The sequence below is a fragment of the Phragmites australis genome, chromosome 19, assembly GCF_958298935.1.
Source record: "Phragmites australis chromosome 19, lpPhrAust1.1, whole genome shotgun sequence".
NCBI lineage: Eukaryota > Viridiplantae > Streptophyta > Magnoliopsida > Poales > Poaceae > Phragmites > Phragmites australis.
In genome coordinates this window covers 23,361,371-23,433,459 of record NC_084939.1, presented here as the reverse complement: position 1 = coordinate 23,433,459, position 72,089 = coordinate 23,361,371, and the positions used below count along the sequence as shown (strand labels likewise).

The window sequence follows — 72,089 nt, the reverse complement described above, 5'->3', positions numbered from 1 at the left end:
AAGACCTCGAGCTCTAGTTCCCGATGCACCTCAGAGAGAAATCACAGGGGAGAGAAAAATAGTCAAAGCTCATGCTTTTCACACAGAGAGGGAGAGGGGAAGAAATAGGAGCCTTATCCTCATCGCAGAGAACCGGCGCTAGCTTCCCAGCGAGATTCCCGTGGCCATCCAGTGATCCGACGGCTCTCGGTGCTGCTGCAGCCGGCCATGCCGCCCGGAGGTTCGGCCTGAAGCGGTTGCCACCGCCAGCACACAGGAAAGCATCGAACGCCACATCCAGGAAAAGGAGCTTCCCTTTCCCAACCCTAGAAGCCAAATATATATGGTGCCCATCTTGGGCTGGGCTGAAACAGATCAGAGGCCCAGTCCTGGTAGCCCAAAGATCGGCTCAAAGCATAAAATATTGAAATTTCCATAAATTACAACAGATAAGTGCTCCAAGTGAGGCTTTGGCTATCAACCCCAATGTTGTGATGCTCTAGGAGACTAATATTTGCTCCATTTCTGATCTTAAACTGCGAACCTTCCCGTAGTGTTACCTTAATCAATTCCTTTTATGTCCTAGCAGTTGGATCCGCTAGGGTATCTATGAACAGTGATCTACCTAGAAAAGGTGTTGCTCAAGCAACTTTCCATCTTCGTGATTGGCACATGGACGGCTTAAATAAGGGAAAATATTTCATGTATAACTCATTTGTACAATTCCGTTACAAAAAGTTGTTTTAGGCCGTTTGATTCATAAGTGAGCCACCGCCTAAGTGATTTAAACCCTTTGATCTCATTATTGTAAAAAAAAAAAGTTGTACAAATGGGTGTACGCGTAGCAGCCCTCTGCAGATTCCATTGCATGCAAGACAAGAGGGAAAACACAAATGGATCAACAAGTAGCTTGACCTGATTTTTCTATTGTGTACTGATTTTTCAATTGTGTAGTTCTAAAACCGGGAAGACATACGTGACTCCAGTTCCTTGTTTCATATCCAAACTCTCAATTTTAGAGTTGAAATTATCCTTGATCTTAATTTGTTTCAATTTTAGAGTTCAAAAGGTCCCAATTCTCTATTTCATATACTAATTCTCAATTTGTTTCGGATTCTTAAGTCTCAATATTAGGGTTGATAGAATCCACATCCTTTCTTTTATATCCCAATTCTCAATTTTAGGAAAAGAGATTTTTTTTTTTACCTGTAGATCCACCATGCTACTTTGCGAGGCCATTGGGCCCTACGCATACTGCATATAATGACCTCTTAGGGTGGGTACATTGGCACACGTCAGCCGTCTGATATGTCGTCTCATGCATGCCACGTAGGATTTTAGTGATGTGAAGGAAAGAAAGGGTGAGAGAAAGAGATTGTTTCGCGCAGCAATGGTCTCATAAGCTAAAATCTAGGACTACGAGACTATTTCCACACCGTCGTACGAGTTGTCATTATCATGCAACTCATAAAATTAATTTTTTACATACACAAATTAAGAGGTTATAGAATTACTATGAGACAACTAAAAAGACATTCCACTCTAGGATTGTTTGTTAAATCGTCTTAAGATTACGTAGCAATATATGAAACTGCTTATAAAACATCACACATATACTTGCCCTTAGATGGATACAAATTACACCTATGATCATTACAGTTGTGATGGATTTAACAGTGGCATATCCTGATGTTACCTAGCACCAAGGTAGAGAGGATAGAGTTAGCTCAGCGTGCACTTAGCAAATCTAGATTCGATTAGAAATCTTAGTTTTTTTTTGCGTGGATTATTATTCCCTTCAATTTGGCCAATCAACTAATTGAATATTTTATACAATAATGAATAGTCGAACACATTCAAATCATCACTCATAACAAAACTTTACAGTGCCACTCTATTTTCAGTCCTTGAGATTTCTGCACTCCTTGCAAATCATCACCGGAAGAACTCCGGGAAGGACCACATGATGAACCTGGTGTAGATGTCATTCTCCAGGAACTCTATGTGCGCAGCTCTTCCAATCATGGTGTTCAGGTTCCGTCCCTGGGTGGACTGGTCGAAGTTCACATCGCAGCGCAAGAATACTCGCGTTTCGGAAGTGGGTGCGCGGATCTGGTCCAGGCAGTTGTTGAGCATTTCAGTGAATATCTGCCCCCTTTTCGAGTTATCTGACGAAGAGGAGGCGCAGAGATCGATTCTTGCTGAATGATATGGGACATAACCATCCTAGCAGAGCCGGGAAAAATGTGTTACTCAAAGCATTGCATGGTAAAGGGTGAAAAAAATATGACATGTTCGATCAGAGTTATAAGTAAACTGATATTTAAGCTTTGGGAAGGAAAAACAGTGATGCCAGATGTCATCGATGCTTTTGTTGGTCGCATGTACAAGAGGGGCCAAATCAAACGGCATCCAGAAGTGGCTAAGATGCAGCGGCAAGCGATAAGCACAAGGAGTTAGGATTTCTTTGTTACCTAGTTTGTTAGCTTGTTAGTTTGTTATTCAGTTGTTACATGTGTGGCCAGGTGCCTGATCTTATAAAGGCCATGGCAGACATTGTGTAGGCATCGGTGAATAAAGCTCCTTGTGAGGGGTTTCCGATCTCGACGCTGGCTGAGGACATTCCTTCGACTGGCGACGGGAATCTACCCTCGTTCCGATATCCACTGCGTTCTCTCCCTCGGTCTCATCTGCTACTACAATCTCCCTTGCGTTCTCCTCATCACCGGCGCAGCAACAACTTGGTATTAGAGATCCAAGCGCCAAATGGCGCGGGATCGGCACCTCTACCTCTACTCCAAGCGCCAACCTCGCCACGGTGAATAATCTCATGGACGCATTGCTCGCCGACTACACCGACATCTTTGCCGAGCCACGTGCGCTCTGGCGCAGGATCGGCACCTCCACCTCTACTCCAAGCGCCAACCTCGCCACGGTGAACAATCTCATGGACACATTGCTTGCCAACTACACCGACATCTTCGTCGAGCTGCGTGGCCTTCCTCCGTCATGTGGGAACGACCACCGCATCCATCTTCTTCCCAGTACAGTGCCGATTGCAGTTCAGCCATACCGGTACCCACAACTACTCAAAGACAAGATTGAACGACAGTGCACCGACATGTTACAGCAAGGCATCATTCGTAAAAGTACTTTAGCTTTTTCATCACCCGTACTGCTTGTTCGCAAGCATGACGGCACATGGAGATTTTGCATCGACTATAGGGCACTAAACGAGAAAACTGTCAAGGACAAATTTCTGATTCCGGTCGTTGATGAGCTCCTGGATGAAGTAAAGGGTGCCAAGTTCTTCACCAAGCTGGACCTACGCAGCGGCTACCACCAAGTGCGCATGTGGGCTGACGATGGTTGAGAAGACGGCCTTTCGCACACACCACGACCACTTTGAGTTCTTGGTCATGCCCTTTGGACTGACGAACGCTTCGGCCACATTCCAGGCATTAATGAATGAGCTCCTTCGCCCTTTCATACGACAATTTGTGCTCGTATTTTTTGATGATATCCTTGTATATAGTTCTTCATAGGTAGATCATTTAAAGCATGTCAAGGCCGTCCTACAAGTCTTGCGCGACAACCTCCTCGCCTTGAAACGCTCCAAGTGCTTCTTCAGTGAAACTCAAGTGGCGTACTTGGGCCATGTCGTCTCCACCAGCGGGGTCGCCATGGACCACACGAAGGTGGAGGCAGTGCAAGCATGGTCGCAACCATGCTCGGTACGGGTGCTGCACGACTTCCTCGGACTCACGGGGTATTACCACAAATTCATAGCGGGATATGGTGCGATAGCAGCACCATTGACGGCGCTCCTCAAGCACGAATCCTTCTCCTGGACAGCCGACGCCATGAGCGTCTTCCTCGACCTCAAGCGTGCACTCACCACGGTGCCCGTGCTGCATCTCCCAGACTTCGGCAAGCGCTTCGTCGTTGACTACGACGCGTCAGGCGCAGGGTTTGGTGCCGTGCTGCACCAGGGTGATGGGCCCATCGTCTTCTTCAGTTGTGCTATTGCGCCTCACCACGCCAAGCTGCCGGCCTACGAGCGCGAGCTAATTGGCCTTGTCAAGGCGGTGCGGCACTGGTGGCCATACCTATAGGGCCAGTCGTTTAAGGTTCGCACGAATCATTATAGCCTCAAATACATTCTGGATCAGAGGCTCTCCACGGTGCCGCAACACACGTGGGTTAGCAAATTGTTCGGCTATGATCTCTCAGTGGAGTACCGGCCCGGCAAGCAAAACGCAGCGGCAGATGCATTGTCCAGGCGGGAGGAAGGTGTGCTGGCGGTATTGGCGCTCTCTGGACCGGCGTTCGCGGTGTTCGACGAGCTACGGTGCGAACACACAACTGACACTCAGGCTTAGGCCCTGCGTACCACTCTGGCTGAGGGCGCGGTGGCAGACGGGTGGTCCGAGTCCGATGGGCTCCTGCTCTTCAACGGCAAAGTGTTTGTTCCCGACGGCTTGGCCTTATGGCTGACTCTGCTGGAGGACGCTCACGTAGGGCATGAAGCTTCTGAGAAGACTCTCCATCGGCTGTGCTCTGTGTTCTTCAACAGCCACAGCCGCTGCTTCGTTCGTGACCACATCTGCAGTTGTTCGGTGTGCCAGAAGAACAAGACCGAACACTTGCATCCGTCCGGCCTTCTACAACCACTGTCAGTGCCATCCGATGTGTGGAGCGATATAGCTATGAACTTTGTGGAAGGCTTTCCAAAGGTTGGTGGCAAGTCGGTCATCCTGACTGTCGCCGATCGGTTTTCAAAGTTTGCTCACTTCATCGCTTTGGGCCATCCATACTCTACCACTACCGTCGCACGAGCATTCTTCGACAACATCGTGCGCCTTCATGGGTTTCCTTCTTCTATCATCAGCGATCGTGACCCTGTCTTCACCAGCACATTCTGGTCCGAGCTATTTCGTCTCGCCGGTGTCAAACTACACATGAGCTCAGTGTTCCATCCCCAGTTCGATGGACAGTCAGAGGCTACTAAACGCGTCATCACCATGTACTTGCACTGCTTGGCTTGTGACCGGGCGCGTTCTTGGCTGCAATGGCTTCCGTGGGCGGAATTCTGCTACAACTCTTCCTATCAGTCGTCGTCGTTGCGTGCCACGCCGTTCAAGGTTGTCTACGGCTAGGACCCATCACCAGTCACCTCTTTTCGGTCAGGGGCAACACGAGTTCTGACGGTTGAACAACAGATGCGCGACTGAGATGAGTTTCTCGATGATATTCGCAAACGCCTCCGCCAAGCTCAGGACACCATGAAGCTTCAATATGATCACCGGCACCAGGACGTGGAATTCGCCATAGGTGATTGGGTGTGGCTTCAGTTGCAACACCGCTCGGCCGCTGGCATCACTTCGCCTACAACATCCAAGCTATCGCCAAGATATTATGGGTCGTTTCAGGTGTTGCAACACATTGGTTCAGCTGCCTATCGACTACAACTTCCACCACATGTTAAGATCCACGACATTTTTCATGCTACACTCTTGAAGAAACACGAGGGACCCTTGCTGGATTCTTCATGTCTTCTACCGCCTATTGTTCATGGCCGTGTCTTGCCACAGCCAGCCAAGGTGGTTCGCGCGAGCCTCAACTGCGGCAACTGGGAACTGCTCGTCCAGTGGGTTGGTCGGGAATCCATGGATGCCACTTGGGAGCAACTGGAACCCTTCATGGCGACCTACCCGGACTTTCAGCTCAAGGATGAGCTGTTTCGGGGGGAGGAGGGAAATGTCATGATGCTTTTGTTGGTCGCATGTACAAGAGGCGGCCAAAGCAAACGGCACCCAAAAGTGGCTAAGATGCAGCGGCAAGCGATAAGCACAGGGAGTTAGGATTTCTTTTTTATCCAGTTTGTTAGCTTGTTAGTTTGTTATTCAGTTGTTACGTGTGTGGCCGGGTGCCTGATCTTATAAAAGCCACGACAGACATTGTGTTAGGCATCGTTGAATAAAGCTCCTTGTGAGGGGTTGCGATCTCGACGCTGGCTAAGGATATTCCTCCGACCGCCGACAGGAATCTACCCTTGTTCCGATATCCACTGCGTTCTCTCCCTCAGTCTCATCCGCTGCTACAATCTCCCTTGCGTTCTCCTCATCACCGGCTCAGCAACACCAGACATATTAAGTACCTGCGATGATGATACCAAAATGATGTTTTTGAAATTCTCCAGTGTCTTGAGCTGCGAGAAAAAATAACAAGATGAATTTCTGCACAACAAATTAGGCTACCATCACTAGTTCAACGTAAACCGGTATACTTCGTATTTATGAAGCTCGATCATTGAGGGTATTCCGGCAATCCGGCATGAAACACATAGATTTAATGTACCTTGCAGAGCTTGTAAAAGAATGTATTCTGTGGCTCTTGTTCATCACTGAAAGTCAGCTGATGCATGCACCGCATTCCCTTGAGCCTTTTCATAAGCCAGAGGCCAGAATTGAACAGAGAATTTGAGCTGTACCAGTAACCTAAGTGAGGCCCTGATATTGACATGTATGTATAAAGGTTCTTCAAAAATGGCTGAAATTTGGGTTCTGTTGAAATGCAAAGAACATATTAGTCACACATACCGACCAACTCTTCGGAAGGAAATCTACAAGACCAATTTGAAAATACCTGTGAGGGCACTTCTGAGGATAATGTTCCCAATAGAATGGCCGACGAAACTAAGCTTCATCTCTTTGCAGCCTCCATTTTTGGAATATTTGTCCAGTTTCCTTTTGAGGAATGAAACTACTTCATTTGCAAGCCTTCTACCCATTTCTTTAAAATCTCCAGATGTTCTATCTTCATTTATCTGAGACAATAGGCACTCAGCTCCAGGGTCAAGCAAAAGCCATTGGTTTCTAACAAGACGTAAATCCAAATGATGTCCCTGTTTTTTTACGATGAGCAGAAGTATCAAGTAAATATATAGCAGATCAAATAAGGTTTTAACAATTGTTACTAGTTGGAAAAAAAAACTTACCTGGAATCCATGCACAAAAATGACAGCTCGTAATATGTGTCTACTCTTTGTGAAGCCATTAGGTATTTTCTCTACAGATTCTCCTCGTAGTAGAGGTGGCACAATAGTATCCAGTGGCTCTGAAGCATCTGTTGTCAAAACCTTGCTACAACCATGTTGTGGAACAACCATTACATGTTGCTCTATGCGGACAACAGGAATACATGAAGGATCAGCATAAATATGCATATCTTGAACAGACCGTGCGTTGATCTGCAGTATGCTTCCCATCAGTATCCTTTTTTGACGGAAATTAGAATCCATTCTCTTAGAGTATGATAAGTTTAGCACTTGCACATTATTCCAGAATCAAGAAAGACTGACCTTCATTCGTGCTATACTTTTCCTGTGCAGTTCAGCCCGTGACATCGAATTTTGTACAGGCTACAAGGCATGGAACCATCAAATAGCAACAAGCAAATACTAGTTATGAATGACACAGCTGGTTAAAAATGTAAGCAGTCCATGGTAAACATTCTAGAGAAGATAATTACATCATGATGGAACTTCCGTGAACTGGAAATCCGAAGCAGATGGCGAGGAGATGAGTTGTCAGTCACACTTCTCAAGTAGCGATGTGGAATCTCAATTTTCGAATGAATAATCCATATTGACCATTCTGCTTTCCGATCAACATCCCAAATAGCATGCAAGTAATCCAATATCTTGACTTTATTTGTCCTGCATTGGACGAACAAAACTTTGGTTGAATATTACGAGAGAATCAAAACAAATAAGAAACGATAACATTGAAACATCAGATCAATGAAAAACACCCATCTTCTAAATGGGATGCTAGATAAAAGATAACCTCACCTATGAAATTTCAAGAATGCATTCCATATAAGTGAGAGTTGGCTGCTCACAATTTGAAATAATTCAAACAATTCTTCCTTGGATAGAGTGTACAGCATAATTTCATTGGTGCTTCCAACGACATCATCAGAATTCTGAAACAAGTCGTGAGACAATGTATCCAATCATTACAAATATTATGTAAAAAATAGACAACTTTTTTGTTCAAAATGAAGAATACCTCCAGAAGATCACGTAAGATGCCTGTCAGCTGGCGACTGCATTTCGTGGGTGCACGGTGCCCTTTACTGTAATTAGGTAAGCCTGACTTTGATGGCTGAATTGTCTCGTATTTACCAAGAGTTAAGCCAGCGTCATCTAAATCCTCAAGAGTATTACCAACGGCACCACTGATCTTCTTCACTTCTTCAAGCAGCATTTCCCTTGAAATCAATAAGGCCTTCACAATATCATATGATTTTGAGCCTAAACCTTGCTCCAGTGTCTGGATAGTAGATACCATATTTTGGTCATAATTTAGTGAAAGCGTAATAAAGGAAGAACACAGTTTATTCGTTGCTACAACAATATGCCTTTTGCCTATTGGCACGGCATAAACATGTGTACTGCAGCTCAATCTTGATTAAATTTCTAACTACTATGTATGTTTGTGACGAGTTCATTCAAAACATACATCTGGTTTCTGTTATAGCAGCATCATACAATTTTTTTCAAGGAAAACAGTATCTACAAACAAAATTAAATCTAAATTATCACAAACCTGTGTACCTTCAGTGATGATTTAGTCACACTGGCTTTCATGTAAACTATGTGTATTGTCAGATCAACAAGAGCAGAGTGGAAAGCGTCAAAATGGACAGGACAATATGAGTGTAAACCCAGGAGTGCTCTATGTGGGATCCTAAATTCATGGACTGGGGCCAAATATGTGTCACTTGAACCTTGAACTTCAGTCCTATGATGCAAAAAGGAAGCAGTTTCAGAATTGATGAATGCGAACTGTAAGATGTTGGGTGCACATGTAATCCGCAATGAGCAACATTACAAGGAGACTACAAAATAACTTGAGAGATGGAAAATATAATACACACCACCCATTTCCCAATGTTGGAATATATATGAGCTCGAATTTCAATAAAACAGACGAAGTTGCTGGACCCTAGAATGGAGAAAGAGACAGTACATGTCAGGCTAAAGTAAACACGATTCATAAAGAAAAGGAAAAATTATAAAACTGAACCTCATCTTCACTGTTGGGTATGTAGAAAGACACCATAACTGACAGATAAATATCTTGTCTAGAATATTTAACTAGAAATGGCTGTGTATAGAAGCTATTATCAACATCATCTATTTTCCAAAAGCCAAATGTGCCCTTCGCACCAATATCAAGAGCTGCACAATCCACCTAGCATGTCATTATCTATTAGCCAAAGATTTGAAAATTCAAAGACATGTGGTAAAGAAAAATAGCAATATGAAAAAATAATCCAATCTAACGTTTCATTCTGTTTCTGGATTGTTCTTATTTGAGACTAGCACGGATTAATGAACAGACCATGATAAATCACTGCAAGAGGAGAACAACTAATGCTTTAACACTGGATCATCCAGCAATGGTGAGGTAGCAATACACAATTTTCCATGACGACAGGCCTTCCTTTGGTGATGTCCTAAGCTGTTTTACCTTTTCACCAATATTTTGACATACAAATAGGTAAGTATTGTGATTTTTTTTTCTCGAACACACAGGAGAGCTGCGTATCATTATATTAAAGAAGAAAAAGGGTAGGAACCCTTACAATAAGTTACATGTGCGCCTTTGACTATAGAAATAAAGCAAAAAGAGCGACCTCACAGTGTGGACAGCTAGCAGGATGTGGCAGACTGCGCCGTGCAAGACGATCGGTAGTCCAGCACCTGTTATGCACAACCAACCATATGAAAAATTTACATTTGCCCGGTGCCCAAGATCTCCAAATCCTCTCCCAAGGTCTGAAAGAAACATCACCCTGGAAAAGGTTGTCATAAGCTGTTTTAGCTGAATACTCTCCTGAAGTTGAGAACCGCCAAAAATGAGAATCTTCCACCCATGGCTGCAGCACTACCTCAGAGAGGGTAACCCAAAGATCCAGAAATTCAACAATGACGCCGACGGAAAGAGCCCCATGTATGTCAGTAATTCAGTTTTGATCAGTGAGGGCCTCAAGAACAGTACTCTTATTTGCTCTTCTCTTAGGCACCAAAGCAAATAATCGTGGTGCAAGATCAAAAATACTTTGCCCATGGAGCCACCTGTCTATCCAAAACAAAGTACGTGCACCATCTCCCACCTCAGAGAAAACCGCCATAGAGAAAAAAAGCTCGGACACACTTATGCACCTGAATAGGGAAGACCGACCATGGTCGATTAGGATCCATTTTTTGCAACCAAAGTCATCTCATACGGAGAGCCCAGTACAAATTTTGGAGGTCTGAGATGCCAAGACCACCCAGCTCAGTGGGGCGGCAAACTTTGACCCAGGCCACAAGACAATGACCACTCTTTGCATCCTTTCTTCCCCGCCAAAGAAAATAGCTCCGGATTTTATCAATTGCTTTGATGGCCCAAGGGGGAAAATCGATGGTCATGGCAAGATAGATCAGCATGGATGTGAGCACAAGTGAACCAAAATTCTTCTACCAGCATGTGTCAAAAGGTCAGCTTTCCATCCAGGGAGCTGATCTGCTATCCAATCAATAATGGGTTGAAACTGCGCCCTTGTTAATTTCCGCAAGGAGAGAGGCAGCCCGAGATACTTACATGGAAATTCAAGCAGCTCACATGGAAGACCATCATGTATTGTGACTAGATCCAAATCAGTGCACTGCATGGGTAAGACGCTGCTCTTCTGAACATTGGTTTTGGAGACCAGAAACTTCAGCAAACAGATGTAGAATGTCCAGAGTTAAGGCAATGTCGTTGGCAGTGGGTCGAAGAAAGAGAACCACATCATCCGCGTATAGAGATATCCGGTGATGCAAGGCTCGAGAGGAAAGAGTCTGCAGTAGGCCCTCATTTGAAGCCTTCGACACCATGAAGCCCAGGATGTCCATAACAAGAATAAAAAACATCGGAGATAAAGGGTCCCCTTGGCGTAAACCACGCTGGTGAAAGAAGACCTCACCGGAGATCCCATTAAGCATAATTTGCGTAGAAGACGAAGCCAAAAACCCACCAAGAATATCACACCAGATCAAACCGAAACCAAGTTTTTTCAGGACTTCTAGGAGGAAGGCCCAAGAAACCGAGTCAAATGCTTTTGTGATATCTAACTTGAGAAGAATAAGAGCCTGTTTTTGCTGATGAAGGAATCTTTCTGTTTGTTGCACAAGCATGAAGTTGTCTTGGATGAAACGACCCTTTATAAATGCGCTTTGGTTGGGGGACACCATCTGATGAAGCCGGCCCGCTAATCTATTGGCAAGAACTTTGGTGACAAACTTAGCAAAGCTATGTACAAGGCTTACGGGCTGAAAGTCCTTAACCAGCTGCGCATCTTCTTTCTTTGACAAGAGAGTTAAATAAGTTGTATTGAGAAGACCCATGTTTTTGAATTTTCTGCTCTAAACAGCAGAAATAGCAGCCATGAGATCTGTTTTAATAACCGGCCAACAGGTTTTGTAGAAAAGTCCCATGAACCCGTCCGGTCCTGGGGCTTTATCCAAGGGCAATTGCCTTATAGTCCTCCAAACCTCTTCTGCGGAGAAGGGGGCATCCAGGTCAGCAAGATCATAGGATGTAATGTCTAGCTCATCAAGATTAATTGAAAGACTCCTGTCCACACTGGTCCCAAGCAGACCATTGTAGAAGTCAAGAATCACCTTAGCCTTATCCTCATGGCTAAAAAACGTTTGATCATCAGAGATAAGTTTTGGAATAAAATTCTTTCTCTTGCAATGCCGGGCATGGAGGTGAAACAACTCAGTGTTCACGTCCCCCTCGCTTAGCCAACTGATCCAAGATCGGCTCCTTGCAATTGTCCGTTGGAGAGAAGACAAGGCAAGGGAGTGTTTCTTGAGAGAAAACCTCAGCCAAATCTCGGCCTGGGAGAGCACACGACTGTCTTGCGCAATCTCCAATTGATGTAAGATCTCTCTAGCAAGACCAAGCGGACAATTAACATGACCAACATTTTTGTGGCTCCAACTTTGGAGACCCAGCAATGGCTCTGAGTTTTTTTGATAGGGTATCTGTCGGAGGATGAACTCCACAAGCGGGGATCTAGAGGGCCCTCCTTTGAGATTCGGCCGGGGGATAATTCTGAATCTACCTCGTACGTGAAATAAATGAGAGTAAATGAGATGCAGGAGGGATGGATGATCGGATGCTAGAGGAAATAAATGCTTAAGGAATTTTAGACAGGTTCGGACCGCACGGAGCGTAATACCCTACTCCTGTGTGTGTGCTATAAATGCTCTGAATCTCTTGTGTTACAGGATTTTTGTCTAAGTCTAGAGCTTCGTTAGCTTGACTTGGTATTCTTCAACCCACGAGACTTGGTCCTATGGAAGTCGTTGTCTTCTGAACCTCTCTACCTCTCGCACTTCCGTCGGAATACGCCGCCTCCTTTTATACCGTCGGGGGGGGGGGACTTGGCGTGCCTAGAAAGGAGGGTGCGAATTCCAAGGCGCCATAAATGGAAAACAACCATCATGGGCTGCAGTTTGATGTTACGGGGGTTGAAAATGCGCCCTCGTCCGGTCCTATCGTCATCATCCCGCTTTTCAGCGGGTGCAGCAGTGAGGGCCCACCGGGCAGCCACCGAGCAACCCCGCGTGCCCATCCGGTCAGAACGAGCCTGACACAGCAGAGCGGCAAGCGATATGCCTTGAACCCTGCGACGTTATCCCAAGGCGTGCCGCATGACGCGCGATGGGACCCGCCGCATTAAATGTCCCCACACCTCCCTGTCAGGCAGTGACAGGGACTGACAGCAGGCGTGTGGGAAGTGGTTGGAAGTGACAGGCCACGCTCCCTCTTAAATGCAGCATCGGGCCTCTCACCAATTGACACCTCACCGCTGAGCCCTTGTGGGGACCACCGGCGAAGGACTTCTCAGGTCCTCAGGGAACTCTGGGTGCTCGGGGACTACTGTTCATAGCCCCGAGTACCCTCTCCCGGAACTTGGTCTTCTCGAACCTCGGGGAGATAATCCCCGAGGGAGGGCGCCATGTGGCACTCTGCTGTCCTGACCTCGGGACTCAGGAACCCTCGGTTCCCATGTCACCGACAGTATCAAAGGGGCAGATGCCGCTAAGTTCGACATCGACCAGCACAGGCAAAGAGGCACCAGTGGAGTGAGCCAGCCGTGACCAGCGTCTGAGATGTAGTCAAAAGGAAGCTGCCCTGATGGCCCTGCCATCACCATAGACACGAGCTGTCGTCTGCTCATCCGGAAGAATCAACAGGTAGTCCTCCGGCGACGAGGGTATCAGCGAGAAAGAATTAACGTCAAGGTACCATCTACAATAACGGCAAGGGTACTGTGAATTTCAGTCCCCCCAAAAAAGAATTGACAATGTTGAGCCTGAATGACAATGGTGACTCTTTCTGGCTGGCCTACATGTTGATTTTAGTTTTATCAATATGATAACTTTTTACTATACTTAACAATATGAGTACAAGGGTGTGTAATAGTGATGTAAAATACGTCTACAACTATCTTCCCCAACTACAGAACAAACTTCTCATGCTTTCTAAGGCTGAGAGAAATATATATATGATTGAGTAAGAACCCACAAGACAACAAGCACAGTTATTCCATCTAAACTAAGTTAATATTTTTTCATGGTAAACGCAATTCATCATATATACTAACTTCTAGGGGTAGGGAGTAGAATGCCCCCTGACCTCACTGAAGGCCAAAGGACCAGAGACGAGCTAAGTTCTATACTTCTACCCAAACGCTCTAACCCTGGCCGGTGAGGTGCGTCTCTATTTGAGGTCTGACAAACCGAGCAAATGCTCGCCCCCCCCCCCCCCGCCCCCATGTGAGACCGGGTTCGAACCCCGGCCGGCTCGGTATCGCGACCCGAGCTAAGCTCAGTTCGAAACTAACGAAACTACGAAGATTAAACTCATGGCAAACAGGTTCCCGGTTCAATTCCACTCTAGCCACCTTCAAGTCATACAGGAAATATTGCCCACAAAAACAATGCAAGAAACAGAAATGAACTACGAATTTTTCTTATCTCCGCATCAAGAAAGATGCCAAAACCTTCATATTGTGCGACCCTGGCCGGCGATACTGGTGCCCTGTACTCATCCTCCTCCCACATTGCACTAATCTTCATACGGTACCATCTGCACGAAAATGCAAGAAAATTTTAAACGGAAGAATCTAATTTCACTGCGTCCACATATAATAGACAAGGGAACAGCTAACATTTCGTAAGAGGATTTGCAGAGGAAAATGGAGCGAAATTGTGTCCCAAAATTAACAAATAGGGAGGCAGCTTAGTTCGCAAAGAAATGCACGCGTTCATCTACGCCAAGGAAACTCGAAGGAATGCGTACCATTCCAAAAACATTCACAGGAAAGCTAACGTGTTCTTGAAAAGAGAAAAAGAAGAAAAAAAGCGCAGAAAAAAGAGGAAGAGACGGAAAATTTCCCCGGATCCTTGTTACCCTTGCTGGAACAGGTCCAGGTTGTGGAAGCGGTCGATGTAAATGGCCACCTCGTGAGCCGTCTCCATCACGCCCGGCGGCCGCAAGAAAGGATCGCCGCCTCTTCGTTGCCCGTGCCGTCGCCGGCGAGATCGATCGTTGGTCCTTGCCGCTCCCCGCGCACCCCTTTACGACCTCCTCCTCCCTCTCGCTGGGCTATTCCAACCCAATAGACCAATACATGGGCCGCGGACCTACATGCAAATCCGAAGCCATCTCTTTTTTGCCGCTTGGGCCATGGATACATGTCCGAGCCGAATACCAAACAAGATAGTGTGGGTAGGCCGAGCTCCACGGGAGTTCTTCGGGAAATACAATTCTACATGTCCTCAGTTATCCATCATTCTCCTATAATATTTATCTATTTATTAATTTTTTTATTTAATTTATGATATTTTTTAATTACTTCTCTAACACAAATAAACAGTCCTGATAAGCTATATGTTTGCGTACCCTAGTGAAATTTTCACCTTCAGAGTTCTTTCGCCTCATCTCGCCGCCGCACACTATCTGACACCAACATGTCGCTCTCCTCTCTTCCCTAAATCGAACTCGAAGTCCCAAGGCTTAACCCCGTCGGCGGCGGCCATGACTGATGGCACGGGCTGCAACCTCTGTCGCATTGTTCAACTGTAGTCTCGGTATTTGCCCTTCAGCAAGGAGCAAGAAGACACATGATGGTGCCTCCTCTCCAAGATCGAAGCTTTCTACATGGTCGCGACTGACCGGCTCGACCAGGGCCGGCCCTGAGGGGGTCAAGAGGGGCGACCGCCCAGGGCCCCCAAAACCGAGAGACCCCTCCTCATGTACCTAGGTCTAAAGTAACAGTTCATACAACAACATATATAATTATGTCTAAAGTAACAGGTAGGTCTAGCAGTCCGCACGGTAAGACGCAAGTGACCTGGTTCCTCTGATTCATAAAAAGACAAGTGACCTGCCTGCCTAGCCTATTTGGATGTTTGCCTGTTTCGTGTTTTCTTCCGTTCAGACAGTCCAATTTCCTGCATTCTGTGGGACCACGACTCCAAGACGTCCCACATGCCCGCAGCTTTGATCGAGAACATACGTCAGCCATTGCTATATGAGTTTTCGTCGTTGGTTTTTCTCCTCTATAGTTTCTACTCTACCTCAAATGGATCCAATCCTTGCTGAGATCGCACGTTTGAAATATGGAAAGGTCCCCGCTTGCTCCGGCGATCAATGGGTCCAATGTTTGCATTGTGATGCTAGCACCTGCAAGCAGATAACTCTAAAACTACTATAGCGGCAAGCTACCTACTGCATATACCGATGAGTAATTAAAGCTGCATGCAACAAGTTGTATATAGGCATGTGAGTATCTCTATCTAGCTAGCATGCATTAACACAAGCATACGTACATATACTACAATCCTTCACAATTTTGTTCCCGCGAGTATTTACGATAATTTTGTTCCAGCTTACCGTCAGGTTGTTCAAGTTTATCGTCAATGCTCGTGAACTATACCAGAATATTATCTTTATAATTAATATATAAATATTTTAATATTTATATTCAATAGAGTCATGCTTTTACTTTCATTCCAGCCATTGAAATCTCATGGCCCTAGGCTCGACGTGAGGGTGAGGCCTGTCACGCTCACGCGCTTCCTCGATGCTGGCGTGCCTCCTGGACCCCGCCTCCAACATCATGGCCAACACTATCTGCACCTTCGACCGCCGACCTGACCTTAGGGACAAGGTCTTGGCCGGCGCCATTGTTGAGGAGAAGCGGGAGGAGATGGGGGAAGCAGCCCCTCGAGAGCCTCGTCGCCTTTATGCTCTACTTCTTCCCCTACCTCACCGCTTGGGAGGCTGTGCGCTACCTGCTCCTTGCCGACGCCGACCTCCTCGTCGCCGCCCGTTTCATCGTGGCGGACTGCGGCATGATGGCACGGTTCTCTCTCACCTCCTCCGCGTCGGCTCCAGCCTTGGAGGCGGCCCTCACACTCGTCGCGCAGATCGCCAAGCACCCTCAGCCCAAGCACCTCATCCATGTCTGGATATCACTATCCTACCATGTCGTAATTAATATTTACAATATACTACAAAATATAGCATTTTCTATATTTCTAAACCCTAGGTCATATCTAATATAGCTATTGTTATACCGCTAAATCCTAGATCTAGTGGTACTTTACTTAGTAATAAAAACATGAGTATAAAAAATTACCAAAAAACAGGCTCCAAAATCCGCAGATCGAAAACAGTAGGGCTTCGCCACGCTAACTCCCTCTCCTCCTCTCCTCTACTCTTCCTTTCTCTTTTTCCATAATAAAATGAGCATTTTTTCTCATTTTTGATGTTTATATAGAGAAGGGGGCGGGGGCGGCCCCTAACCGTCCTCTCAAAAGGCGGTAAGTGGTCTAACCTAAGAGGACGGTAAGGGTGACAGGGATACTTCCTACCTGCTTTCTGAAAGAGCGGTTAGTCTCACATGACCTTTTAGAGGACGGTAAGAGAAGCGGCGATAGACGTCTATTTTTACAAATTTTACCGTCAGAGTCTATTTATTTAAATAGTTAATTAAAAAATATAAAAATAGAAAAAACTCCTTCCGCTTGCCTCTCCTCGCCACGCCGCACGCTTCGCTGCCGGCCCCCAAATCAACAAGGGATTGGAATTCCCTTTCTCGTTCCCCTCCCAAACCGTAACCCCGTCGCCGGCGGCCATGACTGATGGCGCGGGCTGCAGCCTCCGTCGCGTTGTTCGGCCGCAGTCTCGGTATATTCCCTTCAGAAAGGAGCAAGAAGACACAAGGTCGTGCCTCCTCTCCAAGATGGACGCTTTCTACATGGTCGCGACTGACCGGCTCGACGTGAGGGCGAGGCCTGTCACGCTCACGCGCTTCCTCGACGCCGGCGTCTGCATCGGCCTCCTGGACCCCGTCTCCAACATCGTGGCCAACACTATCTGCACCTCCGACCGCCGTCCTGACCTTAGGGACAAGGTCTTGGCCGGCGCCGTTGTCGAGGAGAAGCGGAAGGAGATGGGGAAGAGGTCCCTCGAGGGCCTCGTCGCCTTCCTGCTCTACTTCTTCCCCTACCTCGCCGCTTGGGAGGCCGTGCGCTACCTGCTCCTTGCCGACGCCGACCTCCTCGTCGCCGCCCGTTTCATCGTGGCGGACCGCGGCATGATGGCGCGGTTCTCTCTCACCTCCCCCGCGTCGGCTCCAGCCTTCGAGGCGGCCCTCACGCTCGCTGCGCAGATCGCCAAGCACCCTCAGCCCAAGCACCTCGTCCATGTCTGGATGTCGCTATCCTCCCGTCTGCACCAAGTCCTCACTTTGTTGTCGGAGGTGCAGCCCCAGTGCCCACTTCGGAACCTGGATCGCTTGAAAACGTTGCTGCTCGAGGAGCCCGTGGTTCCTGACCTGGCCATATATTGGGATCTTGCTGCTTCCCGGACACTTTACAAGAACAGCATCGCCCATATGCCATGTCAGCACACCCGATCTCTGCGAATGGTGCTTCTTGACACGATCCACGGCTTCTACCTGCAGGCGCTGGCCAGGCTGCCGCGCATGGAGCTGCGCACTCGCCTCCACCGCAGCCTGCTCAGGGCCGGCTACTGCTACGGCCCCATGGACCCTGTCTCGAACATCATCCTCAACACCGTCTGGTACGACGTCAACTTCCCGGCAGCCGTGACCCCGGTGCTCGACGTGATCGGCCCGAACAGCCTCACCCGCCTGGAAAGCCGCTCCTTTTACGGGCTCGTCTCCTTCCTCCAGACGCGCTACCATGATCTGTCTGAGCACCAGGCCGTGCAGTGCCTGGTCGTTGCCTGTGCTCAGCTGTCCGTCGCTGATCCCAAGCTCCTGTCTGCTGCAGAGGAGATGGAGGTGGAACAGCATCGACACCGACACTGCTCGGACGATCGTCGTCTCTCTCACTTCATGTGCAGCCTCTATGACGACGCTGTCAGAAAGGTGGAGCAGCAAAGCCCATGTGCTGGCATCCAAGAAGCTTATGCGGCTGCAGCCACCGCGGCATGGCACCCCAACCCTGAGGAGCAGGCAAGGTTCCTCGCTTCATGGAACCAGGAACATCAGATTGGGATCCCGCTCACCTCAGAAGATGTGCAACATTGGTCCTGCGTGTTATCTCCAAAACAGCAGCCAACTCCTGAACGAATATGCAAGTCCTCCTACCCCGTGAGAGCTGGAAAGATGCGCTCCATGGCTCTGCAGAGAAGGATATCCAGAAAGGTGAAAGCTGCACTGGACAGACACCTGCTGCAAGATGGGGTTGGTTTAGTACCTCTGCTCTTCATTATAACTGATGCCTTTTCATTTCTTATTGTTCTTACATACAATAAAACCTTTCGCTAGTTTATCCTGTGCTGTTTTGTAGAAACCTGCGTATGATCTTCATATCATCTGCTGTGTGAATGAGGATATGTATGTGGCCCGGAGTATTGCGAAGACGTGAATGATGCCCTGTCTTTTGCCCCATGCAAGTACCGTTACTCTCATGTCAACTTCTTGGCCACTCAAAAGGGTTCTCTGTCCAGTGACTCCCATCCAATACTGTTTTTTGCTGAATTTGATAATGAAGAGGAGGACGGTGAACCCCTGCTGTGTTGCCGTGTGGATGAGCCAACACCATTTTCCGGTATGTACATTCTTCTTTCTGCACTTCTCCATGCCAGTTTTCTTCATTTAGGTAGCTACCAATATCAATGCTGTCTTTGAGCAAACATGGTTATAATAAGTATGTTCCAACCTTAGCAAAATCTCATACAAAGAAAAAAAAAAAAGAGTGCAGGATTGAATGAACATACTAGTAGAACTTTTTTTTGTGGTCTATGGTTTAAAGATAGCAAAAGGTATGTATGTATTTCGGAGTCTCTAAGCTTATCTGGCCAGCGTTGCAATACTGAGGGCATATATATTGAGGACGATGGACGCCCAAACCTTCCTGCTTATTCAATCTTGTTTATGTATCCCACGACAGCCAATGTATTTTGTGGTCATTTTCTTGCTGAATCCACCAGTGTCCAGAATCGATGCACCACAGTACATTTGCCATCACTGATTCAGTGACGTCAGGGCAGGACATGCTGTATGCCAGAATTGCTTGAGCAACCGCTTTAGTTAGAATCTCCTTCCCAGTGTTCTGTATTAATTCTTTCCATCCCTGAATACACTGCCATATTTTCTCTTTTATGTAAGCAACTTCGCCTTAGACTTACCAATATAAACCGGCAAGAAACATTTCTCATGCAGAGCTTCCACTTGAATAGTTGAACGTGCTGCTGGGCCATAAACTCATCTCTTGCATTTCCTGTTTCGTAGTTAACATAATAGATTATTTCTCACCATCTGCCCTGAAAATTCCTCATATAATTCCTTAAAATGCTCTACCACCTGTGCATTAGCCACATGTCAAATCTGAACAGCGCGTCATGCATTGACAAAAGATGGTGGCTGATGCAATAAGCACCCGTCCTTCCCATTGGTTTTGTTTAACATGAAATGAGTGAGCTCATAGGCCAGCAACACATTATCTGTTATGAGACATCTGAGCACGAAAGCACCTTTGATTAGGAGCGATAGTTACCTGGGACTAACACCTTGAGACTATTTGCATGCAAACCTTTGAGATGGTCTTGTACAGCATGTTGCATAGGCTGATAAGACATTGCGTTTTTATGCACCAGGGATCTTACACATTGGGATTAACACCACCGTGTTTACATTCCACCCGTGAGGCATCTCTCCATTCAGCACATGTAGCACCTCCTGTTGCACATTACTGTTTTAGAAGTTGATTTGCATTTACTGTTTTAGAAATTAACTTTCTTTATTTCCGCGGATGCTTTTAACAAGCATTATCCCTTGTGACCACACTTCTTCTCCTCTTATTTTCCTTTGGGAGTTGAGTGGTTTATTAGGTACCTCCACTCCTTCTAGCACATTGAGTGCGGGGATATGATTTATTGACACATTTATTATTAGTAAATACATCTAGCAAATATTTGCAATGTCTTGCAAATTTATGAATTCTTGAACTTCTTGTTCAGATCCTTTAGTACGTGGATCTAAGATCTAATTGCCTTTATGTAAGGACTGAATGTATGTGGTATTACAATTTATTTTCTGGCATCCTTTGTGTTACTTGTGATCTCCCCCTAATGACTAGAAATTGTCCTCATCAGCGTATCGGGCTATGAATATGCTCCATGTTAGAGGCTTGAGGTATTTTATGATTGATGGAAAATATACCTCATATAGATCCTCAATTTCATATGAATGCCCATTGATGTACGTTGTGGTGGTGATATCAGTATGTATATAGTGTAACCAATTTTTCGCAGATGGGAAATACTTATTTGATTTTCACGTACTAATTACCGCAACAGGGAAGCCGTATAATATGCAGTTGGTCTTATTTGAATGAAATTTGTGGCGTGTAAGACCGCATGATTTCCAGTATGAGATTAGTAAATTGCAATTCTAGAGTAATGGTCGTGCAATTAATTTTAACTCTCTTGGATGAGAGATTTCAGCTAGACCATTTGAAGTGTGCACATAAATGTACTTAATGCTCCAAAATAATGGCTAAGATCACAATGATTGTTGAAAGCACGTGAAGTAAATTCAGCGGCATTATCTATTATAATGGATTTTATCCTGTTGTTAGGATAATTTGCTCATAATTTGATAATTTGAACAATAAATTTGTAGATGCATCTATGAGCATCACAAAGTACCTTAATAGTCCATATAATGGCTAAATATGACCACATATATATCTTTGAATGTGTTCAAGAAAAATGAGTTACCTATATTTAATTTTAAGATAAGAGTGCCTTAAAATTAATTTTCCTGTGGCACATGCGGTATACACAAAATCCGAGGATTTTGGAAATATTGCAACACTGTTAGGATTTTGGAAATATTGCAACATTGTTGTTGTGACTAATAGAATTGCTGATAATTTTTCTTTTCATGCTTAAACCAGGATGACCAAGGTGGTCATACCAAGTCTTGAATTTAATCAAGATTCTGAAAAATTATCTTGAACGCAACATGTGATACGGGATTAATGTATGTATAATACAGTTCAGATGATATGGAAGAAATTTTCTTAAGAGCTTGCTTTGTCATATCCGTTAGATTTGGTGAGAAATAAATACATCACCGTTCTCAATTTGGCATATGAAAGCTATTTAGACTAGTGTCTTTATAACTGGTTAAGGTACGAGTTGAATCAGGATACAAGAGTGCATCCATGATCACTAAAGATGTACCCATAAGGAGAATAATTGTGGCTCAATTCAAATCCACAATTAAGATATCACGTTCAGCGATTGTCATAGCATTTCTATGTTTCAGAGTATGGAAATATATTTGCTCCCAGAAAATTGTATTAGTGGTACAACTTTCCACTAAACAAATTTCGTCTTCCATTTGTTGCTTCTTGTAAAATTTCTATACATGTAAGAGAAAATTCCATAAGAAATTAATTCATATATAGAATACATACAATGCTGATTTTTATGAGTATCATGTCTTGAGAGACAATATGCAACATCATGTAGGATAATAGTAGGCTTATGATATTTAGAGGAATATTAGGAGACTAATTGAGGTCTCCCAACATATCACGGGAAATAAATTACACAAGCATGTCATATACACTGAGGATATCATCCTCCTTCTGCTAGACTAAATCATAATTCTCTATCAGAGGAATGGTTTAAGAACATGTCTTCTATTTGTGAATTGAAGTGAGCTTCAAAATTACCCCTTGAATTGGCTTGCCTTTCCCAATGGATTTAAGATACAAATCCACCAAATATTTGGGAATCCGACATTTGTATGGTGGTTCGTACATCCACATCGTTGACAAACTTGAGAGTTGTATATATTATCATTTTTGCTGAAACAATATTTGCATTGTGCAATTCCACTTTTTCTGCTTGTTGAAAAACCTTCACTTTTCCTTGGATTTCCTGTTGTTCCGTTTATGGCAACGAAATTTGTATCCTAAGTTTTGGCGTGTACTTCAGAAAGGGGTGCTACACCTGTTGGGTGATTTTGATGATGATATTGCTGTTGCAATATCTGGAACAATGGATGGAAAGTGTATAAAGATTTCACAATCATTTGAAACTGTGTGATCCCAGAATCTCAACATAGAGCAGATTGTGTAAACTTTGAGAGTTGTAATATGCTACGAACTTAAAGTTCAGGAAATGAAACTGAGACCATTCGCATTGAGCTTCTGGTAGGAGAACATATTTTTATTGCTGATAACACTCCTTGAGGGAGGTCCAAAGAGTGAGTGGATCATTCTCCATTAAATACTTAGATTAGAGATCTGGATGGAGGCTAAGTATTACGGTTAACCTTTGAAGCTAGACACCAATAATATCATACCCAGGTTACAGGGATAAGGATCATCAACAATTCAAGGTAAAGGCAATGCATCAGCATAGGTTCCACCCATATCACCCGACACTGACTCGCTAATCATGCAAACATACATAAGCAATAACTCATCAATTTAGATTCCACTTGATTCAAATCAATAGGGTGCAATATGCTTAAACGCTTGCCTTATTGCTCCGGCATCTGCCTAATACTTCCGGCACAACACTCCCAGAACTCCGGTAGCTCGGTATCGCCTTTGCTCACTTGGACCGTCAGAGCGACACTCTTTAAATGAATCAAGAATACATTGCATAAATGAACAAACAATGAAAAATTGTGCATATGATGCATGCTCGAACAATAGTAAAGCACTGTGTTTCAAAAACAATTGCAAAAGGTCGAAAAAAGACCCAGGTTGGAAAAGGTTTGAACCTCAAATAGGGTAACCTAAGTGCATAAAGCATTGAGTGGCTGGCGGTCAGACTGGTGTGGAGGTGGCGGTCAGACTGCAACCGTGCAGAGAGTTTAGGGCATCAACGGTCAAACCGAAGGCATGGTGGTGGTCAGACTGCCGACCAACGGTCAGATCGGCCCTAATGGCGGTCTGACTCCTAACTGTGGAGTTCACTTTGGACATTCCGGCCCTAACTTGGCAGTCAGACCGACCCTATTGGCTGTCAGACCGCCAGACCTTGCCGGCAATACCTTTGCGGGGTCGCCAACGAGGACTCCGGCAAAACCTTCGATGACGAAGGGCACTAAAGTACTCCATAGGATAGGGAGATGTTTTCTATGATTGTTCGGACGATATGTATAGTCCAAACACGTCAAACCCCAAAAATAAGATCTAGATTTAGCTTTCCTAGGGTTTTCTGCTTCAAATCAAAACGGTGGCCGGCTGGAGCTAGGAGACGACGAGAAAACAGCTTAGGAAGGTTTACCTCAGCATAAGGGAACTTCCTATCGGATTGGAATCCTCCAATGAAGCTTTGATTCACCAATTGGACTCCGGAGAGGGGATTAAGCCCGCGGTGGGAGAAGTGCTCGAGGAACACCTTTCTGGCGGGAAAAAGAGGGGGAATAACTTGGGGAAGCCTTCTGGAAGCTTGGAGGAGTACTTGTCGTCGATCTCCGATCGTCAAATGTGGCAAGTGGATACCTCTCTCTCTTTCTAGGGTTTGGTGGAGGGAGAGTGAGGGAGAGCAAATGAGAGAGGGAGAGTGAGAGAGAGACTAGTCGATCCTCTTAAGTGAGCCTCTGCACTTCTAACGGTCAGACCATGGGAGGCATCGGTCGGACCGTGGAAAACCCACATGGCAAATTCACGTGGTTGCCACCTGGCGGTTAGACCGCGGGTGAGCCCGGTCAGACGGCGAGAGCGGCATTTTCTCTTTTTCCATCTTTTCCTATCCTCGTACTCCAAAGTATTTGGGGGCTTTCCTAAATATCTCTAAACCATCTACAACGTACTTTTGGAACACGTTTAAAACTCGAGTTGCAAATAAACACGTATAAACATAACGTCATGATGATTATGCATGCTTAACTATGTTGTGATTAACATTTCAGGATGTGACATTTTTGCATGTTGATTTCACTTATTTAGTGTTGCTATTCCGTCTGATCATGCTAATGATATAGGGCATGTTTGGCAGAGCTCCCAGAGCAACTTCCCGGCTGGAATCAGAGGGAGCTCTGCCAAACAGCAGCTTTCAGCTTTTAGCTCCCTGAGTGGAATCTGTAGGAGTAATTCTCTTAAATGAACTAAAAGCTAAGGAGCTGAAAAAAACAGCTTCCCCTGATTCACTTCCTGCATAGAATCACTTCCTCCATATATTTTAGTTTAGAGAATTACTTTTCGCCACGGAATCACTTCCTCCAGAGAATCACTCCCCGCAAAAAATTTGGATCAGAGAGAGCTCTACCAAACATGCCCGTAATTTCGTTGTCTAGGTGGAAAGGATGGTAGTGATGGATCATTCATGTCTGATCTCGTCTATTGGATTGCTCAGAACCCTCCACCAGCCCAATTTTTCCTTATATATGGGGGAAAAGATGTTGTGAAATTTATTGATCCTCTACCAGGTGATAGCCATCCTGCTGTAGTTGGAGTTTACAAAAGATCAGTGGAGTCTTCTGAACAAATTTTCAACAGAATGGATTCTCAAGTAGCATTGAGGAAAAACGCCTCAATGAGACTCAAAGTGAGGAGTTATCATCATGGGATGTCCAGTCTTCGTCATCAGAATTACCATCATTTACAGAAAAGAAAACTCTGGAAGCTGATGTCCCGTCTTCCCCATCAGATCAATTATCTAGAGACCAAAGGAAAGCTCCTGATCTTACTACAGGAGCAGAGCCACCTTCCAACCGTGTGAAGCTGATGTTACTCTGGCAGCGGATGCCCCATCACCACCATACCATATGATGCATTATCTAGAGACCAAAGAAAGGCTCCGGCTGTTGATCCTGTTACGCAAACAGAACCACCGGTCAGCCGTACGAAAGCTGATGTGGTTGCTGCTGCTGGCACTCCTTCCTCAGGGGCGCAAGGTAATGTTAGCAAGAAGGGGTTATTTGAACGCATTCCGTCACTATGTAATGGCCTAACCCATTAAGCCTGATTTATTCATCTTGTGATGGCGTCTGTTCTAAAGGGTCCGATGATTCACCAATTCATCAAGGGCATGAGTGGAATTTTGTAGAATAGTTGTTCAGAGGTGTAGTGAACACGGGAACCAGACGAAAGTGCATCTGAATATGCTTAGTATAAGGAACCGCAGCATATGTGAAGATGATTGTATTCACTATTCAGTATACTTAAAATCATGATTTCATGAGCGCATAGATGGCAAATGCTGCAAGATGTTCACGTCTGAACAGAAATTTCGTTAATGCCTGAACATCAACAAAGAGAAACCCATTGAAGCTAAATCTATTGTTTTGTAGTTCTGTGCTACATAGATGTTCAGAATGAGGAACGATTTGGGGACGCCGTATGTCGGTCTCCCATTTGCATGCATCTTGTATCTGTTCCAATGGGATCAGATGCCGTATGAGCTTGATATTTAGTCCTCATTAACATAATTATTTGTGTTGCACAATGCAACCACCTCTCTTTTTTTATATATAAGCAAGGTTCCAATTTGTACAGAAACCAAGCTATAACTAGTCGAAATCACTGGTCTGATAATATCAACATTGAGCTACATCTGCATATATCGTTTAGTCCTCGGAACTGATACAATATACACAACCGGAGACAGCTTCTTTGCCGAGTGCCTTAGACACTCGGCAAAGGACGATATACACTCGGCAAAGGCTTTGCCGAGTGCTACACTCGGCAAAAGGCGCTCGGTAAACAGTTTGTCGGCAAAGACCTCTTTGCCGAGTGCACTTTATCGGGCACTCGGCAAAGGCTTTGCCGAGTGCTAATCTGACACTCGGCAAAGGTCTCCGTTTTGCCGAGCGCCAGTGAATCAAACACTCGGCAAAGGTGGCATCTGTGCCGAGTGCCACCGGGAGGACACTCGGCAAACAGGCCATCTTTGCCGAGTGCCTGGACCGTAGCTCTCGACAAATCTGTGATGTTTGCCGACTGTAATGGCCTTTGCACTCGGCAAAGCATGTTGTCACTTTGCCGAGTGCCATGGCCATTGCACTCGGCAAAGTGACTGAAAACAGCCTTTTTTATTTGTTTTTTACATCCCATCCAAACAAACAGAAGATATATATATATAACAAACATCACCAACATCACATATATATCATCAACAGCACATATATATCACCAACACCACATATATATCACAAACGTCACATGTCTCACAATATATCACAAATAAGTTCACAAGTAATCCAAGTGCTCCATCATCTACAACCATAATTGCAAATAGAAGTACCATTAACAACCACAAGTATCATCACCAAGATGGTCAATGAAACTGATTTGGTGAAGGATTCGCTGAAGCATGAGGATCGTTCGATGCCGCCGATTGATTCTGCACAAAGGAGAAGAGATTGTATGTGTGAGACAAGATAAATATATACCATACATGAATAAAACTTTCATACTCCACTAGGTTTGACCGTAAGCATGAACATACAAACTAAAACATTTATACTCACAGGAGTAGAATAGTGAGGAGGTGGAGGTGGAGGTGGAGCGAATAGCGAAGGTGGCGGAGCTACACCCGTAGCGGCGCCAATACTTTGCATGTACTGAAGAATCTCCACCATCCTCCGCTGCTCGGCCTCCACCCTCTCCATCGTCGCCTGCATTTGCTCCCGTATCCTCCTCTCTTGTTCCAGCTGGGCCTACAATATATTCACCTTAATGTTACAATAATGCAAAGGAAAGGTATGAAAAAACCAATGAACGACGAATAAACCAGGAATAACCTCGAGTGCCTCCACCCGGTGGTGTGAAGTGTCCTTCCGAGGTCGTATGGCCGGGCTCGTGCTCGTGCTGCTTGCTCGAATCTGGGAGAGACTGGGAGTAGCGGCCGAGTCGATTGCGCCGTCGCCAATCCAGTATCGCCCATGCTTCTTGCCTCCTCCCACCCTCATGACGACTTCTCCATCAAGGTCCTCGGTGCTCGGATCGTACTCTGGCCCATGGACCTCCCTTGCCATCGATGTGTACTCACTAAGGCGGTTGTGGACGGTCGCATTGCTGTACGCCTCGGGCCCGTCCTCCGGGTTGTAGTCAACGTCGGACGTCGCCTTGCCCTTGTGGGCCATAGCAAATGCCTTGAAGATGGAGCAAGGCTGGCCACCATGTGACGCCGACTGCGAGAAAAACAGCAAGATGATTAGAAATCATGCAGAATTGAGCGTTAGAATAAATAAATGAATTCGCGTACCCATGTTTGTGCGTATCCGCTGAGGTTGCGGCTGCCTTGATGGTGTGCTACACCTGGCATCATCAAACGCCGCTCCCGGCACAAGTTGTGCGTCTCCTCCCACTCGCGTGAGCACCACTTGTCCACCATCTGTTCCCAGCACTGGGGATGCGCGGCGCACCAATAAGGAATCATCTACAGGCCATCAAGTACATGACATATCAGAAGATGAAATTAAGCCTACTTAATCTCAAAAGGAATCAGTATTAATGTTCTGTATTTACCTGCAGGTACTGGTCCCGGGTCAGCGTCATGGTTCTTGCGTCCCTTTTGGTGACCTTCGTTCCAACGACGGTCCCGTGGTAAGTTACGACGGCCTGGATGCGCGCCTCGTAATGCATGTCCACGACGAGTTTTTTGCAGCATTTGGTAGCCACCGCATCCGCCCTGGCCTCATGTCCGTCCTGGCATCTAAAGAAATCCTGCATACAAACACGATGTATCCATTCATTATTTCAAGAATGTCCAATAAATACGATGTATTGAGCAATGTAGTGCGAGGAAGACTTACCCACAGCTCTTGCTTCACCCGCTCCGCCTTGTTGTTGAATACCCTGCGGGCCCGATCTGCAGCATCGGGGGCGGCGGCGTAGTGGTCAAACGAGTAGGCCGGCCCCGTCACTCCGGCGTACTCAACCAGGCCAGGGAAGTGCTCCTTGCACAGAAGACCGAGGATGCCATTGACTTGGCGTGTGTGAGCACCTCCACTCGCCACAATCGTCCAGTTCCTGCCCAAGTGATTAAGAAAAATTATTAATTTCTATTTTGATTTTCAACATATCATATAAAGTAGTGATAACATATAAAGTTACTTACTTTTCCCCCTCGGGTCGAATCAGCGGGCGTCTCTCACGAGGTATCGGTCGCTGAGGGAGGCTCGCGGGACCTCGCAAGTAGACGCTCGACGAACTAGAGGAAGCGGAACCCCCTGCTGTCGCCTCCTCCTCGTCGTCCTCCTGCGCGTCCTCTTGCGCCTCCTCGTCGTCCTCCTGCGCGTCCTCTTGCGCCTCCTCGGCGTGCTCCTGGGGCACCTGCTCCTCCTCCTCCTCCTCCTCACGCGACGGGGCGGCAGGCGACGACTCCCTCCTGCGGCTGCTCCTCCTACTCTCCCCCGGTGCAGCGGTCATTGTCCTTCGGTACAAGGACGTTAGCTTCCTCATCCCACCGCCCACCATCTTTGTTCAATCACCTGCAATTAAAAAGAGTAAACCAATAAGCACAGATAAACAAGAAGTACTTAGAAAGAGATGCAAAATAAACAAAACGTAATTACAAAATAACATAGTATTACATGTATTGAACCCATCATTCCATAAGGATTGAACCCATCTGTTGCCAGCGCAACACGTACATTACGAGCCTCTTTAGCTTTCTCATGATGAATGCCATCAAAGTGGGTCCATGCTTCACCATTGGATGCATGTACCATCCTGTCAGGATTGTATCGTTTGCCATTTTTGTGCCATGTCATCTGTTTCGCGGATTCCTCGGTCATGTATAGCCGTTGGATCCTCGGTATGAACGGAAGGTGCCGTAGGATTGTCACGGGAATGTCAAGCTGCCTCTTCTGGCCATCACCAGAATCTACCTCCAGGAACCTAGATGATTTACACTTTGGACAGTACTTTGCTTCCACGTATTCTTTCCTAAATAGGACGCACCCCTTCGGGCAAGCATGTATCTGCTCATACGGCATCTTAAGTGCACGAAGGAGTTTCTGTGACTCGTGCATGCTCTTTGGCAGAAGGTGACCCTCCGGAAGCAGGCTGCCAATAACTGTCAACATACCATCGAAGGCGTCTTGACTCAGGCTATACTGGGACTTTAACGCCATTATGCGTCCAATGGCATCCAGTTGAGAAACCTTTGTCTGGCCGTGAAGGGGTTTCTGTGCCGCGGCAAACATGTCGTAGAACGCCTTTGCGGTTGCCTCTGGCTCCTCCTCCGTACGTCCTTCAGCGAACTGTGCCTCGTGATAGTCATTTAACATGTTTGCTACCCCGGCATCAGCATCATAATCCTCGACGCGTGGTCTCACCACCTCCTCTCTCATACGATCGGCTTCACCATGGTAGACCCACCAGGTATAGTCTGCCGTAAATCCATTCTTCCAAAGATGTTCCCCCATGACCTTCTTCGTTTGTCTTTTCCTGTTTGCACATTTGTTGCAGGGACAGCAAATTTTACTCGCTCCTTTAGCAGCCACGCCAAATGCCCGTTCCAAGAAAGCATCGGTCTTGTCGATCCATTCATTGGTGACCTGACCCTGACTTGTGCGGCCCGTGTACATCCACTCACGGTCCTCCATCCTCTAACATATATAGCGGCGAGTAATATAAACATCAATTGCATCTACACGACGTTCCTACTATCTAATAGGTGAGGATAGGTCCTAATCCCACGCGAGGATCCGTAGATGAGGTTAGTTTCCATGCTCTACTCCTATTCGAGATATAATTTCGGCAGCACCTCCCTGCTGTTCTCCAAATACACGTCCTGCTAGGGAGAGTGTGTATCCGGAGAACAACAGGGAGATGATGCCGAAACTCTGTCTCGGATCGGAGCAGACCATGGAAACTAACCCCACCTACGCATCCGCGGGCTGTCCAAAAAACGTGGACAATTCGAAACAGATACGGTTTTAGATATGGAAATATCTGCATATTTCCAACCGTATCTCTTTCGAACGGGAGACGCCTAACTGGGTTACGTGATCTACGACCATGATACGGAAAGAGGGGTTATACCTAGGGTGGCGGTGGAGTCAGGCTAGCGGGGCCGTGGCGGGTCGGTGTAGTGGCGAGGCGACGCGGTGCAGGCAAACCCGCAGCGGCAAGGAAGGTGATCGGGGTCGCTGAGGTACTCCGGCGCCGCTCCGACTGGCTCTTCTCTGCAAAAAAAGAAACATAAAACTGTCAATACAAAATTTCGGCAGCACCTCCCCTGCACGGTGAGGTTTCCAAAACCTGCAAGAAAACCAACGGCACGATGGCCGACATGCACATATATATGAATAGCACGATGGCCGACATGCACAAGATTATATCCAACCACATATATATAACAATGTCACAACCACTCCTACGACTACTTAGACTACCACCACTGCTACTCTACCACTACTACTACCGCAACTACTAGTAATACTACGACGACGACGACGACGGTATGGCATACCTAGTGGGCGTCGTAGGGCGGCGGTGGTGAAGGGGCCAGGGCGCCGGTGGACAAGGCGACGGCTGGGGAAGCGTCGGGGACGTGGCAACGGCGGCCGGGGCGCCTCCTCCTCCTCCTCCTTCTTCTTCCTCCTCCCTCCTTCTTCCTCCTCCTCCTTCTCTTCCTCCTTCTTCCTCCTCTCCTCCTCCTCCTCTCTTTCTCCTCCTCCTCCGGCGGCGCGGCGTTGGGGGCAGCGCGGGCGCAGGAGTGGGCGGCGGCGGCGCTGGCGCGGGGACGGCGGCGGCGCGGGCGCGGGCGCGGGCGGGGGCGGCGGCGGGTGCGTGTGTGCGGTGTGTGTGGGCCAGCTGGGCCGGGGGTTAAATCCCCCCTTTGCCGAGTGCCCCCGATCTGGCACTCGGCAAAGAGGGGTTTTTTTTAAAAAAATTTAAAATTCTTTGCCGAGTGCCAGACGTCCTGGCACTCGACAAAGAGGCTCCTTTCCCGAGTGTCATTTTTTGACACTCGGCAAACCCTATTTTTTTTTCACTTTTGACCTCCAAACTTTTTCTACAGTCCTCATACAATACCTGGTACTCCATGTTCCAATGTGGCACATTTCTCGGACTTTTTCTATATTTCTTTAATTTATTTCAATTAATTGAATTTTCTTGAATAATTCAAATTATAACTGCTAGTCATTCGAATAATGAAAAAAAATGAATGGAAAAATGATATTCATGTTATTTAGTATAATGTGAGGCCGTATCCAGGAACAGACCACAAATTTCGAACATTTTGTTCACGAAACATGACCACGAACTTGCGGTCGAGTTGTTTTTAAATTGTATAAAAAGCAAATGAAGTCCGAAAATCATGAAACTTGTCAAGATATCATGATATCATATGTGGAGGCTGTGATAAAAATTTGAGAAGGTTTTGCGCAAGTTGTCACGTACGATGCTTGCAAACCACGAACTTGCGATAAACTTCTTCGGAGATTCTTCGGTTTGCAAGCATCGTACGTGACAACTTGAGCAAAACCTTCTCAAATTTTTATCACAGCCTCCACATATGATATCATGACATCTTGACAAGTTTCATGATTTTCGGACTTCGTTTGCTTTTTATACAATTTAAAAACAACTCGACCGCAAGTTCGTGGTCATGTTTCGTGAACAAGATGTTCGAAATTGGTGGTCTGTTCCTGGATACGGCCTCACATTATACTAAATAACATGAATATCATTTTTCCATTCATTTTTTTTCATTATTCGAATGACTAGCAGTTATAATTTGAATTATCCAAGAAAATTCAATTAATTGAAATAAATTAAAAAAATATAGAAAAAGTCCGAGAAATGTGCCACATTGGAACATGGAGTACCAGGTATTGTATGAGGACTGCAGAAAAAGTTTAGAGGTCAAAAGTGAAAAAAAAAATAGGGTTTGCCGAGTGTCAAAAAATGACACTCGGGAAAGGAGCCTCTTTGCCGAGTGCCAGATGTTTGCCGAGTTCTTTCTCTCTGGCACTCGACAAATAGCCTCCACGAACTTGGAGCAGAAAAAATTTGGAGGTCAAAAGTGAAAAAAATAGGGTTTGCCGAGTATCAAAAATGACACTCGGGAAAGGAGCCTCTTTGCCGAGTGCCAGATGTTTGCCGAGTTCTTTCTCTCTGGCACTCGGCAAATAGCCTCTTTGCCGAGTGCCAGATGTTTGCCGAGTTCTTTATCTCTGGCACTCGGCAAATAGCCTCTTTGCCGAGTGTCCGATAAAAAGCACGCGGCAAAGTCTGGGACACTCGGCAAAGAAGCCGTCTCCGGTAGTGATAGATATGCACATTGTACACGGCGATGGGGCGAAGTGTACAACTAGCCACTTGGTGTGTAAGATATCTTCTGTCTACACCCCCTTACCATGGACGGAACGTAGAATGCACTGTTGAGCTCGGACAGCATGCCAGGCTACTGTTTTAGCTTTTGCTTTCGTCCCTGTTATGTTGGAACATTCCAAGATTAGCTCATTGCCACTCAGGAAACTCGTGTCCAGCCGAGCTGAGTTTCTGTTCCTGCAGCAGTGCAGCATTACCAGGCTGCCTTTCAGGCAGTTCACGATTCACGAGTTAACTGAAGTCCAGGTGTTGAAGTCATCCATTCTTAGCGCGGAAGAACTTGAACTAGGTTTTCTGTCAGCAAATCGGCCTGAAACACAACACTAGAACGCGATGGCCCGAGGAAGAAGATGAACAGTGGAATCAGGAGAGTTGTTTTTCGCTGCATGAAATCACAGCATTTCTGAGTTTCCTTCTACTCCTTTTTTATTCTGATGCGATACACAAATCTAGGACATGACGTTGCCCACGATCCGGATCAGTCGCGCCATCCCACGACTAGGAACGCGAGCAGCATCCGCGACGCTGAAGATTCGGTCTCGCCTCTCGCCACGAACAAACTCGCGCCGAGCCGCACTACGACACGCACGGCACACACACATGAATGTGAGCTCGTGTACACACACTAATTGCAACTGAAATGAAGACTAATATGTACAGGTTTATACTAATAAACACTCCCTAAACCTGAGCACCTAAGAGATTTCAATCATGCCCATCTTGGAACGCAGTTCCTGAAACCTGACACAGCTGAGTGCCTTCGTCAAGATGTCGGCCAGTTGCTCTTCTGTTTTGACGTACTCCACCTCTGCGCTTCCATTTTCCATGCACTCCCTAATGAAATGATATCTTGTTTGAATGTGCTTACTTCGATTGTGGAAGACGGGGTTTTTGTTGAGGGAGATTGCCGATTTGTTGTCAATTCGTAGAGTCACACCGTCGGTGGCCACCTTGTTCATGTCTGCAAGCAAACTTGCAAGCCAGATGCCCTGACATGCCGCCGTCATCGCCGCAGTGTATTCGGCTTCGCACGATGACAACGCAACGACCTTCTATTTCTGCGATTGCCAAGTGATGGTGTTGTCGTCGAGGAAGAACAGCACTCCTGTCGTGCTTTTCCGATCGTCCACATCACTGCCATGTCGCTATCGTAGTAGCCAATGAGCCGGGATTCGCTCATCTTCCTCCTGTAACAGCAACCAAAACACCTCGTCACGGCGATGTACTGGAGTATGTGCTTGACTGCTGCCATGTGCTAGGTGGTGGGCGCTTCTCCATGAAGCGGCTCACATAGCCCACCGCGAATGCAATGTCAGGCCATGTGTGCACCAAGTACCGCAGACTGCCGACGATGCATCGATACAGAGTGGCGTTGGCCGACGGTGCCGAACTCTGCTTGCTTAGTTTGAGCGGTGTCTCCATCAGTCCATCGGTACATGACACGGATTGCAGTCCACCATGCCGCTCTTCTCCAGGATTTTGAGCGCATACGCCGACTGTTTCACGGTGATGCCGGTGTTGGACTGATGGACCTGGATGCCGAGGTAGAACGACATCAAACCAAGGTCACTCATTTTGAATGAGTTCCTCATCTCCTCCTTGAACACCTCAATTGCATGGTCGTCGCTACCCGTGATGATCAAGTCGTCGACGTAGATGCCGACCAGCAGACGAACATCGCCGCCACCGCGCATGTACATCGCATGCTCGGATGGGCTGCGCTGAAAGCCGAGCCCACCTAAGCAGCTGTCGAGTTTCGCATACCACGCGCGCGGAGCTTGTTTCAGTCCGTACAACGCCTTGCAGAGTCGAAACACCTTCTACTCCTTCCCGACGAGCTCGAACCCAGTAGGCTGAGCGACGTACACCTCTTCATCAAGTTCACCGTTTAGGAATGTTGTCTTGACATCCATGTGGTGCACAGGCCACCCCTTGTGACCGATGAGTGCCAGCAGGAGACGCACAGATTCGAGGCGAGCGACCGGCGCAAAGACTTCATCGTAGTCGATGACGTGCCGCTGTACATAGCCCTTTGCCACGAGACGGGCCTTGTGCTTGATGACGGCACCGCGTTCATCCTTCTTGACCTTGTATACCCACCTCAAGGCGATCGAGCGATGGCCTGAGGGAAGGTCAGTGAATTGCCATGTCTCGTTTTCTTCAATGGATTTCATCTCGTCGAGCATAGCTTGCTGCCAGCACTCACTCTGCTCGGCCTCGGTGAGCGTGGCAGGCTCGTCTGCTCCAGTGAAGTGTAGCTCCTCTGCGTCAGGATCAGGACCCGCTCTGGCGTCGTAGATGTTGTCGAGGGTATGAAAGCAGTGGACGGCATTGGCATCGTCGTCGGCATCCAAAGCTGCAGTAGCCGTGCTTGTCGGGGATGCGAACTTGACACGCGTGGCGGGACGCGGTGTGCCCGGCGTGTGCGACACCTGAGCATCAGGAATGACACTCCCATCTTCCGGTGTGCACGATGTGTGCGGCACTGGACCGTCCGGTGTAGTGACTTTGTTGGGCACGTACTGAGCCTCGTACTCCACGGTGATGTCAGCGCCGGCGTTCTGTGGGGCCTCTAGCGTTCCGTGTGCAGCCCAGTCCCAAGCTGCCATTTCGTAGAACACGACGTCGTGGGATACATGGACACGGCGGTGCATGGGATCATAGACGTGGTACCCCTTCGTTGCCTCGTCGTAGCCAAAGAAGACCATTGGTTGGCTCTTGTCGTCGAGCTTTCTCAGGTTCGGGCACGCCGTCTTGACGTGCGCGACACAGCCGAAAGTCCGAAGGAAATGCATGTCCGGCTTGGCTTCATGCCAGACCTCATACGGTGTCTTGCCGGTAAGGCTCTTGGTCGGCGCGCAGTTGAGCAGATAGACGGCTATCATGACCACCTCCCCCCAGAACTTGCCCGGCACAGTCTTCGCCTTGAGGAGGCTCCTCGCCATGCTGACCACCATTTGGTTCCGCCGCTCTACGACGCCGTTCTGTTGGGGCAAATACGGCGCCGTGAGATGGCGCTTGACCCCGAGCTTGGCGCAGTAGTCGTTGAAGGCCGCGGTGGTGAATTTGCCGCCGTGATCAGTGTGCAGTACGCACAACTTGCAACCTGCTTCGACTTCGACGCCCTCTTGGAAGCGTTTGATGGCTGCTACTGCCTCGTCCTTCGAGCTCAGCAACGTGATCCACATGTAGCGGCTCACGTCATCCACCAGGAGTAGGAAATAGCGTTTCCCGCCGGGTGTCGCCGGCGTGATAGGCCCACAAAGGTCGCCATGTACAAGATCGAGTCGCCACTTAGCTCTGTATTTTGCAGCCTGCGGAAACAACGCTCGACATTGCTTTCCCGCCAAGCAGCTATCGCAAATTTGACCGACATGATCAATCAATGGTAGACCATGGACCATACCTTGGCTAGCGAGCCTGCGTAGCACGTCGAAAATGAGGTGCCCATATCTGGCGTGCCATCTCCATGCTTCCGATGTGGTGCACGCGGACAGGCACACCGCGGTGGTGATGTGCAATGGCAGGATGTACAGTCTATTGCAGGAGCGCGCGATCTTGACAATAAGGCGGCGTTGTCGATCTCGGATGTAGAGGATGCCATTCTCAATGAGGACTTGACAGCCATTCTCATCGAGTTGGCCGAGGCTGACGATGTTCGTGCGCAGCCTTGGGATGAAGTAGACGCCGGTGTGCGCGCAGTGCTCGCTGGAGCGATCTGAAAATAGGATGGAGCCGCACCCTTGTATGTCGACGGTAGACCCGTCCCCAAACTTCACTGTGCCGGTCACACCAGCATCGAGCTTGGAGAACGCCTCTCGATCCTCAGTCATATGGTTGCTAGCTCCCGTGTCGAGGTACCACGAGCTGTTGTGGCTGGCGCCTTCCTGTCCGAGGTTGACTTGCACGCGCTCCTCACTCAGGTGCACAATCTCACTGGGCACGAACGTGGCCAGTGTGGTGAGCGTGCAGACCTGTGCCATCAAGAGAGCCGGCTCATCGTCCTCGCCGGCTTGGGCGAGGTTGGCCTGCGCCTCATCACGCAACTACTTCCGGCACTCTTGTGCCCAGTGGCCCATCTTACCGCAGTAGCAGCATTTGTCAGTTGTAACACCCTGAATTTTAGCATATAAAAATATAGTAAAATTCGCTCTAAATTAAAACTTTTTCTAATTATTAAGCTAGTATAAAACCAAGGAAGTATATATTTGATGTATATATACTTGTATGTATATATTCAAATATATTATTTGGGCTAAGTATTCCAAAGATCACTAAGTTAATTTATAAATTAATCGTTGCATAAATTGAGCATATGCATTTTGGTTTATTGGTTCTTATGGTTCATTGTGTGGCGATTCGATATTGAGGTTCTCTCAAATTCGAATCCATTTTAGTTTTCTCGTCAATTCCCTAATCCAATTTCAGATCCGAATTCAAATACTCCTATTTGAATTTAATCCCAAATATCTCCGAGCCAAATTCATATTTAAATCCTCATTCTGAAATCATGTCAATTGAATCTCATTTTGATTTACTCCGATCCATATTCATCTAAATCCTAATCGAATTGCATGTGAATGCAATTCGAATCATTCGAGTTATAGTCCAATTCAATTTCTCAATTCATTGATTTACCCAAATCCCGATGCTTCCCGTTCAAATATTATTCCTAATTCAAATACCCTTATTTGAATTATGCCAAACTTCGTTTCAAATCCAAATTCGATTACTCTTTTTGAATCAATCTCAAATCCAGATTCATCAATCATTATCGATTTCGTACCCGCATGCAATTCGCATAACTCGCATTGTATTCAATTCATGCCTAGTTCAATCATTTGCAAATCCAATCTAATTCAATTCAAATCATTCCTTCAATGACCATTCATCCGTTTTCGAATTCGAATACGTTTATTCAATCAACATGCAATTCGAATCCTCGTTATAAAGTCTTGTCAATTTCCAATTCAAATCCAGATTGAATTGCCAATCCAATTCAATTTAAGTCATTTCAATTTCTAATTCAAACTCATTTGAATTACTCCAATTTAGTTCAATTAAACCTATTCAAATTAAATCATTACAAACTCAAATACATCAATTGGTTACACAAATATCTCTCTAATCTCTCTCTCTCTCACCATCTCTCCCTCTCTCAGATCTTTCCCTCTCTCTCCCTGCCCTCTCTCGGTTCTCTCCTCTCTCTGAGCACATCGACCAAATCAGCAGCCCATGCCCTGCTCTCTTTCCTCCTCCCCATGCCTCCTCTGATCTTTCCATCAGGCAGGCCAAAACCAAATTTCCCTCCTCCTCTCCTTGCTTCACCTGCAAGCCATCCGGCCATATGCACCACACAAGCATACACACATAGGCATACACATCACAGCATACACACGAGCACGCGCAAGCCCAGTAGCAGCACACCGGCGCCGTTCTGTTCCTCCTGCACCGCACGCACCGCCCTCGCGCCGTCCTCCTACGCCGCTGCTCTGCCGCGCCGTCCGCGCGCCGTGTTCCGCCGTGCCGCGTGCTCGCGCCGTCCACCACGGTGAGCTCACTCCCCTCCTCTGCTCACTTCACCGCCCTGACCGACCTCCTCCCTTCCGGGCGCGCCACCCTCTCCAGCTCCCTCCTCCCCTTGCTCGGCCGCCGCCCAGCGCAGTCGCCGTGCGCGCCGCACTCCTGGTCGCGCCGCGCCGGGCCGCCTCCAACCCGCGCCTCCCGCGTCGCCCCTCCGTCATTCCGCCACCGCAGCGCTACGCCGCCCTCTGCGCCCAGCCGGTCTTCACCATGTTGCGCCGCCGCCCGGCCGCCTCCTGCACCGCACGCGCCGCTGGTCTGCGCAGCCGCACCGCCGGCCGCTCGTCGCCGCTCGGCCCGCACCGCGTCTAGCCGTCCTGGCCGCTGCCGCACGCGCTCCCGCCGAGCGCACCCGCGCGTGCCGGCTGCCGACTCACGCCGCGCCGCCGGTCTTCTCTCCGCTGAGCTCTTCCTCCGGCCTCCTTCTCTCTCTCCGGCCCCCATCTCCGGCGCCGCCTTCACCACCCCGGCTGGCGCCCCTCTTCCTCTCAGTGCCGCTGCTTCTTCTCCGCCGGCCACCTCCCTCCGGTGAGCTCCGGCTCCCCCTCCCTTTTTCGGCGCCGCCGCTCGTTCCCTCTCCTCCGGCGCCGCCCCTCCCTCTAGTCTCTCTCTCTTCTCTGAGCCGCTCGGGAAAAGCCCCCAGCCGGCCTTATCCCGTTAGGCCGCCCCCCCCCCTCTCACCTCCATGTGGGCCCCACAGGCCGGCTCCCCTGTCCACAAGCCGGTCCAAGGTGGACCGTCCACCGAGCCACCCTTCCGGTCCACAACCACGAGCTGAGTTCACCAAACAGTCACCCCACCGGTCCATCAATCCGGTCCACAGTGCACCACCCTCACACCCACTGTGGTCCACAAATTATGTAGACCGAGTTCGCGAAACAGTAGTCCTTTTTAATTTCCAGGTTTTCCTTTTCGGTAAAACTTCTGATAGCTATATCTCCTTCATTTCAACTCCGATTTCGGCGATTGTTTCACCGATATTCCTCTAAAATCATAATCTACCTTCATGCTAAATTTTGTAATTTTTGGGGTTCAATTGTTTTCTCGTTCAATAATTATTTTGTGTTGCGGCATTTAATGTAGGTTTAGATCTCGTCTTTTAATAAATAAAGTTGAGTTAGATAATTCGATAACGATGTTTAGGTTGTAATCGTAATATTGTCGCATGTGATAACCTAGCTTAAGTAGGTTAATTCCAGCTAGTAGGTTAATTCCATTTCTTAATAAGAATAATTAAAAGTTGTTTCAATTAAGTGTTTAAGAATAAATTGATATTTCATGTGATATTCCATGTGATAGTTTATAGATTTAATCTTAGTTCAATTAAGTGATAAATTAACCCGTGTAGCGGTTAAATAAATAAATATCAATCAATAGAATATGATGGAATAATTTAACATTGGTAATTAATTAGTTGAATAACCTTTTGATAATTAATTAATTAGATTCAAATGATAGATTAATCTAATTAATGAATTGCATGTATGCTTTTATGATAGCAATAAATATAACTTAATGTGGAAATTAACAACACAAGGTAATTAAGGTTAGTTGCTAAACGACCATGTTTTAGTGCTATAGATTAGAATATTAATTTCCACACTTAAGCACAGATAATCATCTAAGAGTAATACTTATGTATATATGTATACATGCTCATATACATATAGACGTAAGTATTACACATATTCATGTCTGTACACGTGCACTCACCTACACGTAGAATCTCTAATTGTCGTCTTCCGACAGTTAATCTAATAAGAGTTCATCTAGTTAATCGTGTTTTGTTCAGGTTTTCTCTTAAGTTGATAAAACAACTAGGTTAATAGCTTAGCATAGCTTCGCTAGATTATTCCGTTATTCTCTGTGTACTAGCTTCGTGTTGATTAGAGTTGCCGATCGTCTTTCGCTAGGTTTAGCTTTCGTCGTTTTCTCCGTTGTTTTTCTTCCGTTTTGGCATTTCTTGGTTTTGTTCTGGTGTTTAATTGCTTAGTCGTTGTGCGCTTTTTGTCGTTAATATGCGTAGACTCGAAGTCAAGGTTCTAAGCAAGAACGCAAGGAAGGAACTGAAGGCAAGGCCCAGCGATGAAGAAGAACCTCGGGAAACTCAAGAGACAAGACCAATCTTGAATTGACCCTTCAAGAAGGCAAGTCCTATTTCCTTGATCATACTGAACCTATGTTTTCGAATAATATATATGATCAACTAAAACCAGATTTATTATCGCATGTGCTATATATTGCGTTTCTTTCAAACTACTTGTAGTAGTTAATCCTATCAACACTGCCATGCCTTACATATCATCATCCAGAATACATATCACCCTAGGAATACTTGTTGTTAAATATATTAACAATAGGTGACGCCTTGATATCTAGCATGCTTAGGATTGAATACATCTCCTTGTAGATGTCGCTTTTAAAACACTTCTCTTCGGAGACAAGATTTACTATTATAAAAAACAACTCATATACCATGATTCCTTGATAGTTGTGAATTCCGTGATGGTCGGGAAATCCTTGATGTCATGTGGGACATGGAAGGTGGTGTGTAAAAATGGGTGAAAACTGTTTTGGCGCGGGCAGGTAGAGTAGTCCTTCGGGGAGGATGCTCATGGGGGCTTGAGTTACATAATGGTATTCATTGCCCATGAAGATGCCTAGCTCGGCCGCTTAAGGACCGAGTCTTGCGCCGTCATGCTTAGACATCCCGTGCAACCATGCGTCCTGTATGGACATGACTTGATTTTTCCTTCACTGGACTGAGTTGGGCATCATACCAGGAGGCTGAGAGCAACGAGCAGCCAGGGGTCTATCTGTCCCACTGTTTGGAGGTTCAGGGACCGGCTTAGGCTTAAAAATGGAGGCTGGCCTTCGGAACATGCAGCTCTGGAACTTGGCGTGTCTCGTGGAAAAGCCCGGCAGGAAAGGTGTTTGGAGAGTCTCGGTATGATTCGCTCCTCCGCTTGCAACGGTTGGAGGCTGAGCATATCGTATGGGTAAAGCTATACAACCTCTGCAGAGTGTAAACCTATTCGAATAGCCGTGTCCACGGTCATGGACGTGCGAAGGCATGGTCACGCTTGAATAGACTCCGTGTAACACCCTGATTTTCAGATTTCTCAAATTTCTAAAATTTTCCAAGAGTATTAAATAGCTTCACTGGTAGTATAGGTTTAAAACCTATTTTCTTAATCAATCAATCAATATAGGTTTTTTTTCTTGTGCATTGCATGCTGAGTTTTGTTAGGAGCCAGGTAAATGCATTAGAGTTCTTTTTCTTTCCTTTCTCTTTGGTGTTTTGAGTGAAAAAGATTTTAAAAAGGTTTTTACAAAACTCAGTAGTGAATAAGTTAAGGATCTTAATGGTTGGAATTCAAAATCCTTGAATTCATCATCTATTCAATCCTTGATCATATCTGATCCTTCTCCAGGTCAATTCAAATATTATCCAAATCCTTGTTTAAAGCCAATCTCCTCTTTCTCAAATTCTACCCAAATCTAAATTCAAATTCCTTATCTAGTCCTATTCTTGTTCATCCTCATCTTTTTTGTTTATCCAAATTCACTCCAAGCTCAATTCAAATTCAAATCCTATTCAAATTTCTTTGCAAAAGATCTTTTCTAAACCCTAGATATATCTAAAGTATATTTGGGCTCAATCTTGCTCAAGTCCAAACCCTTAGCCAAGTCTTCTAGATGGCCCAACAAAGGATCCACGAAATCTGTAAATTTTCGCGGAGTCCTGGACAGCCTCATCTTCTCATGACGTTTCGGAGTTCAAAACGGCCTCAAATGCAAATCTTGACAATATCAAAGTTGTAGGTCTCGTCGAGAGCTTCAATTTGAACCTATGGAAGTCACCTTTTGGATAATAGAGCTGGGAGTTATGGCCCCCGAAATCAGTGCTGCGCAGAGAAGTCCGAGTTGAGACAGTTTATCTTGTGGCGCATTTTTGGAAATCAAGATGATGTTTTCAGAAGTTCCAATGACTACCAAAGTTGTAGATCTTTTCGAGTACTACAATTAAAAATCAAGAAACGTCCAATTTGGAGTCCGAACGATGGAGATATCATCCTCGTAATACAGAGCTGCGAAAAAGTAAACCGTAACCGACTCGAACTCGAATCTAACTCATGTTCGGTTTGGACTCTACCTCATCCAGCAGTCCCTAGCCCTATATATATGAGTTGCACGCCCTCTCCTACCTCTATTTCACGTCCCCAAGCCCTAGAAGTCGCTGCTGCCCTGCCCGTACGGCACCGGAGCGCCGCCGTTCGCCGGAGCCGCCGCCGCCGTCTCCCGTGATGCGCTACGTCGTCTTCTCCGCGAATTCTTCTTCCTCGGCCACCAAAGCAACGTGAGAACCCCTTCTTCTCCTCCCTTACTACTGTTTTAGCATCATACTAAGTCCCTAGCCAAGCCCTAGCCCGGCCAAAGCCCGATCTAAGTCGCCACGGTCGTCACCGTCGCGGACAGCCGCGAGACAGTCACGCTGTAGCTGATTGGCATCGATGTTCCCGACCGACCAGAGGTCAAATCACCAAGCTCTTTCACCGGTGCATGTCCCATGATGTTCCCCACGCCCTCACCAACCGGTTTGGCCAGTAGATTAGCCAAACTATCGAAATCAAGGTCGACATACCCGCTGTCCGGTTTCTGGACGTGTTCAGCACGCGCACTGGATTTGCATTCGCGTCCCCCGTCAATCCGAAAGCCGTATGGATGCACCAACTGCGTCACGGCGTGTCCCATGGAGTCTTCTACGTTACCCTAGGAGCCCATCCCCGTTTGTGCAGCGACACGACCAGGACGCCATTGCCAACCACAGCATGTCGCAGCCATCACCCGTTTCATCTATGCTGATCGTTCTTGCTCTTAGTGGATGATCTACCAAAACCCATGCCATAGCATTGTGTTCCCTGGTTATATGAACATCCTTGTTCAAACAGTTCCTCAAAATTCATAGCCAATCTCCTGGAACGCGAGTGTCTTCGTTCCTATATCTGTTCGCGGTCACCACCAAACCTAGAAGCAGTCATCGCTGTTTTGCCGCTATCTCGGATGACCCCTTCCAAAACCAACCATACCGTTGAGTTAGTCTTTCCGCGTTCTACACCATGCTTCCCTCGTTTCACTGAAACACCACTGAAGCCGACATCGATGTTTGTGGCCACGTGCCCGATCGCCATCTTCGATGAAACCCGAACCACCACCGCTACATAGAGTCATCAGTAGTATCCTTAACCTAGAAGTGCAACCTTCGGCCTTTTTGATCCATCATAGGTGGTCGATACTAGATCTCCGCGTATCCCTTCTTTAACCCAAGATGGTACTTGCATAGCATGCCAAGTTAGCGCCACATCATTCTCCTTAGCCTAGTCAGTGAAGTCTAGTCTGTCCTACACTTCTTGAATCTTGCGCAATGATGTTGTCAAGCCTAACACAGTGATTGTGCCATAAACTTTTTTCCCATAGGAAGATAGCTCCAGTAAACTAATCTTTCTTTTCAGTCTACTCCATCTCTCGGAAGCTGTTCTCTTTTCATCTTAACTCCAATTTAGATGATTCTTGTGTCTAAATGTTCCTGAAATCATCCATATCCAACCATAGTGTTTTTTAAAGTATTTTGATGATGTTTGGCATGTTGTTCTTAGTGTTTGCTTTGTGTTGTTTGTCGGTAGTTCTCGCGATTAGTCGATAACGTTCCGAAGCAGTTCGAGGGACTTCAAGACCAAGATTTCGACAACACTGAGCAGCATTGGGAAAAAGGCAAGTGTCCTTGATCATATTGAACCTATGTTTTTAAATGTTTTGTTTTACAAAACTGCATGCAATGTCTGTCAATATGATGGGTAGTCACCTATGTTAGGGTTTTTCCCTAGATTTTCCCTTATCATCCCTTGGAACCTAGATGGTTTATGGTTAGGTATCCTTTGTGGGTAGATTGCTTAGCCATACTTTTGGGATACTGGGAAGTGTCATAATGATAACTAATGAACATATGCGACAATAGTCGTTAATGTTTTAATGGTCTAGCAACATGGAACCTTAGGCCTTGAGCAAAGTAGTTTTGATGGTTGTCATAGTTATGACATTGGTTTAGTGTTTGCTCAAGCAACCTAAGTAAGGACCGGTTCGTGGAGCGACAACCCAAGAAGTAACGTACCAACCACGAGGCTGATATGGGTAAAGTGTGACATACTGATTAGAGTCTATCCAGTGTGCGTTGGGTCAGCACAAAAGGGGGCTTCTGGGTAGGAGCTGTTGCTTGCGTAAAGCCTGGCGGTGAAACCTAGTGGGCAGACATGCACTGGATTAGTCTCTGGTTAGTGGAAAGTGTCATACAGTGATTCTTGGCGGCACACCACTGGCGTGTGTTAAGTGTTTCGCGAACACGGCAACATGGAATTCACTGACTCGTGGGTAAAGTTGGACAACCTCTGCAGAGTGTAAAACTGTTATAACAGCCGTGCTCACGGATATGAGAGACTTGGATCCTCACATGATTAGTGGGTTGTGGTTATGGATTTGGTTGTGGTTATGGTTCTGGTACAGGGAGTACTAGATGGTTGTGGTTATGGTTCTGGTACAGGGAGTACTAGATGGTTGTGGTTATGGTTCTGGTACAGGGAGTACTAGATAGTTGTGGTTATGATTCTGGTACAGGGAGTACTAGATGATTTTGGTTATAGTACAGGGAGTACTAGAAGGTTATGGTGTGCAAGGTGGGGAGCCTTGTATGCTGCGTGTTGGACTGTATGGGTTACATTCACTTAATAATTGCTTAATGCTTTTGAGTCCAAATATGTTTTCATTACTTGCATTTACGCAAAAATACCATTTGTTAGCCTATCCTTGATATAAGCCTGCATATCATTATTTTTCCCCCACTTGCTGAGTACTCTATGTGCTCACACTTGCTATTTTCCCTACACCATGCGATACGTATGCTGCTGCTCAGTGAGTGAAGATGTTGAAGACTATCAAGACGAGGTTGTGACGTTCTAGGCGCGTGTCTCCCGGTCAGTTGCCTGCGGTGTTGTTGGGCACCAGTGCTTCTGTTCCGCTGCAGATATCTTCATAGAAGACAATATATGTCAATTGCTGTAAGAGTTCAACGTTATTTAATAAAAGTATTGCTTTTGTTACTTCACCTGTGACGTCCTTATGTGTGTTGAACATCCTGGGCACACATAAGCCGCATCTGGTTTTGGTCGTTAAAACCGGGTGTGACACTTCGAGTGCGTGAGTTTGATGTGTGAGTGTGTGGACTAGATGTCCGTGTGATGAGTTTCTGGCTCGATCCGCCAGAAGCTATGTGGTACTAGAGGTACACCAGATGTGATAAAAGGGACTACGGAGTGAGGTATAGCCCCTCCTAGGACTGAAAACCCCCAGATACAACTTGTTACCTTGGTTTTGGTTTTAAAACTATTTCGACAGCTTTGCTATTAGGTCACCTTCTAATACGTTGGGGACTTGAGGTGATACTCAGTACCAACAGAAGATGCCTGAACCATTTTACTTCTAAACCGTTTTGAAAGCTTTGTTATCAGGTTACCTTCTAATGCGTTGGGGACTTGAGGTGATACTCAGTACCAACAGAAGATGCCTGCCCTTGTTTTCAAAAGCTTTGTTATATTTATTTCAAAAGGTTAACAGTGGAGAATATAACTGGATACCTGCATAAAACCTGCTTTACACTTAAAACTATGCCGTAAAGCCTTATCCTTGAAATATCCATTATGCATCTATCAAACCCCTTGAAGTAGTATAGGACTTGTTGAGTACCTTCCGTACTCAGTCTTGTTGCTTTCAGATTGTTGAGTTGGAGATCAACCTCAACCCAGATGAAGTCGAAGAGAAGAAGTCTAAGGTCGCGTCCGCACCCGAGTTGCCTATGGCATTGGGTTGCATCGTCGTTTCGCTCCGCTGCGCTGTAGGCTCTTCTACCTGGCTGGTCTGCTGTGGATTCTTGTCCACCAGACCATCTTTTCTCTTTTCAGGTATTTATTTTATTTATTTGTATTCGAAGTATGTATTTGATATCATTCTATTGAATTCTGTGCGTATCAGCTACTTGATCCAGGGACTGATAAAGGAGGCACAGGGGAACCCGGGTTCAGGGTCCTGACATCAGTCTTCTACGCCTTCACCTTGGTGACGTTCCTTCATGCGGGCAAGCCACTGATCCTCTGTGAGAAGCAGCTGGTTGCCCGGACTACTCGAGCTGGCTTGCTCAAACCTGTCCTCTGCTGCCTTAAGACGTCCAGTGACCTCCTCCACAGACAAGGTTGACAGATCGAGCAGCGTTTCAATTGAAAGTGCGATCTGTGCAAACCTGGGATGTACGACGTGCAGAAACTTCTCGACAACCTTGTGCTCCTCCACCTCGTCGCCGAGGATACTGAGCTAGCTGACCAGCCTAGTGAGGCGCATGGCAAAGTCATCCACTAATTCTCTGTCGCGGAACGACACACCCTGGAATTCCTTGTGGAGCAGCTGTGCTTTGGCTTTACGGACGCGATCGACGCCAACCCGCATGGTTTTGATTGCGTCCCATGCCTCCTTCGCAGTGGCCTTCACAGCAATCGACGTGATCATCTCTTGCGGCACCACGCGAAGAATCGCCTCCAACTCCATGCGATCCTCCTGGAGCTCGGCGTCGCCGAATTCCACCGCGTCCTAGAGTCCACGTGCTTGAAGCATCACCTTCATGACGAGTGCCCAGTCGCTGTAGTTCGTACGCGTCAATGTCGGGTATGAGGTGCCTCCCGCACCGTCTGTTGCAGGACAATGTCCCGCGCACCATCATCACGGTAGCGCGGTCGGCGCAGAGGTGGCTATGGCGAGCGTGGACGGTTCCAGCGTGGCGGCGTCCACGACTGCACAACCACCAAAGTTCGTGACGAAGACATGGCTCTGGCCGGATCATCGCTGGTGCTCTGGTACCAAATGTCAGCAAATTGGCCTAAAACACGACACTAGAATGCGATGGCCCGAGGAAGAAGATGAACAGTGGAATTAGGAGAGTTGTTTTTGCACGGGATAAAATCGTAGCATTTCTAAGTTTCCTTCTACTCCTTTTTTATTCTGATGCGATACACAAATCTAGGACACGACGTTGCCCACGATCCGGATCAATCGCGCCATCCCACGACCAGGAACGCGAGTAGCATCCACGATGCTAAAGACTCGGTTTCGCCATGAACAAACTCGCGCCGAGCCGCACTACGACACGCACGGCACACACACATGAATGTGAGCTCGTGCACACACACTAATTGCAACTGAAATAAAGACTAATATGTACAGGTTTATACTAACATTTTCCACCTCCACCATATGCCTGCATTTTTAAGATGCAGCAACATTTGAACAATCAAATACAGCTTACTGGTCATTCAGATTTGAAGAGACAAACAGGAAGATGGCATACCTTTGCGAATCTCCGCTGTATTAGTTGTACTGTCAGTAGTCAAAAGCAAATCTTCAGGATACCACGTTGAATGAATACCACTGCTCCAATAGGCCTATGAAGAAGAGGAAAACATTATCGAATAAATTATGAAAGCAACACTCAATATGGATGGTATCTATGCCCATTTGCTCTTGAACCTGAATAAAGCTTATACCTTAATCCAGCAGTAGCACTCTTCCGACTCAACTCCAAACCAATCTCATGGCAAAATTTTGGGTGTCCATCCGCTCTGATTGCCTAATAGTATAAAGCAAACGAGAGCTAACTATAATATTTCCCAGAAGAAAACAAAATTGGCAAGTGATTTCTACAGGCAATCTCTAGAGCTGGGTCATACTCGGGCATCAAACAAAGTTCAAGAATACTTTGTGTACACAACAATCCAACAACAGGCGCAGTTAACCATATGTTACTAAAACAAAGCATCTTATACTGTGCTGTTGTAAATTAATCTTGTTTTATGGTAGGTTTAGTTTTGACATGTAGGAGAGTCCATGTCAAAGTAGAGAGTTGGAGTAGGATTAGAGTTCTAGTAGGAATATGATTGTATCGGAGTAGGATTAGAAGTCTAGTATTTAGCTCCTATATAATGAAGGGAGGGAGGCACCCTATAATGTGCTCCGGAGAAGAGAGAGATGTCGTGTAAAAAAAGAGTCGTGTCTGTGAATTATAAGGTGTGCGTGCATGAGAAATAAAGTAGCTGTGTGTGTTGAGAAAAATCTCGTCGTTCTTTTGTGTGTTTGTGTTTTTCGTGGTTGTTCGATCCTGGTGAAAAAGGCAACAATTGGTATTAGAGCCTGTCAAGATGTAGAAGCTGATGAGATCCGGAGGTTGGTGCTGCGTTGCAGGTGTGCGGCGTGAGCGCGGCGTAGCTGCATGGTGCAGCTCGCAAGGCCAGACACGACTCATGCGGAGGTGGAGATCGACAGGGGAGTTGATGACGTGGGTGATTCGGCGACTCAGACTCGATTCAGCGCCATCTAGGCGGTCGCGCTGCGAGTTGAACTGGAGTGCGAGAGTTCAACTCGGTTACGTTTGTGTGACCGGTTGCTGTTCAGGAGTCGTACTTGGTTGGTGGCGTTGGTGTCTGTTTCGGGATCGGGTGTCGTTTCCGGATCGGTTGGTGGGGCCCAAGTTGGAGTGCTGCACTAGAGGAATCGCGTGACAGGGCAGGAAGCGTGTCGGGTCCGGATTCTGTGCTTGGCTTGTTGTGTGGGATACGGTCCAGGTCTTGCCACGTGCAGCAGGCAAGGTTGCTTGGTGGCTGGTTTGGGAGCGTGGTCTCGATGGGCTTGCATGCATGCTGCGCGGCTCTTGTGGCTTGTGGGGCTCCTGTGCAGCCAAGTATGCTAGCAAGACGTGTGTAGCCCGTGGGCGCTGGTAGAGGCCTGCCTCGATGTAATGCAGTGCGAAGCATGTGATCTTGTGTCGAGGTGTGGTCATGCATGTAGTGCCCATGCATGTCCAAAGTGATGTGTGGTGAGTGCAGGGTGAAAGAGGTGTGTTCTCCATCCTCGGATGATAAAGTAGTGTTCATCGTCCTAAAACAAGTGCAGGGTGAAAGAGGTGTGCTCTCCATCCTCGGATGATGAAGTAGTGTTCGTCGTCCTAAAACAAGTGCAGGGTGGAAGAGGTGTGCTCGCCATCCTAGGTTGATGAAGCAGTGTTCATCATCCTAAATCAAGTGTGCAGGGAGGCAGGCAGGAGTGTGCTCGCCATCCTGAACTAAGTGCAAGTGCGTTCGGGGTGATGAAGAAGTGTTCGTCATCCTGAATCGAGTGTGAAGAAAACAAGATTAATGGAGAGTGTTGGAAATTAATCTTGTTTTATTGTAGGTTTAGTTTTGGTATGTAGGAGAGTCCATATCAAAGTAGAGAGTTGGAGTAGGATTAGAGTCCTAGTAAGAATAGGATTGCATCGGAGTAGGATTAAGAGTCTAGTATTTGACCCCTATATAATGAAGGAAGGGGGACACCCTATAATGTGCTCCGGAGAAGAGAGAGATGCCGTGTAAAAAAAGAGTCATGTCTGTGAATTATAAAATGTGCGTGCATGAGAAATAAAGTAGCAGCGTGTGTTGAGAAAAATCTCATCGTTCATTTATGTGTTTGTGTTTTTCGTGATTGTTCGATCCTTGTGAAAAAGACTACACCACAAGCACTTGTCCAGTTGCTAGTAGCCTAGTACCATCAAAGCGAGAGCACCCATGTATACAAGGCTACTTGATTTTGCTAAAGCAATACAGTAGGAGGTAAAAGAATGATGTAGCACACATACCAGGCATTCACCATGCGACCCTCTTCCGAGCTGAATCTTGAAAGAACTGTGTATTAAATCCCCTGTAGGTTGACTTTCCCCTAGTAAGCAGATCGCTAACATCAAGTTGTAGCAGCTGTTTGAGGAACTAATAATGCAATCATTGACCATGTCATGAATAAAGTTCAGAATCTTACAAGAAACAAGCAGGATTGCAACAGGTAGACTTAAACCTGTTCAAAAACATGAGGATATGTGACAAAGTTCAACTTTGCACGCTCATCCCTAAGTGCTGTCTGAAATTCCTTGGTGTTAGGTAGCTGCCACCGTCGCAGATCTGCATCCTCTATGTATTCGAGAACATTTGAAACTCGCTCCTCATCTTCTTGGTCCAACAAGTTCTCACACATGCCCTGTATGAAAAGAGAGCATCCTCTTTTGCTTCTTCTCAAACAGCACAAGATAATGAACTGAAACGTAAGTGATTTGTCTACTCACAGAATCAGATCTTGTCCCAGCAAGCTTCTTCGAGAAATAATCAAATACAGCTCGAGCACTGCTCGTTGTTGTGTCAATGTGAAGCTCAACATTGCTTGGGCACTGACCCAGCTGGGGGATTCTTGTTAGTGTGCTTTGCCGACGATCAAATGTTATTACACTGCATCAGTTGGCATGTCATGAAATTATATCCATCTACCAAGTTGCTCACTTAAAAAAGGTCTGACAACATAATACTAGTATTTGTTATCATCACCAAGTATACCAGACAAAACGATTTTGTTTTTTTAAGAAAAAAATCAATTTAGTTGTTAAGGGGCTCTGCAAGGATTGGTAAAAATCCCAAGTCCCAACGTAGATGATTATAAGGAATTTGGCTTCTGAAATCATTAGCGACTCCAACTGTATACTGCACAGGCATAAAATTCTAAGGGAACAGTAGATATGTTAAGCTATCAACACTATGCAAATCTGTAAGCAAACAGTAGACATGTTTCTTTCTTTTCATTCTTTCATACAAAAGCAACTTGTTATTTCACCTCATTAATTACACAAATCATCCTTTGAACATTGTCGGCAGTCCCAAAACTTTAACTAATTATCATGTTCTCGACGCTTTCATCGGGCAGGCGCCGTAAAAAGGAATCATTGGTGCAGCAAAGTGACTAGGATCGGCTGAAAAGGAGAAAATCAGGAGGAGATATTGTCTGTTAGGAAATAGATGAGTTAGTTTCCTTTTAGTTAAAGATTTGTTTACTCTTTCCTTATCTCATAAGAGGCCTGGTCTATAAAGGCAATAGATTGTCATTAGGTTGAGAGAAGCAAGAAATAAACTCCTCCTAAATTGGTTTCGCCAGAGTCTCCTGCCGTGGTTGCGAAAGAACCGCAGCCCGGCGATGAGAGCGGCCAGCCTCCATTACCCCTGCACTATCCTCTTTGTTCCCATCCACTAGCTACCGTTCTTGTCTCGCCCCTGCAATCACCAGTTCGACCTTGCCATATCAATTTGGTATCAGAGACAACACCTTCTCTGTCGCTTGTTGACAGCCCGCTTCTGCCATCTTCCCCACCTCCACCCGCTGCTAGTTCTATGGCCAGACCAGAAGACCAGACTCGAGCACCAACGACTGCCAGTTTGGCGGCCATGCTCGAGCGTGTTCTCGCCGAGATGGACTCTGTCAAGACACGTTTGGATCGCCATGATCAACGCATCGCGTGCACGGAGAAATTGTGCGAAGACGACACGAACGCCACTAGACCAGATGTCTCACCGGTTCGTCGTCATCATGCAGACGGTCATGGCCACCGCCATGATGCTGAGCATTATGATGACCACCGTGGTGTCATTTGCCACCACAAGCTGAATTTTCCCTCCTATGATGGCGAGGATGATGTGCTCTCGTGGCTCAACAAATGCGAGCAGTTTTTCTGGGGGCAGCGCACAATGGAAGAAAAGAAAGTTTGGTTGGCCTCCTTTAATCTCTAGGGGGTTGCCGCCTAGTGGTATTACCAACTGGAATGAGATCACAATGTCCTATCTTGGACGCGGTTCACCGAATTCATCAACCTTCATTTCGGCCCTCCCATCTGGGCCAACATCCTCGGCGAATTGAAGGACTTGCATCGCACAGGGTCAGTCGAGGAGTATCAACGCCAATTTTTGGCACTCCTTTGCCGTTGTGACGATCTCATGCCAACACATCAGGTCAACCTCTTCACCGTCGAACTCGGCACGCTGCTATGTACCGATGTCGAATTGCACGGGCCAACCAATCTTCAAACCGCCATGAGCTTGGGCTGCGCTTATAAGAAGTGCCTTAGCGACGCTGATGGGGATTTGAAGCCACCTCCTGTGTGGCCGGTTGACTCCTCCCGTGAGACCACCAAGCCAAGTGCCGGGTCATCGTCGTCCGTTCCATTTTCTTTGCTCGCATCTGTGTCCTCCGCACCGGCACCACCTAAGATGACCGTTCCCAGCAACGTCCAGCAAGTTGTGCCACGATCGCAATTTTGCCGTCTGTCAGCCAAGAAGATGGTCGATCATCGTCTCAAGGGACTTTGCTTCAACTACCCCGAAAATTTCTCCAAGGAGCATGTCGGAAAGTGCTCCATGAAAGGCATGTTCCTGCTGGAATTAGAGGACGACAACGAAGACAGGGAAGATCATCTGGAGATTTCGTTGATGGCCTTGACCGGCATCCGTGTAGCACACACCATGCGCCTCCAGCTACACATCACTGATGGTTCTGGTGGATAGTGGTTTCACCCACTCTTTCATCGATGATGATGTGGCTAGGCGCTTGGGGCTTGCTATCACACCTCAGCCGGACCTTCATGTCTCAGTCGCCAACAACGACCACGTTAATGTCATCAGCATTTGTGAGTGTCAAACGATCAACATCGACAACGAGGCTTTTAACATCAATTTCTACGTCATTCCGTTGGGAGGCTTTGATGTGGTCTTGGGGGTGCATTGGATGTGCACCTTGGGCCCCATTCTTTGGGATTTCGAGGCTCTTTCCATGACCTTTTGGTGCGCTGGCATGGTGTTGGCGTGGCTCAACCTACGCTCGCACTATGTGCGGTCACCACAGACTATGCGCTCCTCGACCACTTGCTCACCGACTTCGCCGACATCTTTGAAGAACCCCGTGGGCTACCACCACCACGGCGTCATGACCATCGAATACATCTTCTGCCCAAGATGACTCCCATTGATATACGGCCGTATTGCTATCCACAATTGCTCAAGGATGAGATTCAACACCAGTGCGCGAGCAAGCTGGCTCAGGGCATTATCCGTCCCAGCACATCGACATTTTCATCACCGGTCCTCCTCGTGAAGAAGCATGATGGGTCCTGAAATTTTTGCGTTGACTACCGTGCCCTCAATGAGAAGACCATAAAGGATAAATTCTCGATTCCTGTGGTGGATGAGCTCTTCAATGAACTCAAACATGCGCGCTTCTTCACCAAGCTTGATTTGTGCAGTGGGTATCATCAGGTCTTGATGCACCCCGACGACATTGAGAAGACGACCTTCCGTACGCATCATGGGCTCTTCGAATTCTTGGTGATGTCGTTCGGTTTGACTAATGCGCTTGCTACTTTTCAATCTCTCATGAACAACATTCTGCAACACTATTTACACAAATTTGTGCTGGTTTTTTTATGACCTTTTGATTTATAGTTCGTTGTGAGCCGAACATTTTGATTTATAGTTCGTTGTCAAGCTCATCTTTGAAGCGATTCGAGCACATCACTTTGTGCTCAAGCACTCCAAGTGCTTCTTCGGCGCAACGACGGTGACATACCTTGGCCATATTGTCTCGGGCCAGGGTGTCGCCGTGGTTGTGCCCCCCGCTCTGCCTGGGTGCTGCGTGGCTTCCTTGGCCTCACTGGCTACTACCGTAAGTTCATTGCGGGCTACGACGCTATTGCGACTCCACTCACAGCTCCCCTCAAGAAGGAGTCTTTCTCGTGGGGTCTCGAGGCTGAGGGCGCGTTGCTCGGACTCAAACGAGCCCTCACAACGACACCCCTCCTACAACTTCCGGACTTCAGTGACATGTTCATCGTCGATTGCGACGCATCTAGCACAGGGTTTGGCGCGGTTCTTCACCAAGGCGCCAGCCCGATCGTTATTCAGCCGCGTCGTGCCCCTCCACCATGCGAAGCTCACCGCATATGAGCGTGAGCTCATCGGATTGATCAAAGCAGTGCGACATTGGCGGCCTTATCTATGGGGTCATCACTTCTTGGTGCACACAAATCATTATAGCGTCAAGTTCCTTTTGGATCAGCGGCGTCGATAATTCCACAACATATGTGGGTGAGCAAGCTTTTTGGTTATGACTTCACGGTGGAATACCGTCCTGGCCATCTCAACACAATGGTGGACGCTCTGTCTCTGCGCCATGAGGATGACGCTGCCTTGCACGCTATCTCCTTCCCGGCGTTCTCGGTTTTTGACACCTTGTGTGCAGAACTCAGTCAGGCACCACAAAAAGCAATCCTTGGCTCAGCAAAGTGGCTAGGATCGGCTGAAAAGGAGAAAATTAGGAGGAGATATCATTTGTTAGGAAATAGATGAGTTAGTTTCCTTTTAGTTAAAGATTCGTTTACTCTTTTCTTATCTCATAAGAGACCTGGTCTATAAAGGCAATAGATTGTCATTAGGTTAAGGGAAGCAAGAAATAAACTCCTCCTAAATTGGTTTTGCCAGAGTCTCTTGCCATGGCTGCGAAAGAGCCGTCACCTGACGACGAGAGCGGCCAGCCTCGATTACCTCTACGCTATCTTCTCCATTCCCATTGTGTGATGCTATTTTGGCATATATTTGCACCCGTATATGTGTTCATATACATAAAAAAAGAAAAAAAAAAGAAGGAAAAAAAGATAGGACCAGGCTGGCCTTTTGACTGCCAGGCCGGCCTGGCTACCGTTTTCTTCTTCCCCTACCGCGTGGCTCGGCCCACCTGCTCCTCTCCTTATCCACTCGGGCGAGCCGAGGTAGGGGGCGCTGTTCCTCTTCCTCCCTCCCTCGAGCCGCCTCTCCTATGCCGCACCCCCTCTCTCCCTGGCACCGCACCCCCTCTCTCCATCGCGCCGCACCCCCTCTCTCCCTCGCGCCGCCTCTCTTGCGTTGCGCCGCACGCGCTCAAGCCGAGTCGCGCCCCTCTCCTCTCCCTGGCCCCTCTTTGCTCCATGGGCCGAGGCGCCTGCGCTTGCCTTTCTCCTCTTTGGGCCCGCACGTACTGCTCATCCCCTTACCCGCTATCTCTATCCGGAATTTGTTTTGGTGTTTGTTGGTCCTGGTCTCTGATTCCCCAACCGAATTTGGTGGAGTCCAAGCTTATCTTCTACGGCTTGAGGGGGGCCCGGCCGCCGATATAAAAGGCAAGGGAGGGTGCCCGGCGGGGGGGGGGGGGACGAAGGGGGAGGCTTGGACACCTTGGCGAGGCCCTATCACATCCAATTGCTGCCGCACGAAGTCGCCGCCGCCGCCACGCAAGTCCGCCGCGCACCGTGAACACCGACCGCAAGCCATTATCGCCATGAACACCAGCTGCATCTCCACTGATATTGACTCGCAAGGTGAGCCCCCGGCATGATGGCCTTTACCTCCCCTCTTTATGTTCGTGCATGGCTGTGCTGTCGTAGCTGGTGCTCCGGCCGCGCCATTGCGCTTCTCCCTCTCTGCTCTATGATAGCCCGGCCTTCGCGCCGTCGTGCTTTTGTCGTGGCCGGTGATGTTAAAACTGAGGCCCGACTACCGTTTCATGACCTGTGTGCGCCGTGGTGCTTGAGTCTGAGCCCGACTGCCACCTTTCTTTTTTTTTCTTGCCTGTGCCTGTGTGCGTGCCATCGTGCCACCTTGAGCTCATTGTGATGTTGTCGTGCCCATGGCCAGTGATGAAAAAAAATTGAGGCCCAGCCGATGTAACTCGTCTTATGTGACCGTCCTTTTGTGCTGTGGACGTTCGAGCTTAGGCTACGTTGCCGTAAGAAACTCCGGGTTCCAGTCGTGCGCCGTTGAAGTCTTGTACTCCAGTTACGCGCTAGTGAATTTCGAGCTCTGGCTGCGTGTCGTGATAACCTTGCTGTCTTTCTGTCTGTGCGTGCCGTCGTGCCACCTTGTGCTCGCTGGCCAATGATGCTAAAACCGAGGCCCTCCTTCCCCTTCCTGTTCTTGAATGAGTGATGATGGCCAGCCTTCGGGTTGTGGTGCTGTTGCGCCTTTGGCTCATGGTGGTGGACCTGCTGTTATGTATATGGCCAGTCGCTGCGCTCCCTCTGGTGGTGCAATGTGCTTGTTACTATCCTTGATTACTAGATAAATGTGGGTTGTTCCCTTTTAGCCCCATGAATTCCGATGTCCATTGATGGTTGATTGCGTAGTATAAAGTTTGATGATCGGTTGATGAGGCTTGATTACTTTAGCCCTTTTGCCATTGTTATTTTCTGTTGTTGCTGATGGATATGGTACTGATGATTTTGAGTTGGTTATGTTGTGATCATAGTCCCTGGTGCTTAGTTCAGTTAAGAACATATTATGTCCGGTGGGTGCTATTGGCTAAGTTGTGCCTGTGGTTCCTTATCAATTGTTGAGGAATATGTGGCATGTTGATAGCCTTATGCTATTACTAATCTTGCTGAGTTGTTACTGATTATCTGTTCTGATGATGGCAATGTGGCTTGATCAGGGTCTTCCCCTTCTGCCATTTTGACTTTGTGGCTTAATATATGTATTCCATTGCGGCAGGAGCCTTCGTGGCCCAAAAAAGTGATCACTCTCGCCTTTGTGGCCTCCGCTTTTTGTGGTGCGTTGCCTTCGGACGGCCGATGAGGACAAGTCCGAGGCCCCGAAGAGGGAGTTAGTGAGTCAGGCACGGCGTCGGAGCTCCTGGTGGTGGCCATGCTGCCACTTCCGGTAGAAGCTACGCGTCGTGCCGTGCTCCTAGCTCACCTCTTCACACAAACATAATTCTGAGGCCTACGTGGCCGATGATGACCCGGGATACATAAATGGTCCAAAAATCTTATGCTAGACTGTTGTCCCCTACTTTACCATATTTTATTGCTAACGCTTACTTCGCTTGGTCTTTATTACGTGTGACTATATCCTTGCAGACTCGGAGACGACCTCTACACCACGACCACCAGTGCAGCTTAATTGGAGGTAGCCTGAGGACGGGTGTAATTAACCGGAGAGCTTTACGAAGCCCCGGAAAACAAGACAAAGCAATCGCAGCATATGAGATAGTCAGATAGCATGTGCGTTGTGGAGTAAAACTTTGTAATCGAAAGATGTACTTTATGAATTCGATATGAATGAATAAAATTTACAATTTCATTACATCGTCTCCTGTCTCTTGTATACTCTATATACTGGTATACCCGTAATGTTACATACACAGTTTCAAATACAATTCGAACACGCTAGTTTCGAATCGGCGAAACATCCATCCACTAGCTTACACTGTTCTTGTCTGGCCCCTGCAATCACCGGTTCTACCTCGCCATATCATTATTCCATCAACTACTCAAATCACCTGTCCATTCGAAGAAAATAAAAGAATTCATTTAGTGATCCATTATGACGATAATTATCGGAAACACACCTGGGCACGAATCGGGATAGGTCAAAAGCAAAAAAAATTTAAAGGGGCAGGGAGAATGCCCCTTTGTCTTTCAACCCTGACCGGACAGCCTCATCTCTACTTAAGGAGAGACCAACAGAGCTCACGCTCGGTCCAGGTGCAAACCCGGATTTTGACGCCAGGGCGTCGAACTCGGCACGGTGGGCTGCACCATGGCAGCACACACCATTGCGCTTCAAGCGCGTTTGCAAAGCAAACTTCTTTGGCCCCATGAAATCCAAGAGATTGCATGTCTGGAACCCCCATCCACGAAGTCTTCCGCTCTAATTGATTGATTCCATTCCAAGAACACACGCCGTCATGTGAGGAACAAATGCACACGCTGATTAACACACCTAGGAGCCAATGCAATGAGAAATGGTGAGCTGCTAGTGGGAAGCAACCTGAAAGGCTCGACAGAGGAGAAGGGTAGGACGAGTAGGGAGCGGTGGAGGCATCGGTGGAAGAGGCCGGCGGCGAGCGCGGCGTAGGCACCGGCAAAGGTGGGGTAGTTGTAGAGTGCGAGGCTGGCGGGGGCCCGCTTGGTCCACATCGGAGGAGGAGGCGGTGGTATTTGGCGGGAGAAAGTGCGAGCGGATGGCCTCGAGTACGTCTGCCGAGCGGAAGGCTCGTCGAAGCGCGTGCGTTGGCGACAAGGAGATGGTGGCGGCGGAGCATTGGTATTTCTGGCTCGGTGGCTCACGCGGGTTTGGATTCACTAGATGCAAAAAAGGTTATTTTTATAGTAGACCCTCTGGTATTACTGTTTACGCTACCATTAGCCGTTAAATCCAACACTAACGGACGTTTTGCAGGGAACACCCACCTTCTTGTCATAGTACTGTTTTTTTTTCTCACAGATCATTTGCACATTGGACCCTGTTCTATAGATAAATTCGTACAATCAAGGATTGATCCCGAAAATTCCATTAGTGCACAGTGTACTCCTTTGTGCAATCTTTCTTTCTTTTTTTATTTTGCGATAGAGCAATCTAAATTTGTTAAAATAGCACCAACAATGGCATGTTTTCCATCTTTGCTATCTTCAAGGTCACAGCGAGGGTGATAGAGCTCTCGTCCATGCCCATGGAGAGTTGGAGAGACGTGTCGCAACTTTGAGGAGTCCATAGATGAACCATGGACAGTGAAAGCAAAGCTTACCTTCATATATCATTTCGGTAACACAAATAAGAAACAATAATCAAAGTTGAAATTTACGATCTCATCAAGCTGATGTCCAAATAAAATGACATTCTTTTGTAAAACGTATGTAGTGACAAAATAGAACACTTAAAAAAAAAAGGTTTACAAAAATATGTACGGAGACATTCAACTCGACTCAAATTTGTACAGTGATCCCAGCATGTATGACAAACTATGTACAGTGACACGTCCAGTGGTGTACGGTCGTATCATATGGAAATCAACCGCACCTGTAGATGTCAACGTACACGTACGGCTGCGTACGAGTACTAGACATGCCAGTACGTGCATGCCGCGCGTCATCCAGCTAGCCGCCGGCGCTGCTGCCTCTTCCATGCCACCAGCGCCACCAGCGCGAGCAGCAACGCCGCGGCGGGGCCGACGACCATGAACACCGGAAACCCGCCTCGCTCCCTCCTCCGCCCCCGCCGTCGGCCGCCAGCACCGCCCTCCACCGTTTCACCATCGCTCTCGCCGCAGTTGCTCCCCTCCGAACCAGAGCCGGCCACCTCATGAGCGTGGACAGAGGCAGCCGACGCCTCATCCCCGGAATCCTCGACGTGGACCGGCTCCTCCACCGGCAGCCGCCATTGGTGGTGCTCCGACGACGCCGTCGACTCGGCGCACTCCCCGTCGACACCCCCGGCCTCGACTTGGAGATGGCGGCCCGCCAGCTCCGCATCCGGCCACTTCCCTCCATGCGCCGCCGCCGGCTCCCGTCTCCATGGCCACCACCTCGGGATGAGCCTCATCCACTCTAATCGAAGCGTCGCTGAGCGCGCGTACGCGGCAGGCGGCGCACCCTGCGGATGGAATAACACTGCCGACGATGGGAGAGCGCGGCCGGGGGTGTATGTCTGCAAGACTGCAACTTTATGCAAAAGCAGAGTGCTTTGGTTGCACGTAAGCATTGCTTTGTCGCAGGGGAATGGAAGAGATGCTGCATCCATCTGGCGGCGGCAGCAGCAGCAAACAGATATCACTGCAATGTGTGCAGACAAGGACGCAGGCTAGATCTGTGCTATATGCTACCAGGCAGGTAGGCCGAAGGTGTCGGCAGGTGGAGTAATCCCGTTCGGGGAAGATGCTTGCAGTCCGTAACTTGTAAGCTTGAGCCCACACCATTGTGAGAATTCATTTGGGCAGTAGCGGATCACGCTCTAAGTTATAGATAGCGCAAACGCGCGTGGTAAAACTTAACTATTAGTAGACAGATCGGATACGCATACCGAATCAGAGTACAAACAGTAAATAAACGACATTTTGTATTACACTCAGTCCTCATGAATCATGGACAACATCCTAATCATAGAGTCCCACGTTGACTCAATGTGGATTAATGTTATTAAATGAGAACCCTATCTTATATCTCTAGATCTAACCAAGTTTGCACTTTAAAACTTCCCTTTTTTGAAAAAAATCTCACTACTCTTCAATTTATCCAAAATTGTGTCACGATGTTTCACAATTAACCTATCCTTCCTTCGGCAAGATGATTTAACACTAGTCACGATTAAACTCGCATAGTTGAAGAAATCATCAAAAGATGAAGAACTAGATGTAACGAAACAATGACCATTTGCAACTAGTGAGCAAAGCAATTAACATAGAAAACGTAAGTGTTCTCATTATGAATTTGTTTTTGCATACTATTAAATTCACCTCTCATATTTAAAGCTCTGTCATACCCTTATCCTCATAGTATAGCAATAGATAAACCATACATAGCAAGCATCTCAAGTAAAGCTTTCTTTAGTGCATTTGGTGTCGTGTCCTCCACATATTTGAGACCCAAAAACCTTTCAACAACTATTTCTTTACTATTCACAAACCTGCAGAATACATGATACAATTAGTTGAGTAACAAAACAGTCAAACTTATGTGAGATATAATGCATAAACAAATAATAACAAACCTCATAATCACGATCATTTGCTCTGCTACTGAGATATCATGAGATTCATCAATTAGAATAGAAAAAAGATCACTCTGATCTTTTCCTTTTATCACTTTGCTGATATCTTTTGCACAACTTTCTATGAGGTCTTTTTGAATCTGGTGAGAAGTCATACGTGCATTTGTTGGACACAACTGATCCTCCTTCCTTTTCTTGTACCAATCAAGCATTGCTAAGAAATTTCCTTTATTTAAGGAAGAAGATTCATCGCGTTCACGGAATGCATGACCTTGCGCAATGAGCTAGGTACCTTGCAACATCTAAATAAGCGGCAAACAAACTTCGTATTGCTTTTCAGCATCTATGCTTTGAACCTCAAACTTACGTAAGATACTTGCCCTTTGGTTACTTAAGTCATCGGTACACATCTCCTTGCTTTATTGTGGCAGCCACCAACTGCACGACAATGATCCGGCAATCCTCTATTTGATACATGCTTCCAATTGTTATACCATATCTTTGTGAAAACATCATGACCAAATCATTAAGCCATGCCACTCGAAAGCCCCTAGAGCCCTTACAAGGAAATAAATGACCTCTAAGTTGGGTCGGACCCTTCAAAATAAGCCATCTGAACTTCGGATCTAATGTTAGGATGAAATCCCTCAAATGATATTCAAAGTGCTGAATTAGCAACAACATGCGAACATTTGGGACAAACTCCTTGATAAGGTTAATACCTTCATTATGTTCTTCACCTAGTGGTTGTGCTTGCGCTTGTGCATTTTCTACCCCAACCTCAACTTGTGCATCTTCGGCAACCATAGCTTCAATAGCAACCTGCTCTTGAACCACTTCTTCGGCTTTGGAACCGGTGACATTTGGAATTCCATGGGTACTTGGACGGTCAGAAGAGCCCCAACAAATATACATGATAATACCTTGTTACATTATAAAAAAAATCTACACGATATCACTGATCAATTTATCAATTGTAGCGACATTGATATTACCTCTAGTTTGAATCCTCTTCCTGTCAATTGCAGAATTGCTACAGCAATTAGGGGGGCACCTCGACCTTGTTTGACACCAACTCCGGGCGGCACCTTAACTAAGGGTGCAAATTGGTGAATTTAAGTGTATTCATCGACCCTCTATAGTTCAACTAATAATATTATTTTTTTCAAAGTAAACAAAAATTTAAAAAATAGTATAATTTATTGAAATAAAAAAGGTCAGTAAGTACCCTTAGATTAATTAATTTCATCCCTAACCTTAACCGCCACATAACCACGGCTGCCACCGCGCTCTGCAGCACCTCGGGTCTCTTCCGATTCTTCTCCCTCTCCCTGAACCTCCATGGAAGGCGCCAGCATCAACGACGCTTGGACGACTGGCGTCGGGGCTAGGCGATTGGGCGGCTGCGACATGACGTAGTCATGCAAGACGGCGAGAGAGGAGCTGAGTAGACACGTAGAAATGCGATCACGCGAGTGGCAACAACTGAGGAGTCGACCGACGATGACGAGACGAGCAGAAGGGTAGGGCTGGATAACAAACCAGCTTGGCTTGTTATGGCTCAGCCCGTTTGGCTTATTTAGATAATGAGCTGGCTCGGCTTGACTCATTAACATAACGAGCAGAAAAATCAGCTCGGCTCGGCTTGTTTGGTTCGCGAGCCAGCTCGTTTAGCTCACGAGCGCTCGTTACTAAGATGAAAAGAATATAAACATCCACTAAAAAATACATCAATAAAATTATATAACAATAGCAATAACATCTATAAGCATAGTACTTCTTTACATGGTTTAATCAAAGGTATAATTACTGTAAGCTAAATCTCTTCTGAATATTTTCAAACTTGCATATAGCATAACAACAGACAGATCCACCTATATATGTTCTGCTACTGTAACAAAGCATTCTTCTAAAAAAATATGAAACAACGTTCTCCCACACATTGATCTATACATGCAAAGCCTCAAGGAATGATCAATAGAAGAAGAAAAAAAAAGATAAGAGTTACATCATAACAAAAAGAAAGCTGACCAATAGAAAACCATGTAGACTAGCGAGAAGTCTCTCCATCGAAGATGAAGATGATTAATAGACAAATTAATGACTATAGTGAAAAAGAGTAATATGATGCAGATGATAACCTAACTTATTTAGCTCACCAGCAACTTAAATTTTAAAACGCGCCGAGCGGAGCTAACTTAACTCACTAGCTCGGATCTGTTTGTCCGACCCTACAGAAGGGGACGTCAGCTGCAGGGTACGTACTAATAGATTGGGCATTCGGCCTTGCTATTCTGTTGGGCATATTGCTAACTGGGCCTTCTGATCCGCACGTTCACTAAAGCCCAGCCCAGGCCTAATATTGCATAATTCTTGCCTTTTTTAACCTGACTCCAAAACAAAAGACGGACGGCCATGGTGGACGCTACGGATGTAATTGTATGTTTGGGTCATTGGATCGACTAAAAAACTCACTTACTTCAGTTAAAAATGCATTTTCACTTTCTAGAATTGAGAAAATAAATAAACTAACACTATAAAAAACTATTTTTTAAGATATCTAGAATACTTTTACACAAGCAACTTATATGATAAACCGTCTGAAAGATTTCTAGAGATGGGTGACATAAGAAACCACATGTGTAAAGGTCATTTCCACAGACAGTTCCTTATTCACATAAGGAATCGTCTGTGGAATATTTATTTTCACAGGCGACTACTTATGTGAACTGTCTTTAATAATAAGATGATTAACACATACGGTTCAAATAAGAAACTGTCTGTGTAAAAGATTATTTTCAAAGACGATTTCTTAGGCGAGCCACGTTTGGTAATGGGATATCATTTTCAGAGATAATTTCTTATGTGAACCAACTTTATTAATAGATAATAATTTATCTTACAAAATCATAACTTTTTCATACGAACAAACTTTATACGAAAATTGTAGCCCTCAACGAGATCTACAACTTTGTAGCTAATTTTTTTTAAATCATTTAGGTGTCTAAATAATCAGTTAAAGTTTCAAACATAAAATTAAAAGGAGTGCATATGCTATTATTATCATAAATCCTATTAATATAAGCAACTCAAGAACAACAAGAAGAAAAAAATACTACCAACTCTTACAATTCCAACAAGATCAACACGAAAAAGATCAAATACCCCACTATCTTCTCAAGAAGAAGAAAGATGATAAGGTAGTGGCCTATAAGATTGTAATGCAAGATAGGAGAAGGACCAACCATTTGGATACTCAAGGATTTTTTTTTATAATATAAAGGACTCCAAGAAGGTTTGTATTCCTAAAATGACTTTGTGTCCAAGGGACTTGGGAGGATTTGGAGACTTGGCTTACAGAAGTAATAGTGATAACAATAACATATGCGCTCATTTTGATATCTTATGTATAAAATTTCAAATGATTATTTGAACATTTAAATAACTTTAAATGAAAATAATTAACTACAAAGTTGTAGATCTCGTCGAGGGCTATAATATTTATATAAAGTTTATTCCCATCTGAGTTCGTATAAAAAAGTTATAATTTTTTTAAGATAAACTATCATCTATTATCATAGACGATTCCTTATATAAACCACCTCGTTACCAATAGATGGTCAATTCCAGAGGTAGTTTTTTATGTGAACCGCATCTGGTGATGAATGCTAGCTTATCTTAAAAAAATCATAATTTTTTCATAGGAAGTTGGATGAGGACAAACTTTATATGAAAATTATAGCTCTCGATAAGATCTATAACTTTGTAATTGAAAACATTTTGATTTGAAATCATTTAGATGATTAAATAATTGTTTGAAGTTTCAGATAGAAGATATCAAAAGAAAACATATGGTATTAGTATCACTAGTAGTTTTGTGGTGGGATGGTAAATAGGGTTCACGCGAGCTGAGAGGTTTTGAGTTTGAGTGTTAAGAACCACACGCATACGTATTTCATGTGAAAAGTCACGTGACTCGTGACTTGCGAAGTTGCAATCGCGGGGGTGCCTGGTCGGGCAAAAAAATCGCTTTTTTAGAACAAAAAATATCGATTCGAGGACCCGATTATCACAGACAGTCCGCTTAAGTAACTGCCTGTGAAAATCGGGTTTCACAAACAATCTACTTAAGAGCCGCCTGTAGAAACCTATTTACACAAATGATTCCTTAAATGAACCGTCTGTGGAAACTTATTTTCACGGGCGGTTCTTTAAGTGAACTGCCTCTGGTAATAGGTTTCCACATACAGTCTTTTTTGCACATGTGAAAATTATCTATTTTCACAAGTCTTCGATCAGAGGTGGATGGGCTAAACGCCTCTAGAAATGGGTTACCACCTGCCTGTGAAAATAGTTTTTTTAGTAGTATAAGTAGTGACACGTTGAATATCTAACTATAGGGTATATGCGCATAAGAATTATACCATACACGAACGGGGTATACCGTGTGCATACTTAACAACTTTAGATATTATAGAATTTAATTTGCGGTACCTGATACTCCCGAAACCTAGAAGGTGTATACTAAGAAGGTCTCGATTGCTTACCCAACTCGAGAAGATTAGTATCCATAACAAATTTATCTACTTGAACAACAAGAAGGACTCCATATCGACTACGAATAGATAAGAGGTGGTACATCACCCCTATATAAGGCGGGGATCTAGAACCCCCGAGAGAGGCTCTCTTTTTTTGCTACTCGAGACAAGCATCAAGACCTTGACACAAAAGGAACTTGACGACTTTAGCCCTAGATTAGATTAGATCCGATCTACTCCTTGTAATAGGTTAGCCATATTGTCTGTACTCGGATGAATACATATACATAATTATCCACACAAGATGTAAGGTGTTACTCCAACTGGAGGCCCAAACCTGTATACATCGCATGTGCCTCACTTATTGTTCGATCTCTGATCCACCAAGGTAAACCTGTTATTTTTCAGACACATTGTCAGAAACAAATTCTCGACAGTTGGCGCGCTAGGTAGGGGTCTTCTGCTTTTCAAGATCGACTATGTCTCGAGTGCACAATGACACTGGATTCTCCGATGTCAGCTTCTACGACCACTTCAGGTCAACAACAATCACCCTCGAATTGCCCCTAGCCGGGCCGAAGATCACGTTCGGAACTATGATCTTCTGTTGGGACCATCAAGGTGAATTGATCTGCACCAATATTATCGAGTCCAGACTATTGGACGCATACCGCGAGGTGGGACATCTCGAGTGGGATCCCAAGGAGCCCAATGTTCTCCAATGCATTGTCAAAACTGACCAAATTACACTTGGCTTAATCAATAATTAAATCGATTAAAACAGAAGTAATTCAGGCAGTCCCGATATATGCTCAACAAAGTTCAAGATCAGAGTATATACTGTTTACAATATAGTTTCATCACAAGATATGAACAGAGTATAAAAGTTTTGACTTTTATTACAAATCTTGTTCACAAGTTCTAATTTCTACTTAGATCAGAGGTTTCATAATGTAGTGGAAAGATATTAATAAAACAAAAGACCAGTGGCACAATTGCCCATAAGACACTATCGGGATTAACTCAGACATTCGATCTCTACTCCTAGCCATCTCCAGCACCAGCGGGATAAAAGAAACTATAAACCAATTCTTCGTTACCTACATCAACTTAAGGGCAGCACTCCGAGTACGAAGATACTCGCAAGACTTACGTAATATGGGTATATATATTTCCGACTCTAAGGATAATATATTTGGATGAATAGCAAGAAAAAGCCACAAAGTTAAATTGATTTAGTGAAAAGCAATTTAACCACTATACTGGTATGAACAACTAGCATTGACTGACAATAAACATAATAATCAATAAAGTAAACTTGCTTAACTCGAATAAGTACCATCACATGCTTCTTTCAGAAGCCACATACTTTCCATTATTTTCCCAAATTGAATCAAAATTCTACGACTGATACTGATGAAAAAAGCATACTCATGACCGAGAGTGAGGTATTTTGAATTGTTCTTACACCCTGCAGGGGTACATCTTTACCCATACGACACGAGACCACCGACCACATAACCCGTCAGTTGCAAGTGAGGATTCATGTGACAACATTTCATGTACCCACCTCAAACCTTTATTCTCATGCCCGATGTATGTGGAGGTCACCTAGACCCCGAGCATACGACGACTTACTAGTGTTTCTCATGTGCCTCTACAAGCCCTTTCTCACACCCCGAGCGCATGAGTCAAATGAACACGATGACTAACGATACTTGGCTTATCTTACTATTAGATCGACATGTGGTTAGTAAGAAAAGTGCTCAAGCCAACAACACCAACGGACAATGTTTAAACGATGTAGACGGTCTATGACGTTCGGGTTCCTCTCTCGACCTACCCCGGGAAACTCCACTGTCGGCGTAACAGGAACCGGGGGTCTCTGAGTCCCGAGGCCAGGCCGGCCGTCCGCCACGCGTCACCATCCTGCGAGGTCCCTCCTGCGGGATGAGGAAATTCTAAGTTCCGGGAGAAGGTGCTCGGGGCCACAGCCTCTGGTCCCTGAGCATTCCAGTTCTCCGATGACCTGCAGAGTCCAAGTACCGGGAAGAAAGTGCTCGGGGGGGATGCCCGCTCGCCCCCGAGTACCCTAGTCCCCCGATGGGCCGAAGAGCTAAGTGCTCGGGAGAGAGTGCTCGGGGCTGCGCATGGCAGCCCCCGAGCGCTCGGTTCCCCGAAGGTTCTACAGAGGTGCTCGGGAGAGAGTGTTCGGGGCTGCACGAGTGCTCGGGGCTGCACATGGCAGCCCCCGAGCATTCGATTCTCCGAAGGTTCTACAGAGGTGCTCGGGAGAGAGTGCTCGGGGCTGCACGTGGCAGCCCCCGAGCGTTCGGTTCCCCGAAGATTCGCACAAGGACACCCGAAGCCCCGACGACCCAGAGGGGCCCACCGACAAGGTGTCGACTAGTCAGAGGTCCAATGCCGCATTTAATGAACATGCACGGCCTGACATCCTGACATCCCCAACTGCTCCCGCTAAAGTGTCAGTCCCTGCCATGCTTTGGCAGGGGGGCGTGGGTCCATTAATTGCACGGGTCTCGTCCCGTATCGCCCGGTGTGTCTCGGGATAACGTTGCCGGGATCAAGGCATTCCGCCCGCCACCCTGCCATGGCAGAAGGACAAGACAGGGTGGGCGCGCCGGATGCCGCTATGGTTGCCCAGTGGGCCCTCTCAACGGCGCCCACCGCTGGGGCGTCCACAGCGGTGGGCGATCGGGCGACGCGCCGCTTTTTTCCACCGCCCCTGTCACTTCACCCAGAGGGAATGATGACGCCTTTCTCAGTCGTGGCATCTCGGAACTTGTGTCCCCTCTTTCCCATTCGGGGTATGTCGTGGCCGGCGAATGCATAAAAGGAAGGGGAGGCAGAGAAAAGAAGAGGGCCCCCGAATCAGAAATCACACGAAAAAACAGCCGAATACAGATCGAGACGATCAAAGACATCATCCGAAGAACACCGCAAGCAAGCTTGAGTAGAGTTAGAACAAGGGAGCCTCAAGCTCTCAGTTAGACCATATATTCTTGTAACCAGACATTTTCCCTGAGGAATCCCCCTTCGGGGAAAGTTATTGCATCCATACAGGAGTAGGGTATTATGCCCCCGTGCGGCTCGAACCTGTCTAAACCCCGGTGCATTTGCTTCCCTTTGCATTAGGCCGATCCTCTCCCACCACCAGCAGTTGCATTTATTTCCACTCCTATTTATTGTTCCGACGAACTTATTCAGGATCATCCCCCTGGCCAAATCTCTAAAAAGGGGTCTCTCGGGATCCCTGCGACAGGAGTTAGTCCTCCGACATCCACTTTAGGGCATAAGACACCCCTAGCATCGCCCACATTTCGTCTCAATTTTCCAACTCACCATCCCAACTTATCATTCCTTTGTAATAGTAGTTGAAATTCATGTAACTTACGAACGGTGGTGACATCCATTGTTCAACTTCTACCGAGGACCTATGCAAGACTAAGCAATTACCGTATCAACTTCTACCGAGGACCTATGCAAGACTAAGCAATTACCGTATCACTTTTAAGTTGGACCATGTCATGGAAATAGCCAGGCTACAAGGATCAGAATTAACAATTTTATCAAGGCAGGTACAATGCAACAAATAGGTTCTACCCGATTCCCGATATCGACTCCTTGTCACATGCATCTATGACATATAGTAAAATCAACAGACTAACCAACTATTCACCAAAACATAGGAGATAAATGATAGATGATTGCCTAGTGATGCATGTTGTTCACTCACGAACGCCACTGGTTCGCCTTCAGGTTCAAACCCATGACTCTCCGAAACTTCGTTTGCTGAGTATGGATGATATGCAATGAGAGATGCTCCACAGTATACGACCAAAGTGGAGACACAATGCATCATGGCACGAGTGTTAAAGCAATAATGATTTCTTAAGTGAGATTAGTGTTAATCATTTACTAATTTCCTGAATTAATTAAGCTTAAACAAAACTTAATCCTAATTAGAAAGTTAATTATGCTTAGTATGAGGGTAAATATTTTTATTGAACAAAACATAATACATGAAGATTAAAAAAATTGGTTTCATCAATTTTGGAGTTACCAATAATTAATTATGAATTAATGAAGCTTTAACACATTTCATTAATTAAAGAAATCTCAGTAGATATTTCATGGATCATGCATTTTTTTTATATATAGATCATGGTCATATAAACCTAACAAAATTAGTTTCACAATGTCTAGAGTAATATTCAAATTTCTATGCATTTTACAAGTTTCAGCCGAAATAACAAAACAAAATAAATATTTTTTGCATTTTCTGATTTAACCGAATATTAAAATGGCCCAAAACTTCTTGCATCGGCGCCGAGCTAGCCACTGAGAGGAAATGTGGTCCCAACCTGTTGACTCGGTCCAAATGGATCTTGAACGGTCAGTCGGCTCGGCTGACACTCGCCGGTGGCGAGCGATGGCGTGCCACGGACAGTGGAGGGCAGCAGCAGAACTAGTGCGTGCATGTGGACTCGACTGAGGCATGGGTGGTCAACGACGATGACCGAAGGGCAGTCGGCGACGGCGCATGGCGGCAGTGGCATGGCAGTGGCTTGGCCTTAGCATGCCGACGACAAACGGCTATGTAAATGGGCCGACCGAGGACACCTAAAGCTCCTACGCGAGCATGTGAATTTGATGGCATGGCTATTTGCCGATGGGCCTGGCTACTGCTCGGCCGGCGACGAGCACACATAGGCAACGATGCAAGGTCGCATGACGAGAAGCACGCCATGAGCTCGGGGGCTAGCGCTTTCGAGCGTGTGGTCAAGAGTAATGTGTCAATGCTTATGCTCTTTTTCTATCTTTATTATCATATCGACCAGAAAAGCCAAGGGCTACATTGCGCGTTTTCTTTTGATACTTATGCTCTATTCTCCACTCGATTCACTCATCGAGTAGAGAGGTGGGGACTACATCATATAATTTTGATTCGATGTTTTTGCTTCACTCTTGGTCTCTGGTTATCGCACTATTCAGAGAGTTGGAAGCCACGTTGTGTGAATACTTATGCTCCATTCTATACTCGAATTCAGTTATTGAGTAAAGAGACAGGGGCCACATCAAGTATATTTTGATTCTACGACTTTACTCTATGCCTTGATTATCACATCAAGTAGAGAGTCGGGGGCTACATCGCATACTCTCGATGCTACGACTATACTCTTCACTCGATTCCATCATCAAGTAGATAGTCGATAGCTATAGCAACACATATCTTCGATGGTACAAGTATGTCCTTTTTTTTACTCTTAGATTGAGTAATCTTCTCCTCAACCATAGAGTCGGGGCTACATAATAATACCATACTTTTCATAAATTTTTATATGTTTTTTGCAAAAGTTTATTTGGGCTTGCGTCGACTGCTTTGGGTAAGAGCCAGTAGAGGTATATGTTAGGTTGATGATGGACAACTACACCTAATAAGCCATAACAGCACAAGAGATTATCAGACATCTCACGCCTAATGGCTAAAAAATATTCTAAAGTTCTAATCGATCCCATGTGTCTCTTCTGTCGGAGCTCATGTCCGAACGCCGGTTAAACATGCAAGTTAGTGAAAGTTTGCAAAAGACCATCATATTTTCTGTTTCTAGTTTCACACTAGTCTTTTCATTGTTATTATAGTCTTCTCAAGTGCTCACTCAAGGGACACACATCTAATAGCTTGTTTAATTGAATTTTCAGATATCAATGGATATTTGATCAATAAGTCTTAAAGGTAGTCCACATGCCTATGGATCAAGATTGCATCTACTCATGCTAACTCTATTTCATCGATAAGAAAATAGTGACAATAGTATGTTGGATAGGCAAAATATCAGCAATGTTTTATTGCAACCATCAGACAGAAGCATACCAAAAAGCCTACTACTTGACTAAGGAGAAAGCTTCAGTGATATCCATTTACAAGAACACCATTTGAAATTCCCCTTAAGGGTTTTTTATGGTCCTGGAAACATCATGATAAGAAACTTCGAGTACGTCGTAATCATCCTGGTCGTAAGCCGAGTTCATTCGGTGGGAGCTGAGAATTTGATCAGGGTTGGTAACTCCGAGTATTGATGGTACAACTTCGGGGGTCATGTCTAGCAGAATTGATCTTTCTTTCCCCCAAGGAACAACCTCCCATTCTAATGACTCCCAAATATCATTGCCGAACACATGGAGGGAGACTGGCATCAATGCATTATGCTCAGCAGGATCATCAATCTGTTCGCCAACCTTCAAGAAAAACACGCGAGATTCAACCAGGAGCAGTCGAGAACCATACAGACCAAGTTTGGACTTGACGGTACTTGAGTAGGCGCTTGCAGAAATTCTCCATGCCGAGTAGAGTTAGGGGGCTACTATCGAATATCTAACTATAGGGTATATACGCATAAAGAGTATATCATACATGAACACGGTATACCGTGTGTATACTTAACAACTCCAAATATTATAGAACCAAATCTGCGGTACCTGATACTCTCGGAATGTAGAAGGTGTATACGAAGAATGCCTTGATTATTTACCCAACTCGAGAAGATTAGT

General features: G+C 46.3%; 2 protein-coding genes and 2 pseudogenes across 2 annotated transcripts; 1 reads left to right on the top strand and 3 right to left on the bottom strand.

The window, feature by feature from the left end:
• Nucleotides 1–1,914: 1,914 nt before the first annotated feature.
• On the bottom strand, nt 1,915–14,584 carry LOC133900825 (uncharacterized). The gene is given in 14 exon segments (XM_062342076.1): nt 1,915–2,205; nt 6,140–6,190; nt 6,340–6,545; nt 6,628–6,886; nt 6,980–7,231; nt 7,343–7,402; nt 7,513–7,718; nt 7,830–7,968; nt 8,055–8,318; nt 8,603–8,789; nt 8,929–8,993; nt 9,075–9,229; nt 14,095–14,180; nt 14,505–14,584. Coding segments are annotated over 14 exon segments (2,289 nt in total). The 5' UTR covers nt 14,573–14,584.
• A 1,758-nt stretch (nt 14,585–16,342) lies between these two features.
• LOC133900281 (uncharacterized) lies at nt 16,343–20,321 on the top strand (annotated as a pseudogene).
• Nucleotides 20,322–33,120: 12,799 nt separating this feature from the next.
• On the bottom strand, nt 33,121–59,033 carry LOC133900280 (uncharacterized; annotated as a pseudogene).
• Nucleotides 59,034–59,173: 140 nt separating this feature from the next.
• On the bottom strand, nt 59,174–59,872 carry LOC133900033 (uncharacterized). Its single transcript, XM_062341106.1, has one exon. The coding sequence runs from the start codon at nt 59,812–59,814 to the stop codon at nt 59,362–59,364; it is 453 nt and encodes a 150-aa protein (XP_062197090.1). The 5' UTR covers nt 59,815–59,872; the 3' UTR covers nt 59,174–59,361.
• Nucleotides 59,873–72,089: the final 12,217 nt, after the last annotated feature.

Coding starts and splice junctions, on each gene's coding strand:
- LOC133900033 (XM_062341106.1), bottom strand. CDS start 59,814: ATGAGGCTCATCCCGAGGTGGTGGCCATGGAGACGGGAGCCGGCGGCG.